At 33.4% G+C, this 71,179-nt stretch overlaps 9 protein-coding genes, 1 non-coding gene and 1 pseudogene across 11 annotated transcripts in view; 6 read left to right on the forward strand and 5 right to left on the reverse strand.

Annotated features, from left to right (window-relative positions):
- Window positions 1-2,238: 2,238 nt before the first annotated feature.
- On the forward strand, window positions 2,239-4,183 carry LOC132048373 (transcription factor PRE1-like). The gene is made up of 2 exons (XM_059439279.1): window positions 2,239-2,609; window positions 3,776-4,183. Exons 1-2 carry the CDS (start codon window positions 2,484-2,486, stop codon window positions 3,926-3,928), a joined length of 279 nt encoding a protein of 92 aa, XP_059295262.1. The 5' UTR covers window positions 2,239-2,483; the 3' UTR covers window positions 3,929-4,183.
- Window positions 4,184-9,228: 5,045 nt separating this feature from the next.
- Window positions 9,229-11,812, reverse strand: LOC132047105 (uncharacterized protein At3g28850-like). Its single transcript, XM_059438008.1, has one exon. It carries the CDS (start codon window positions 10,871-10,873, stop codon window positions 9,518-9,520), a length of 1,356 nt encoding a protein of 451 aa, XP_059293991.1. The 5' UTR covers window positions 10,874-11,812; the 3' UTR covers window positions 9,229-9,517.
- An 11,892-nt stretch (window positions 11,813-23,704) lies between these two features.
- On the forward strand, window positions 23,705-23,777 carry TRNAR-UCU (transfer RNA arginine (anticodon UCU)). The gene has a single exon. It is a non-coding gene; the product is annotated as a tRNA-Arg (tRNA).
- A 5,007-nt stretch (window positions 23,778-28,784) lies between these two features.
- LOC132047106 (homeobox-leucine zipper protein ATHB-13-like) lies at window positions 28,785-31,518 on the forward strand. The gene is made up of 3 exons (XM_059438009.1): window positions 28,785-29,058; window positions 29,633-30,030; window positions 30,949-31,518. Exons 1-3 carry the CDS (start codon window positions 28,914-28,916, stop codon window positions 31,330-31,332), a joined length of 927 nt encoding a protein of 308 aa, XP_059293992.1. The 5' UTR covers window positions 28,785-28,913; the 3' UTR covers window positions 31,333-31,518.
- Window positions 31,519-34,453: 2,935 nt separating this feature from the next.
- On the forward strand, window positions 34,454-35,809 carry LOC132047900 (uncharacterized). The gene has a single exon (XM_059438875.1). The coding sequence runs from the start codon at window positions 34,454-34,456 to the stop codon at window positions 35,807-35,809; it is 1,356 nt and encodes a 451-aa protein (XP_059294858.1).
- A 12,310-nt stretch (window positions 35,810-48,119) lies between these two features.
- On the forward strand, window positions 48,120-59,534 carry LOC132047107 (serine/threonine-protein kinase PBL34-like). 2 transcript variants are annotated; one of them, XM_059438011.1, is made up of 6 exons: window positions 48,120-48,755; window positions 49,990-50,312; window positions 50,413-50,548; window positions 55,060-55,196; window positions 55,301-55,424; window positions 59,407-59,534. In XM_059438011.1, exons 1-6 carry the CDS (start codon window positions 48,662-48,664, stop codon window positions 59,463-59,465), a joined length of 873 nt encoding a protein of 290 aa, XP_059293994.1. In that variant the 5' UTR covers window positions 48,120-48,661; the 3' UTR covers window positions 59,466-59,534. The 2 variants fall into 2 exon arrangements, with proteins under 2 accessions (XP_059293994.1, XP_059293993.1); XM_059438010.1 differs by lacking the exon at window positions 59,407-59,534 and adding an exon at window positions 56,986-57,745 and having other exon boundaries at window positions 48,121-48,755.
- Window positions 48,854-48,966, reverse strand: LOC132048443 (U6 spliceosomal RNA; annotated as a pseudogene).
- LOC132047111 (serine/threonine-protein kinase PBL36-like) lies at window positions 59,480-59,911 on the forward strand. The gene has a single exon (XM_059438014.1). The coding sequence runs from the start codon at window positions 59,480-59,482 to the stop codon at window positions 59,909-59,911; it is 432 nt and encodes a 143-aa protein (XP_059293997.1).
- A 759-nt stretch (window positions 59,912-60,670) lies between these two features.
- Window positions 60,671-63,609, reverse strand: LOC132047108 (uncharacterized). The gene is made up of 5 exons (XM_059438012.1): window positions 63,208-63,609; window positions 62,174-62,223; window positions 61,732-61,855; window positions 61,519-61,626; window positions 60,671-61,428 (listed from the first exon to the last, which is right to left on the reverse strand). The coding sequence occupies exons 1-5, from the start codon at window positions 63,380-63,382 to the stop codon at window positions 60,809-60,811; spliced, it is 1,077 nt and encodes a 358-aa protein (XP_059293995.1). The 5' UTR covers window positions 63,383-63,609; the 3' UTR covers window positions 60,671-60,808.
- Window positions 63,610-64,181: 572 nt separating this feature from the next.
- LOC132047109 (uncharacterized) lies at window positions 64,182-66,833 on the reverse strand. Its single transcript, XM_059438013.1, has 5 exons — window positions 66,285-66,833; window positions 65,969-66,018; window positions 65,224-65,347; window positions 65,017-65,124; window positions 64,182-64,939 (listed from the first exon to the last, which is right to left on the reverse strand). Exons 1-5 carry the CDS (start codon window positions 66,454-66,456, stop codon window positions 64,323-64,325), a joined length of 1,071 nt encoding a protein of 356 aa, XP_059293996.1. The 5' UTR covers window positions 66,457-66,833; the 3' UTR covers window positions 64,182-64,322.
- A 4,211-nt stretch (window positions 66,834-71,044) lies between these two features.
- The window catches only part of LOC132048374 (uncharacterized), a 2,087-nt gene continuing 1,952 nt past the window's right edge, over window positions 71,045-71,179 (reverse strand). Inside the window, exon 5 of the mRNA XM_059439280.1 lies at window positions 71,045-71,179. This exon is cut by the window's right edge and continues 611 nt beyond it. Coding sequence (XP_059295263.1) covers window positions 71,168-71,179 — 12 coding nt within the window. The 3' untranslated portion in view covers window positions 71,045-71,167.

Raw genomic sequence — 71,179 nt, forward strand, 5'->3', positions numbered from 1 at the left:
GCCCTTATATATGTTGACAATTATTTATTTAAACTTTCTTTATTATACGAACGGAGAAGGAAGGGGGATAGGGATAGTCTGAACTCTCCCCAATTTAAGTGTGGTAGGCAAGGAGTTCATCAAGTGAGAATTGGTCCTCAAGCCTCAACCCTTATATTAGACAGTTTAGTAATTTAAATCAGTCCTCATTCTCATCCACCGTATCCCAGTTTAGGCAAGCGCCAAATAAATATAATGTAATGCATTTTAGTAACAATACAAAAGAATTGACTATATCTTCTCTATATTTGTTATTACCCTTCTTCCGTAACATCTATATATAATCATGGGCAGTGCATTATTAGTAGTATAACTTGTTGTCTGCAGAGGCAAAGCTAGAGTTCTAGCTAAGCTTTCGGCTGTACTCAGTAATTTTATCAAAATTATGTGTTAAGAAAACCCATTGAATGAGTACAATAAGCTTTTTTTTATTTTTATTTTTTAATCTAAAACTCAAATTTCTTATCTGGCTCTAATTAATGTAAAAATCTTGGTGGTTCGATCCATCACATGCGAGTCACGCGATCCCTCAAGTTGTCTCTAAAAACTGTTATCGAGGAGCGTAGGAAGATGTGGTGTTAACTGTGAAGTTGGTTGTCCACATAGTATGGTGCTTCGTACTTAACTAAGTACTAAAATAATAAAACACAATCTTGAGATGTTAATTCATCAGATACGCATGTTCATAAAACGAAGGGTATTTTAGTAATAGTATGACGTTAAGTTGTAATATAGTATTCTTCTTCTTTTTATTTTTGTACTTGTATATTTGGCCAAAAGTTGCGAGTCCTTAGATCATTAATTGGGAAAACATGCGATGTCTGACGAAAAAATGAAACACAATCACAGCCATGACATTCGTAAAAAATGTGTCACGCATGGCCCCTAATTTTCTCAATTGCATCATATGTCCTCTTTCCCCATTCTTGGCGGGACAAAATTTAAAAATTGGCTTGCTTTGACTGAAATTAGCACCAAATGTGGATCACTGCATAAACGTCACGACTTAATAATTTCCTAGTACAACACTCACCCAATTACTGCCATGACATCCGTGAATCAAAGTCCATTAACATTTTTGGGTAAAACTAAAGTCATTATTTATCTTTCTTGGTAGTTATCTAGTGTTGACCGTTGATCAGGTTAATTGCAACAGGAGATCAATGTCTTAATGTAGTACTTTACATACCACTAGCAGTGAACTCGAAAAAAAAAAATCAATCTCACATTAGAATGGATGGGAAAGTTAGTTGCCATTAAAGGACTAGTTCAAGAACTTAACTGTTAATGCGCCTTTAGGTTTACAACATTGGGTAAAATTAAAGTCATCATTTATCTTTATTGGTAATTAGATGTGTGTTGACTGTTTAGTAGGTTAATTGCAAAAGGAGATCAATATCTTAATGTAACTACATACCTCTAGCGGTTGAATACGAAGAAAGACTATCATCGTGAACCGTTCTTTAGACCAATCTGATGAGAAAATTAGTGGTCATATATGGGTGAGTTCACGAATTTAACTATGGATGTGCCTTTTACTACAAAAGTATAAAGCCCGAAGGAACAAAATCGCGTTATTTTTACCCTTAAAACGCGTGGTGCCAATCATGCCAATTGGGTGCCCATCTTTCCACAATTGATGCAGACATATTCATCATATTTGATTCTAACAACATATAGAATTGATAATATAAGTTTTTAGTGAGTGACATATACTTATACTAAAGTCGGTTCATTATCGCAACAAAAGATCACTAATGATTAAATTAAATGATACTCTATAGCTTGTAAGCTAAAATCCTAGATCTTTATTATGTGAAGTTTAATAGAGTTTGGTGGAAGAGTGAAGATGTGTGGAAATGCTCACATGATATTGTATATGGAGACATGCACATGCAAGGCCCACCTTGTTAGTACAATAACAAACACATCTCTTTAAGCCCACTTGAGATCAAACCCCTCTTGGAAACAAAAAAACACAAATTTTTAAACGTAGTTATGGCCTCCACCCCCACCCCCACCCGACCCCACCCCAAATACTCTCTAAAAATACTAAGTATAGAACTTGGAGATGTAGTAGTAAACTAACGTAGTAGTAGAAGGAAGTGAGAGTGAAATTTTTTTACTGACAAAGGTGTGTTTGGGCTACTTCTTCAATGCAATTGTCTTCTTCACATCCAACATCGCTCTCTATGGTTTCTCTCTCTTTCCTTGTGGTCCTTCCCTTCCTTTAAAGCTCGTTCGTTATCTCTTCTCTTTTTCTAACTACCAGACCACAACTTCTTCTTCCTCCTTCCTAAGTTTCAAAAAAAAAAAAAAAGCTCTTAGCTCTTTTCCATCTATAAGCTTTCCATTCTAGCAGAACAAATAAAAGGAGACAAACATTAGCGGAGCAAACTTATAACAAAAGAACAGAAAGGTAGACGTTTTTGTTTAATTTAAGGATGTCAAGCAGAAGGTCTAGGCAGTCATCAACAGGGTCCTCGAGGATTTCAGATGATCAGATTATTGAACTCGTTTCCAAATTGCAGCAACTTCTTCCTGAGATTCGAAACCGTCGCTCCAGCAAGGTTTTTAATTTTTTTTTGTGCATGTTCATTGTACATATACATGCAACTGCATTTGGATATTTTTTCGATTCATATATGTTTATGGCTTCTTCTTTTTTCTTTCTAAAATGCATACATACAGTACATAGATTTCAGTTGATATTCCTTGCAAGGAAATTAAAAGAGAGAATTGTCTAACATTATAATTAGGCAAGTCACATCATGTGGAGCTCGATGCACCTCTTGTCTGTGTTAGTCACGTTAATTTTTCATGAAGGAACATATTTCGCCTGTTATATTCAAGCATTTATTTCATGTCTCTTTTAGACTCTCAAGGTCCATTTCAGATGCATATCCTAATTTGTCTTGCCACAAAGTAATTACTCTCTCCGTCCTAATTTATGTGATATAGTTTGACAGAGCACTAAGTTTAAGAAATAAAGGAAGACTTTTGAATCTTGTGGTCTAAAATAAGCCTAAGATATTTCTGTGGTTATAGTTTATCTCGTTAAGAGTGAAAGGTAAAGTTTAAATTTAAATTGTTACCAAATAAGGAAATGTATCATTCTTTTTTGTCAGACCAAAAAGGAAAGTGTATCACATAAATTGGCAAAGAGGGAGCAGTAAATAAGAGAAAGGATTAGTTAGTTTTTTAAGTTAGTTATCTCACTCCTTATGAACCATTACCTGTAGTTTAGTGAACAACTGCTTTTACAGTACTATCAGTATATAGAACTAAATACGAGTAATTTCCGAGAATCAACCATACACAATTACCTTAAAGATAGGAAATAGAAATGTCTCTCTTTCTCACACACTCTTCATGTTTTTCATTTTTTCTTGGAAAAGATATAAGTTTTGGCGTACAAAAGGAGAAGATTATGATTTGAATTATTTTTTCGACCATGCCAAGGACCATGCTTTGGGTCCCAACTCCAAAAATACATAGCCCAATCGTGATTTTGTTGGTCAATGACTTGAACACAGTCAAAGATTTGCAATGCATCATTGCACAAATTAAGGCATGTTTACTACTAGTCTAAATAAATTATTACTACGTAATACTACATGTTGACTCTAGAATTTAGGAGTAAAAAGTGATAGAGTGCTTTAATTTAGGAGTTGATTAATTTGTTAAACTCAATTTTGTCTTGTCTTCTGATCATATATTTGGTTCACACTTGCAGGCATCCGCATCAAAGGTGCTTCAAGAAACTTGTAACTACATAAGAAATTTGAATAGACAAGTGGATGATCTTAGTGATCGACTTTCTCAGTTACTCTCCACTATTGATGCTGATAGTCCAGAAGCTGCAATCATCCGGAGTTTATTAATGTAGTAACTATATAAGTATTAATTAATTAATATATTTTGATTTCTAAAATGTTGGAGCTATATATATATTTTACTAAGAAATTCTTGTTTTTAATTCTTGCTCTAGACTCAGCTGGTCACTAGATAGGCCAATCATGAGTTAGATTTAGAAAATCAACTATTAGTACCAATCGAACCGATGTGATCCCCCTAGCTATGGGCACACGCTTGTAATTATATTTCCCTTAGTATAATTAATAAGATGGATTTTATGCTTTAATATCCCTCTTCTATTTAATCCACGTTGAAGCAAGAAACTAGTTACACGAAAACTCGAGAATCAATAAAATCAGATACTTATTACGGTGATTAATTTAAACGATAAATTAAAGTAATAATTGAGAAAGCGATTAGCCAAAACAAAAAAAAAATAGTGAAGAAAAAGATGAAAAAGAATTAGTCCGTGCTCAGTTTTCTTGGCGAATCGAGTAAGTTCAGGGTCAATGTTGGTCTGAAAGTCATCAATGACCTGAAGCACCGCTCCACAGGAAAAACAAAAAAAAACAAAATACTAAAGATTATCTCATATGATAAAGAATATAATTCAATAAAGAAACATAAACGAACAAACTGTGAATAGTAGTCTATCAGATGCCTTTGACGATGAATAGTAATGTCTGATGAAATTGTTCCGCCCTATGTATTAATTTTATGTTTACCTATTTGACTTGATTCGGAATAAAAGAGTATATTGTATTCGTTTTAATTATGTGAACCTATATATTTAAATTGATATAAAGTTTAGGAAAGAAATGAAACATTTTAAAATATTTAGTCTTAAACATGTCATAACAATAATTTTGAGGATATAAAAGTTTCTGATTAAGTAAAATTATGAAGCTTAATTAAATTAGTTTGTTTCTCAAAATTTCCCTTTAATCACTAACGGCGAGGATACGACTGAAACAAACTCTTAGCAACAACGGAAATTACATTGCCACGAAGACGCAGAAAACTCCCACACTACCATGGCTCCTTCATGCCTTTTTGCAGACCAGAAAATACATCCGCTTCACCACCTGAATCCACCACAAAAGGCAACTTTCGAGCTAAAATTCTAGCAAAGACGACATGTGAAACCAGTTCACATAGTTAATTAAGGATCATAAATTTGGTCCGTCGTTTGCCCTTCAAAAACCGATTATATTACTCTTTTAAACGAAATAAAAAGAAAAGATGATCAAATGGAAGGTAGTAGTAAATGGATGTTCAATAAGGATGTCATATGATCACATCGGTATAAACAGTATGGGAGTATGATTGAAATTGAATAAGGGATGTCAATAAATGGGGAAAGATGAGATAGCAACAATAAGCCATATTGACAAGAGCATTAGCCAATCGACAAAATTTGGGATCAGTTTGCACCCTCAACGAGAAGAGAAAAAGACATTTACTCTGTGTTTGAGCAGGGTGTGTCTTAAGTGTTTTTGTGTCTTAATCAAATATAAAAAACATATTGTGTACAATATATATATAATGCATGGATTCTGATAACGATGAGCCAGCCATATACCATTGACGATGACTCTGATATTGCTGTTACCGTTACAATATCTAATATGGGTACCACAGCATATCAAGAGATCTTTTGTGGTTTTATTGTTCATTGTTACACTGAAAAGGTGTATCTGGTGCAACATCATAGTCCATAGATGTCAATTCAATCATAACATTTTTCCTTCCCAATAATTGTGTGGTCTACTATTTAGCAATTTATTCTATTGGATCATGCTACTTAAAAGCGTTAATTAAACGTTAAATGTGATCTAACCTTCCCCCTTTTTTGTTTGTTTGGAAGAACTACTGTTCTCATTACGTCTGTGTAATATATTGTTCTTTAGTACTACGTATTAATTAGCATCACATATGCTAATACTGTACGGTCTATGATGTTCAGTAGTTGCTTAAATTCATTTCAAACTGTCTAAATCCATATTATAATTCTTTATCTGTTTTCTTCATTCTAGATGTTAGGTCAAATAAAATTTATGTATTTATTTTGCCTTTTCTTTTCCAATTATCTGATGTACAAGGATGCTCGAAATTGTAATCAAGGCCAGGGTTCCAACATAATCTTGAAAATTTATCCCAATTGCAGCAGTGCCTATGTAAATGGGCCGAAGAAGAATAGGACTGGATTGCAGTTAGGTCCATGCCCACTACTAATATTTGGGCCAAATTAGCCCATCTTGATCCTAATTTCCACTTGCATAAAGCCCAACAAACGAATAAAAGCGTGAAGGGCCTATAAACCAATAACCAGATGATTTTCCGCCCAAGTCTCAAACATGCCATAGAAATGGTATCAGAAGATCATGAAAGTATTTGAGAGTAGATCCAACTTCCAAGAACCGATGATGTGCTTTGCATTTCATATATAGTACAAATGAACTACTCCCTCCGTCTCATATTACTTGCCACTTTCCTTTTTGTACGCCCCTTAAGAAAACATAAATAAAAAATGTATTTTACTATCTTACTCCTATCTCTCTCAAATAAATACATTCTAAATCATTATGGACTATTTTCAAGAACATTTAATATATAGTAAGGATAAGATGGAAAAGATTTAATTAATTTTATCTTGGTTCTGTAAATGAACAAACAATTTGGAACATATATTTTTAGTAATGTGGCCAAATAATATAAAACGGAGGGAGTATGTAAGAAAGGAGATCTAGCTTTGCTTTTTAACACATTGCATACTCCACTGATCGTCTAAAAAGGAATAGTGCATTAAGTTCGGAATATGAGAGTAATATATATTGTTCCAGATAATTAAGGATTTATGTTCGGAAAAGCTGAATTATTAAGGTTACCATTTTGACTAGTGGAATGATATTCTTGACCATATACTCTAACACATTGATTTTGTTGAAATTTTATGGTTGACCTATAATAATACTAGTAATTGTAAGCGTGTTGATACGACGCGAGTTGGTCTAATTTGAATAACTTTTAGCCACAATACAAAATTACTCTGCAGTTCTATATCAGATTGAAAACTTGAAAATGCTTCAATTGATATCTAAATCGTCCGAAAATTTTCAACTTGTGGCAATAGTAATGAAGTTAATTCGCTCTCCTACATTTGTACATGTCAATTTCTTGGAGTATTGGTGCTTATATCACTTCTCAATGATACGACAAAGTTGGCTTTTTTTCCTGCTGTACTAAACTTGTAAGCACACGATTGCTTTAAATGTTTTTGGAGTTGCAACTGCAAGCATCAAATGCTAAAAGGTGGCGAGTAATTTCTCTAACAAATAGGTGTGATGATGTTGCAATTGTCATGGTGGTATTAAAATCCTCAATAAAACTCCATTTGACTTAATCCCAACTTCCATTAATTTGATCACTCTATAAATTTGTCCCAACTTTCTTACCATCTAACTTGTGGTACCATTAGTATTTATGTTCAGGTTTTCCACTTATCAAACTGCCGTCCATCAACAAAGTGAATCCTAAATTTTCTGCCAAAAATGTGGGAAATGAGAACTCTTTGAGAATCGCCAGCCGTTGGATTTTGTAATTTTAGTTGTGGAGTTGAATAAACAAACCTTCAAAAAATAAATTTAAGAGTGAGTTATGCAATTTGATCAACTATAGAAGGCTGCTTGACTTATTTTTTAAGTTAGTAATTTTACTTATTTATACTTTTTTTAATACAATACTCGTTGGTGCTTTTACAAAAGGCAAAAAAAGGACCAAAGCACGTTAGGCTCGACATACACCTTTTAAATGATTATGGGAAATCATTATGGTTGGACAGCAATGCCCCTTTCTTATGCTTTAGCAAAAAAAAAAAAAAAATCAATTTTTAAATCCTTTTTTCTATAGAGAGTCCTCGAAGGGAACAAATGGATGAAATTCAGTTTCATTTATATATGAAGGATGAAAGTCATAATCATTCCCACTCAACTAACCAGATTAAAATACGTTCACAATGAATTAGTCATTGGTCTAAAAGCTTTGTGGAGTACCACAACCATTTTTAAATTTAACGACGAATTCTAATTAATCAAAATGACAAGTGGTATAAGTTTTTATTTTAATGTCACTTTAGAAAACCGACGTTGAACATAACCTTATTGAAAGATTTTTTATGAATAATAAAATTGTTGCGCCTCATGGTATTGAAAACTGAACACAACAAAAGGAGCCCGTGTTAGATAGTATTAGGCAGTTGCCGTCACGGAGAATGATTAAATTGAACTACTCTCGACTTTTGGCACATCAAATGTATAAATAATAAAACAAAGTTGTCAACAACCCAGATTTGATGCTTTCCAATCTGTTCTTTTCTTTCTTTTTATTTTTGTATATAATTCGGAGTGGAGACCTATGAATCTATCTGTCTACATCCTTACTCGCAACTTAATTCTTTTTCTTCTTTTTTCAATATTATTTTTTATGAAACTGGGCAAGCCTAGTGATGGGGAAAGGGGAAAGAACTAAGAAGAAGCAGAGGGGACATTTCCTAAAATTTAACGAACTTAAGTTATATACTTTAAAAGATTTAAGATACTGTTAGTTTAAATTTTTTCATACTACCACGATAAATTATTATCTATCATTAAGATTTATCCTTTTATAGAGTTTTACTTGTAAGTACTTTTTAGTGATTTGACTGTGTTAAATATATTTTCTACACCAACATGCATAAAACTCAAATTTTTAAATACTATTTTAAGCAGCTTAGTGTGAAGTTAGGGACCCTGAGTTGTACTTCACGACTCTTAACACTAATTTCATTGGTTTGTGAAGGGACAAGTTTCCCTAGAAGATGCAATCAGTTGCTAGGCCAAATAAATTCAAAGATGATCAATTAAACACTCTTCACCAAAAATTATAATGTGTATAAATTAAATATTATATTTTGATATATACTTATTAAATTTGGAATATCCTAAACTAAATTTTGGACTTCACCATTAGGAGCAATGACAATAAAAGTAACCAAAACAACTAGCCATCTATGTGGACACTACTAGGCAACATTCAAAAATGTAGTAGCACTAGTATGACTCCATTTTTCAAAATGCAGTTGTTGAATCAATACTACCCAATGCAAGGCATTTAAATTTTGTCGGCCGACGGATGAAATACTAAAGTAGTATTTATAGTTAATTTTGTTTTTTTCTTTGAAAAATGTAGCATGTTACATTAAGTTCAATGCATTATCTGGAAAATATAGTGAGTGTAATGATATTGCGTACCTACTAATTCAAATTTCCAACAACACGAAATGGAGAAGCAAAGTACACACTAGAACAACCATTATTCACCTGAAACCCAACTTTCTAGTTTCTCGTATGAGTTACATAAATTGTAACTTTACTAAAGGAAATTTTCAAAACTGTATTAGCTTCTCGTTACAAATCCAGAGCTTGGAGCAGGTTTATGCCTTCTCATACTATGACTATATTAACTCAATCAGAACTCCTCACTGTACAACAAACATAATCCAAACAAAACAAAAAAAAAGTAGAAATAATTAATCCAAACAAAATTAGTAAAAATGGAAGACCAAGATAATTTGTGATCAACCTTAATCACAACAAATTGGACATCGAATAAGCCCATTCTCATTGCAATCTGGACATCGTTGGAAGCCATATTCGTCTTCATCAAATTCTTCTTCTTCTTCGTCTTCTTCGTACTCTGCTTCATAATAAATTTTACAACTCCCCGAACATGTCTCACAAGGTACAAATCTAATATCTCCACAGGCTTCACAATTACAACCACCAATAACACCACCATCCTCATTTCTCTCACAATTTTCTACAAATTTCTCAAGTTTCCCATCTTCGTTCATTTGCCGTATTTTATCAGCTCCACCAATGTATTTTTTCCCCAAAAATATCCTAGGCAATCCCCCTCCACTGTATTCATTTCCTAGTAATTCTTTCAACTCTTCCTTGAACCCCGAATGCATCGATACATCTCTCTCGTCGATTTTCACACCTAGTCCCTTTAAAATCACTCGAACGTGACAACAATCCTCGTATGTTTTCCTCACACCTCTTAGGCTTGTGAAATAAACAACAAGTTTATCTTTGCTGACCTTGTACTCTGTTACTTTCTTCACATCCTTTATCTCCAATGAATCTTCCTTGTCGGTAGCCTGCTGGTTTTCAGTTATTAACGGTTTAAGGTGAAATGGATTTGCTGGCGGGAGATCTTCTAATGCTTTTCTGAATGTAGAAATCACTTCAGGTTCAAATTCAGACACGATAGAAGAATCGTTTGAATTTGAGTTCGTTTCATTTTCAGCTATCTGAGCCGAGGTTCTATCAGAAACAACCTCGTCTGCGTACACATTACCCTCTCCAGACCCCACTTGTGGGATTACACTGGGTACATTGTTGTTTTCATTTTCAGCTAGTTCCTCCCACAATGGCTTTGGGGAACCTTCAATGTGATCTTTAACTCTAGGAGTAGGTAGATCATATTGAGAATTAACTGGATTTGTTGAAACATGGAAGGAAAAACTACGAACATGATGAACAGGTTTAAGAGGACTAGAGTCTTCAAGACCTTCCATTAATTCCCAAGTATTGATAGTTTCTGGTTCACCAGGTGGAGTTCTAATGGGGGTTTTTGGAACTACTTTAGGGATTTTCTCATTGATCATTTCGGACCAGGTTTTAGCCTCGATTAATCCCATAGCAAACTCTTCTTTGCAACTCTTCACTTCATCAAAGTCCCCAAAAGAAGATCTATTATCATCTTTGATAGATTGACTTTGGTTGAGTGGATCAAGCTTTAAAGATCCTAACGTGGATGAAGTGAGAGCCACCATATGGTAATTATCATCGTGCATTGAGTAGCTCCGGCGAACCGGTGAACAGGGTGCCCGACATTTGTGACATACTTTTGGCTTTGAAGTTGCACAACCCATTATTGCAGAAATTGAGTTAGGGAAGAAAAAAGTACACTTTATACTAAAAGTGGTTGGTTAAGGAAATCAATCAAAATGGTATTTTTATGTGGGAAGAAGCGATTAGAAGAACATTCTTAGATGATTGAGGTGGGTGGTGTAATGGGATTGGGTTTAGATTTCAAGATTAAGCAACCAAATCGAGGAATTAAAAATGGGGGGAAATTGTAACCCTCAAGACAGATTAATAATAGCTCTAAAATTAAAAAAAAATTAAGAGAAGAGAATTACTGGAATCGATGAAGGAAAGAGAGAGTGGATGATTCTGTTCACTGAAAAACAGGGCACGCTGTTTTTTCCATCAAAGGAAAGCCACACAGATCAAATCTTTTGATTTGTTTTTCTAAATAGAAGTTGGAATAAAACCATAATTAATGTAACGACAAAAAATCTCAATGGGCTAATTAAAACCTTAACTTAGATGTTACGTCAGAAAGCAAAAATCTCGCATTGATCAGAGGATGATGAATAAGATGAGCAAAGGACAACCAAACAGTCGATGCCAAAAAACTAAAAGAATGGGAAAAAGGAAGAAGAAATTAAGAAAAGGCTAAGTCAAAAGAAGAGGGCGAAAAACAGAAAAATCCTTTCAACGGTTCCATTGCATCACATTTCTTTCTCCTTTCCCCACTAGTCCCAATTCTCTTTTTATCTCTCTCTAGAAAGATTAATGTCTTAATCAAAAGGCCAGCAAAGAATGGACAAAATCTAAAAACGACCCCGTCAGTGGGTAGACGAATAGTAGAAGAAATAATCAACCTTTCTGTTTTGGAAAAAGGGAAACGGCTAAGGCTGTGGTGTTGTTGGTGGAGCAGAAAATGGCTGCTATCTATAACTGATAAAATGAAGGGGATTGTGGTGGTTTGAATTTTGAGCCTTCGTAAAATATAACGTAAAAACTTGCGCACCTCAGTTTTATATATACCAACCTAATAAATAAATTTACTTTTATATACACTTCTGTCACTCACCCTATGCACTCCATTTAGGAAAAACTTTACAAGAGGCATAAATATGACATGGTATGTGAGGGAGTATTTTATTATAATTATATTGTGGGCCCCATCACTTTATGCTCTTCCTCCTCTTCCTTTCTTCTTCCACGTTTTTTGTCATTTCTCTTTCCTCTTTTTTCTCATTTTCTTTTTTTGCATCAATTTTAAAATCAATTCTATTATACGCAGATCAAATTTTTTTAAGATATTTTTCCGTTTTATTATTTATATTTTCCATTTTTTCTTAAAAATGGCTATCAGTTTTTACATTAATTTTTTTTGAGTGCCAAATATTTTTTTTTAAACTTGTACGGAGTTTAACTGATTTTTTAAGAAAAAATTGAAAAGGTAAATAATAAAACGAAAGAATATCTTAAAAAAATTGATCTACATATAATAGAATTGATTTTAAAATTGATGCAAAAAAAGAAAATGAGAAAAAAGAGAAAAGAGAAATGACAAAAAACGTGGAAGAAGAAAGCAAGAGGAGGAAGAGCATAAAGTGGTGGGACCCATAACATAATTATAATAAAATATTCCTACACATACCATGTCATATTTATGCCTCACACATTGTAAAGTTTTTCGCTAAAATTATGAGATTTGCTGAAACTATAGGTATATGACGGGTCCCACCCTTCCTGGGGACCACCTTAGTTCTAGTCTTTCAATTGCGTGTTGGCTCTTTGTTTTCTATTTCCTGGAAAAAAGGCTTTTAGCTCTCTAGAATGTAAGATGTCGGACTTTAGAATTCACGGACGGGGTCAGTGTCATGAATTTGTACGAATTATCGGTAAATTCTTTTGATTTATAAACCAAACTTCTAGACAAATTAGCTTAACCCTTTTGTTTGCAAGTTTCTACAATTAATTGTCTAAATAGTGTTCTAAAAACTTTTTTACTTGGGATTGACTGGATATAATCCAACCACTATTTCACAAAAAAAACGGAAAAACAAAGAACACTATACGAATATCTCACAGAACATATACGACACCGCTGTTAAGATTACACGGTTTAGCCAGTGAAGGTAATGAGCTAGCGACATGGCATAGTCAGCACACAACTTTGTGTTACTTGGATTATGATTAGGTGGAACAATGCTAAGTATGATTATAATGTAGCGTAGCCGTTTCCTTGACAATCTTCAATAACTATATTTAGCAAAAGTTTAAGCAAAGCAGCTACCAAATGACTCTCATGCTTTATGCTATGATTAACATAATATGTAAGTGATTTAATGTTAATACAGCAAAAATTGTCTTCAATTTATGCAAAAAAAATTATACGATTAAACTAGGAAAACCTTAACACAGAAATACCTCTGACTCAACAATTTGTTTTTGAAGCTAGTAATCAATATTGTTAATGAGGTGGCACTTTGTTACTCTGCTTATCCTTACCTAAGCTAATTATTATGGGTTATTTAGTGAAATAGAAAAAGGAAATGGAAATTCGTACGGACCTAAACAATAATTTTACAAATAATTTCGGAAGTGAGTATAAAAAGGCGAGTTGCACAAAATAATAGGAGGTAAGTTCACATAGACGTGAAATTCCGTCAATTACGTAGAGTTGTTTTAACCAAGGCCGAGCACCTGAGATTCAAGAATTTCAGTAATTTTGTTTAATAACGATGATTTTTTGATAGCATAGTTTCAAACATTCTTTGGTATATTTACTAACCTACTTTTTTTTTTTAGTACAAGTAGCTAATGGTGTACTATAACTTTTTACTATTGTCCATTATCCCTAAATTTTGAAAAGGTCTTTTTAAAATTATATAAGGTCACTAGAGGAAGTGGCCAGGCAATGACATCCGATAGTACTGATTTGTGCACCCAAATGAAACAAAAAAATCTTATTAAGGTAGGGAGCCATCTCTATGATCTTGCATAAGTTGCCGGGTCTTCAAAAGAAAATCTTCCTACCGAAAGGGTTCTCCATTATTCAATCCTATTTTCAGTCGTACGAATATATTTTTTGTTTTGTAAAATGTTCCTCTGGTTAAATCAATAAATCGTTTCATATTGCTTAAGATTGAAGTGTAATTGTTATTCATCTCGTAAAATAAAAGCTAACACTGTAATAGATCTTAATAATATGCATTATACTTTTAAATGTTGTTATCAAATTTGATTCTTGTATTGGGAACATGAAAATGGTTTCAAGTTTTATTTCAAATAGTATGCCAAAAACATAGTTAGAAGATTTGGAATCTTCAATAGTCACGAGACGCATGGTACATGAGGCGAGAATTAGAAATTATATATCAGAACTTGTGGATTTTCAGTGGGGTAAATTCTTGATTCCTCTTTTGCCCATGATGCTAAAGGCAAACCAACTTTTTTGGGGGGCTTGTGGCCTTGTCAAGTAAGCAAAGAAAAGCGGCACTGCTAGCTATTTAACAGTGGAAAGAGACAGAGAGAAAGAGACGATGTGTGTTCAATAACAGATATGGAGAGAAGCCATTGATCCGAAATTGAAATGCCATCATTTACCATCACAACGAAACTACACGCGCACTCTTCACTCTTTTGATAATCGCCTTGCCCGCATTTTGAACCCGAAACCTAATGGTTATTAACTCACTTTATCAATTATTAGGTCATACCTTTCGGTGCTACTAATTAGTAGTAATATATTACTTCCGTTGGCTTGTATTTCGCATTTGCTTAAAAAAAAAATTGATTACTCTCTAAATTCTCTTTTACGGTTCTTCAAAGATTAACTTTGCACTCACCTTAAAAAATTATTTATTAAGTATTTATTTTATTAAGTTGCTTTTATTATCTGTGCTTTGGAAATCTAAATTTGACTACTGGTACTCTAATGGTTACTTAATGATAAGAGTAAAATTGGCAAAAAATCTCCCTTGGTTTACTAAAATGGAAAAGTAAATTATGTTTAGTATACTAGACTAGTAAAAGGGAATGAAAGAAGTAATTGTTTATTTAATAAATTACCTATACTTACTATACTTTTGAAATCTAAAGTTGACTATTAATACTTCAATAAGTTTCAGAAGCATTATTTAATGATAAAAGTATAATTAGCAAATTATAATTAATTCTCTCTTAATTTACTACATAAATAAACTTAAGTGGAAAGCTTATTTTAATGAATTGGACAATTTATTTCTATCTTAATCTATTTTGTAGTACTATCTTTGTCACGATTTTGGACCTCAGAACCTGTGATGGACCATCTAAAAATAAGTATACAACGATGGAGTACCTTATCTAAATGAAGAGACAAAATTAACTTATTCATGTACCATTGTACTAAGAAAATATCTGATACCTTATCCTTTAGATAACATTGTCTCTATTTTTTTTTTCTGCTTTCAGATAGTTGTAGAGTCAAAATTTGTTGAAGATGTAAATGCAAAAAGATGCCCATTATACCATTGATTCCGACGAAACATAACATATTCATAATACACAAAATTGACTTTCTAAATCTCTAGATAGTTACAAATTTCCAATCTGTGCACTGTGAACATGTTAAGTACTAAATCTCTAGATAGTTTTATCACACATCATAAATTTTTGGTTTATAGTTCTATAAGACATTAGACGAAGGAAAAATCATATAGTGTGACTTTATTTTTGCCTTCCAATTCTAAATAGGCATATGGAGACATTAAAGGAGGGGACGACAATGGCAGAGCTACAATTGAAGTTATTGATTTAACATAATTACGCTTTGGTCCATAAACTTAACTAATATGGATAAAAAAAATTATCGACAATCTAATTAGCAAAAAAGATTGTAATACAAAATTATAAATTATAAATTTTGGATCCGCCCACGAGGAATGGGGCATTACTAGCAACAGTTGGTTATGGAGGAGATCGAGAGCTGCAAGTTAGTGTTAGTTACTCCCATCCCAATCCCTTATTTCCCAATTGAAGTGGGTACGAATTAGTAATTACTAGAGCAAGGCCAGTGAAATTAATTGCTGTTTTCTCCTTCATTTACAGCAAGGAAAACACGTGCATTTGTGCATGGCAATTGCAGCTTCCTCCTCAGTTCTAATCCTCTTTATTTCTGTCTCACACTACTACACATGGAATTGGGGATATGTCCTTCCACTTTATGGCACGTGGACCCTTTTAATGTCTAACGATTTACTACCAAAGTGGCTTGAGAATTAGTAATTTGTATATGAAGTATTTTAAAAAAATTAAATCTTCATGATTGCAAATAATCTAATATCATGACATCCCGTAAATGCAGATGCCACTAGCAGCTTCACTATTAGATTGCAAAAAAATTCCATTTAAGCAAAAAAATACGAGAAAACGATTTTTCTTTCTCGAAATTCGTGACATTGAAACATTGATCATGCTTAGAATCATAATGTATTTAACAAAATAATTAAAAACTTCATAGTAAAGTATCTTGATCGAACCTTGTTGTAGGGTTGTTTGAATCGAGTTGTACGTCGCTTTTTTTCGAAATTCAACCTTCGAATCTTGTTCCTTGACTTGAATATACCGAGAATCTTGACTTTTGGGATGAAATTTGAAGCGGAATGTCGGTTTTTAGAAAGTGGGCACATGGGTTTTTGGCCTTTAATGGCGTTAACAACTTAAAAAAATGGGGGTGGGGGACCAGTGGTGGGGGAATGTCTGATGGTTGGCTATTTAACACCTCTAACGCAGTAATTTCATATGTTATGGAATAATGCAGTAAATTCCTGCGTTAAAGGAGTTAACCGTGCCGTTACGGTTAATTACTTTAACTCAGGAATTTCCTGCGTTAAAAGTACTTTGGTATCAATTTTTTTGTTGGGTTATTTTAGTTCACTTTGTCTTTTATTGGGTCATTTAGGTTCCCGACTCCATGAAATTGGGTATATGTCCTTCCACTTTACGGCACGTGGACCCTTTTAATGTCTAACGATTTACTACCAAAGTGTCTTGAGAATTAGTAATTCATATAAAATGTTTATTTTTATAAAATTAAATCTTCATGATTGCAAATAATCATTTAATATCATGACATCCCGTAAATGCAGATGCCACTAGCAGCTTCACTATTAGGTTGTCTCTCTTTTTTTCCTTTGCCTTTTCACCGTTACTGACAAGAAAGATTAAAGGGGAAAAGGATATGATAAGAAATATTTGGTGCAGTTCATTAAGTACAACCATTAATATATGGTGTACTAGCAGCTGCTGCATATTTATTTTCTTTCCCAGAAGAACTTCGTGCATTTAAAACTAGTGGAAATGATTAAGCAAACTCATCTTTTGGCTTTGCTTCTTTCTTCTCCCCCGAAGGTTTTTTGGATTCATTCCCAAAAAATTGCAGTTGTATACGCTAACTTATAAGAATGCATGTACTAATATTTTCATTTTTGTATACGCTAACTTATAAGAATGCATGTACTAATATTTTCATTTTTCATATCAATTTATGTGACACTGTTTGACTATATATAAAATTTAAAAAAGAGAAAAAGACTTTTGAAACTTATATTTAGTCTAAAATAAGTTATAAAGATATGAATAACCATAAATTATCTAATTAACGGATTTTTTTTGGAGGAAGACTTATTATTATGGGCTTATGGCTGCGGCGGCAGAAGACGTGACTGCAGGCTGCAACTATGATAAATCGGAAAAGGGTCAAATATACCCCTGTACTATTGAAAAAGGGTCAAATATACCCCTTATATCTTTGAGTTAAATATCCCCTCATTGCTATCTTATTGTCTCAAATATACCTTTACTCCGTTAAAAAACATTCTATCCTACGTGGCAGTGACATTTGATGAGGTGGATGTCACGTGACATTGCCACCTCATCACCCCAAACCCATTTTACTCCTCCCCTCCTCCACCACTAAAATTTCCTATGCCCAAAAAGCCCACTTTCAGAATCGGAGTTTGGCCATGGCTGCTTTGCCTCCAATTCCTATAAAGCAATGCTAGCTAAAGATATTGTGTGGCAGCACTACTACTATTTGGACTCCTCAAGTTCCATATTATTTCCAGCGGGGATTAACTGGTTCTATTTCGCTAAAGCTTTTATCTTTCTAAGTTAATCATGGTAATAGGTTATTGAGGTGCAACATTTTGGGGGAAACGGACGATGTGGGTTTTGAAGTGAGTAGTGCCATTAAAGACTATTTATTTGTTGGTTTTTTCAGAGAGTTGAGAGCCATGGTCTAGTTTCCTTGCGCATCGAGGAAGCACCTTTGTTATTTTTCTAGAGCTTGTAACTATATGACGGTAATAGTGGTAATTGTGGTGAGGGGATGAAAATTTTAGTGGTGGAAGAAGAGAGGAGTAAAATGGATTAGGGGTGATGAGGTGGCAATGACACGTGACATTCACCTCATTAAATGTCACTGCCACATAGGATAGGATGTTCAAGGTGGACAATATTAACGGAGGAAGGGTATATTTGCGCTAATAATATAACAACAAGGGTATATTTGGACTCAAAGTATAACGAAGGATATATTTGGCCCTTTTTAGGGCCTGTTTGGATTTTTTATTTTTTATTTTAAAGAATTTTTTGGTATGCTATGTGTCAATATTTCACTCTAACTTGAAAGCAAAATCAAGTTTTAAAATTCGTAAAAAAAAAAAAATCTCGCAAACTTTCAACATTGTTCAAATTTCACCTAATCCATATTCGTTACTTATACATCAAAAACAACGAATCATGACAGCTTAAAGTACTAGTACCTGTGGACAAAATACCCAGCTGCTTGAAAATTTTCAGCAAAATCAATAGCTAACTAGCCACTAGGCAAGGTATTTCCGTAGATTACACTAGTTGGGAACGCATTAAGAGACGAGGCCTAAAAAGAAATACTACTATAGTAAAATTTCCATTTTTTCAGGGGAGATAAATTAAAATAAAACTAAGATCCTTGACCAAATAATCATATGGTTTAGTTAAGAAGAAGAGGTGTCCATTGACAATTCGGCGTAGATTATGGAAAGAATGTCGGTCTTTTTTCTGCTTAATGCTCTCTTTCTTCAACTTTACGTTCATGGCCTCCACTATGCCAGTCACGTATTGCCCTTTTATTATTTCTTTTATGCTATCTTTTTATTAAAGCGAGAGTAAGAATTGTATATTTTATTACAATCTGATTTTAATTAATAATACCGGTTTAGCTGTTTTAGTTAGGCTGAAGTTCTACATTTTATGATGGCTTGACCACCTCATTTTCTGAAATTAGACGTCATCCTCATACTAATAGGTGTATATATATATATATATATATTATATCCTTTTTAAATCACAAGAAGTGATTTTTAGTCATTTAAAGTCATTTAAATTTGATTCAAAATGAGCGACTTGTGTTGTCAAAAACTAAGAAAGTATATTTTTTTTTTATAATAAATGATCTGAGCGAAATTCTAAAAATAATCACTACTTGTTAATTAATGTTGAAAAGAGAGTAAAAGGATAATGTAGTCAATTAATTATCATTAAGTGATTTTCTGAACTGAGTATATCAAATCCTTAAAAATCACTCATTATAGATAAAAGGGAGTATTATTTAACGGCTATGGACAAATTTTCGGTGTCATAATCACAAGTATCTTTCGATACAAATTAAGAAGAGCTAGAGACACGTGCTCCTACAAGATATAGACAGCAGAAAGAGGAGGAAAAAAAATGAGGGGTAGGGAATCAATAAGGAATTGAGTATAATATCTCCTGCGTTTAAAATATACGAATCACTTTATTTTTTCCAAAATGAAAATATATAATAATTAAATAATTACAAATTTAGTAATTGAAAAGGAAGTGTATGTTACAAAAGGTCGTCCATTCCATTATATCACAGAAGGAGATCTTTTTATATTATAAAGATTTTATTGTTTAAACAAGTTTTTGTATAAATAAATCAAAGAAAGAGACACGAATATAACGTCTCAAATTACAAAGAGAGCGTTAGTGTTACAAATGACAACTCGGAGAGAGGTGTCTTTTTTTTTTTTTTTTTTTTTAGGGTACGTCCAAGGAGAGGTGTCTTAAATGTCTCATGTAAAAAAATACTATGTTACTAATAGATATATTTTGGGTGAAGTGTTTCCTAGGCTCCTTGTCTATTACAATTTAGACTATAGAGCATTGTTTTCAATTCAGAAATATGTTACTAAAAGATAGTACCATATTATATAGTCTTTACGCGGACCAAAATACGCAAGAGAATCCGTAAAGGCTCAAAAAGTCCAGGCCACAAACTGATGAAGCCACCCCCATGTGAAATATTTTTTGTTTGTAATTGTAAGATTACGACGTTTGGAAATCATTAAGGTTTGAATTTAAATGGCCAATATTAATTCTTCTTCTGGCAATCCGATTGTGACTTTACTCCGTCTCAATTTCTCATATTTTTACCTTTTTCAAGAGTCAATTGACGACAATTGCTTGAGTATATTAGGCATCAACAAAATTCATGTTTCGTAATAATGTATAGAGATTTAGTAAATTGCAAGAAGAATACTAGAGTTGTTTTCAAGAGAAAATTACACCATTAGTCACGGTATTAATTTTAAGCACGTAATTAGCATAGCTTCTAAAATTCTTCAAAAAGAAAACATTGTAAAAATATTGTACAGAAAAAATATCCCTTAAAATTAGGGACTCAGTTATATATTATTATCATTTATTATCTCTCTTTGGTAAAAGGCAAGTCCTTTATGACTGTTAATCTCTTTTGTTTAACCGATTAATACTTATATTTCTCATTTCTCTCTCTTCAACTAATACATCCTCATCTGCTATTACTCATCTCTCCATTCATCTCCATATTTTCTTCTTGCTTGCTTAGAGTTATGGAGGATTTACGCAAGGCCATATATATTTGATGCAGGAAGGGTTAGAACCATAGTAATCATCCACACGTACAATATACATAATATAATTTAGTATATAACGTATAATAAAATTATAAGAGGTGTATAAAAATTTAGATACAGTGTATAATTAAATTATAGTATAAAAATTTAGATACAGTGTATAATTAAATTATATGTATAAAAATTTAGATACAATGTATAATTAAATTATACGAGTTATATCTAATCTATTATAAAAGGTGTAATTAAATTATATGGATATTATTCTATGTATAACATTTTTATTATACTACATATCACACTCCATGTCCAGAAAGGCGCTATCAACACTGAAGTTATTGTACTAAATTGTGTTCAACATTCCATTTCTCATCGTGTTGAATTAAACACTTTGATTTTATTTTCCATGGATGAACAATGAAAGGAGGTTAGTTAGAATAAGAAGGAAGTAGAAAAGGTTTGAAAAAACGCTAGGAATTTCTTTTCATAGTAATAAATAAGTATGAAACTGTACAAAAGTAGTTATAAATATGAACGAAATTATAGGAATTTAAACATTTCACGTCTAAATGGTTCTATTATTCATAGTAATTGGTTTACTATAAAACTCTTAGCTGTCATATAATGTTAATTATTTTTACTTGTTATAAGTATGTAAATATTATTATATTATTATATACTTACGTTTTTTCCCCTTGTTTTTGTATTCCAAATCATGAACATTTATTACCAAGCCAAAAGACATCATTTTTATTTCCTCGAAACTCGATTGGAAATGAATTTAGGGAATTTTACATAAATGACTACACTTTGGGGGTTTAAAAATTGCCATAGCTACAGTTTCAATATTTACATTGCGTAGCTACAGTTTTCCCGCTGTATTCAAAAAATGACTCGCTGTATTCATAAAACGGCCTAGCTGTATTCATGAATACAGCGTATAAAAAAATTTCTAGATACACTAAAAATTAACAAAAAACACTCAAAAAAAAACTGAATACAAAACAATAAATGAATACAAGCTAAAAAATTAACCAAAAAAAATAACGAATACACTCAAATATTGAATACAAAAAATAAAATTGATTGTATTCATTTGTATATAGGTGTAAATTCACTCTATTCATTTGTATACAACATATTTCTTCAAAAAACGTGAAAAATATTGTATACAGTGTGCGTATACACAGATCTGGGAAAAAAAACTTTTGAAAAATATGTACACACAGATCTGGAAAAAAAACTTCCGGTCAAAAATTCCGATCAGATCTGTGTACACCTTCTTCTCCTTCACCTTCTTTTCTCCGTCATCATCACCGTCACCTTCAGATCTGAAAATCCCGATCAGATCTGAAAAATTCGAAGAAAATAATGCATTTTCCGATCAAAGGTGAAGAAGACGCCGGAAAAGGGAAAAAAGAGAAGAAGGTTGCTCCGTCGTGTCGGAGAAGAAGACGTCGGAGAGGTTCAGATCTGGTTTCGCCGAAGCTCCGGCGGTTTGGTGGTGGCCGGCGACGGAGTATGGGAGAAGATGGAAGAGAGAGAGATGAGAGGATTTGATTGGAAGTGAATAATGTGATTGATAGGGTATTTTATTTTGTATATATATATATTGCTATAAGTTGTATTTAACATATTATTATTTACTATGGGATGTAATTATTTTAAACTATAGCTACTAAATATAAATATGTAGTAATATTAGTTATGCTATGTAGTAATCCCATGAATTTATTCGTTTCTGCCAACGAATTGAATGCAAGAGCCCATGCAAACTATAAAATGGGCTTTGGGCCTAATGGTCCTTCTATTTCTTTGATAAGCCATTAACACCAACATACATCCCATTCATAACATTCGCTAGTTGTCACTTTTTGGAACAGTTGCAATAAATAACCTTCTTTTTATTTCTGTTGCAACTTATATACATTAAACCAAGGTCTAAATATTTATTTTGGTTAAACTGGAATTTAAAATTTTGTAAGTTATTACAAATGTTAAAAGATAGTCTAATATTTTGTCTAAAATTGAAACATATATCAGCAAACATTAGACTTGACTCTAGCGTTGTCCAGTAGATTAACTTTCGAAGGTTTATATTTGCACAGCTCTTAAAAATAAGGACAGAATTTAAGATTGTGAACTCTTGACTAATATCTGAAAGCCCGCCAGCTTACAGATCCAGTACTGTCTAAAGATACCCCAATTCCATAACCAACCCATTAACGCATTTCATTTCCTTCTTTTTATTCTTGTAGTTTTTTTTTTTTTGTCACAAATTTCTGTGCCCTGGAAATCTTTTTTATTTTTTTATTACATAGGGGAAGGGGAAATGGGGGAGGGAATTACAATGTGGGGATTCAAATCCTCACCAATAAGATAAAAGTTTAGGTAAAAATGATATGTTGAAGGAAAAAATTCCTGTTAGTGCCATGACATGAAAAAATCTATACTTATTTTATCGACTTATGTTTATCATTCTTCGTCTATTGAAAAATATGTTTAGGGAAACAAATGAGAGGAAAGGAAACTTGATGATAAATTGATTCTGAATAAGTAAACAAACATATGGGGAGTCTGTGGGGGTCACATGGACAGTACAGCCCACCAGCCCAATATGTGAGAGGAAATAAAAGAAAGAAATGAAACATGAAATTTGGAAGAGGCGAAAAAGGTGCTATGGAGCTGCCCAGAAAAATTCCAATATGCCATGTGAGAAGGAAGTATTAGGGCAAATCCAGTCATAAATATTAATAAGATCCATACAAGTCATCTCCACTGTAGTCATCTTTATGGTGACAAACTTGAACAATTAAATTTAGACGAGAAAGTAAAAAATTGAATTGATGATATATAAAAGCAGCAGTAAATGAGCGAAAGGGTACTGATAAGTGTCTCCATCCAGACATTGAAGCGTACCTCTTTCAAAATATTTAAGTAACTAATTTGGCTAATGTAGCGCCCATGGCCTAATGGATAAGGCGCTTGACTTCTAATCAAGCGATTGTGGGTTCGAGTCCCACTGGGCGTGCTTTTATTTTTGGAGCCGAGGACCTATCAGAAACAACCTCTCTATGGGGTAAGGTCACTCAGCCGCAAGAAAATTATGCAGAAATTTTATATGAAATGGTTTACATAATTTAACAAGAAAATATAACAAAATAGTAGCACTTGTTTACGACACATGTATCAAATTACTTTATCCATCAAAATTTAGAAGGAAAATATCAGCTCAGTATTTGCCAGACCATTCCCTTTCTTTTAGTTGGTACTAACAAATGACAGCAAACTAAGCCCGTTAACCGGTTTAATCGGAACCGGACCGGTAACCGGTTAGCGAACCGGCCGGTTTCCGGTTAAAAAACCGGAACCGTTTAATCGGTTCCGGTTTGAAACCTCAAACCGGAACCGGTCCGGTTAAAATGCTCCAAAACCTTTTTTTGTTTTTTATTTTTTGTATTATATATATATATATATATTATAGTAGTTATTAGTATATTGTAGGTATATTTACATATGTTATACAAGTTTATAAGTAAAGTTTAAATATTTACTGACTAACAGGCTAACAGCAAGTCAGCAATACAGAATATACGTGTATACATATATATATATTAAGTTATATGCTTAAGTTAACACTATATACTACATATACCTAAAATATAATAAGAATATACGTATATATATCAATATACCTAGGTTATATATATGTGTGTGTGTGTGTTTAAGTTATATATATACTATACATTATAAGTATATTCTTAGTATATTTTAGTTATTTTTCAAGTATATAACTTTCTAGTTTTTAATTTAAGTATATTCTTAGTATATTTTAGGTATATTCCTAACTTTATAAAAGTAAAAATATGAACACAAGTAAATAGAAGAAAGCTCAATGAGCCATATATTTTATTCATTCTTGGATAACATTTATTTGCAAGTTGTAGTTTTTTTTAACTTGCAAATAATACATGAGCAGTATAGAAATAGTAGAATAATAAAATCACCAATTTTGAACCATTTCGTTAATTTTCCCCACATCATATTCGGTCATGGAAATATCTTCAAAGTCTTCCATTTGGTCCGGTCCACTAGCTATCAAATCTTCAATTTCTTCCTCTTCGCCTTCCTCCGCTTCTAAGTTTTGGTCGCGTCGCTCCGATCTAATCCAATCGCGAATGCACACTAGTACTTGCAAGCTAAAGCCGGATAATGAATGTCTATGGTCTCCAATTTCTTTGTCTTCCTTGGCTAAATGAGCTCTCCGGAAGCCACGGTTGATACTTGAACCGTAAGGATATCTCGAGCCGTTCTTGAGAGTATCGGATAACTTGCCTTGTACTTCTTCCACCATGCTAAGACGTCCAAGTCATCCGGCTTCCTTGATATCCACATTTGGTCGCATCAAATAAAAGTTATATTCATCAAAGTTTGCAGTATAAGAAGAAGTTGGCTGTGAATGTAAAACTTTTAAACTCGACAAGCCCTTTTTGCTACTCTGAGAAGTAGTAGGGCGTGAAGCAACGGGTGTAGCACGTTCTTCCAAATTTGATTATCATTTCAAAAGTTACTTCGGATTGTTGCAAAATCACCAACTCCACTAACAATATTATAATTGCAAAATTAATAATTGAAACTATAATAAGACTTTGTAATATTTATTTGAGAGAAATATAAAGTGACTAATTATTGCAAAAGTAACTATAATTGAGAGATTGAGATTTGAGAGAAAGAGAAGAGTGAATTGGTGTGAATTAAAATGAAAATGAAGAAGGGTTTATATAGGGGTGAGGGATTGGTTAAAGTGTTAAAAAAAAAAGTTTGGGGGTAGAGGGGGGCCAAAAATTAAGTAAATGACCGTTTGGCAACGGCCATTTTGCAAATGGACCGTTAACGGTCCAATTACTCCCAAATTTAACGGCTCTTTAAATTTTTTTTTTTTTTTTTTTTAATTTAACCGGTCCGGTTCCGGTTTCAAAAAAATGGGAACCGGACCGGTAAAGAATTAACGGTTAACTGGAACCGGTTAACCGGTTCTACCGGTTCCGGTTTTAATCGGTTCAACCGAACCGGTTGACGGGCTTGAGCAAACTGATAAAAATGTGTTAAAAAGTGGCACCCTAGCTTTCCCTATGACTAATTTGGTCACTCTCCTACTGTTGATTGAACTCTTTTCCTCTTCTCCCAACAAGAAATTCACATCACCAGCTTCTACTATGCTTCTTTTCCCCTCCTAGTACAGGTACAGCTATTGTTTCTCATTTACTTAACTATGACATTATGCAGATATAGTCACTAGTAAAAAACAGAAGAAAAAAAAGGTTGTCCAATTTACAATTATCAGATTTTTCAAATTAAAAATAGATCTACTTATACTAGGTATTGGAATGAAAAGAGTACAAATAGAGCGAAAAAGATTCTGAAGATAACCACCACTTTTGAATAACTTAATGGTCATTCAAGTTGTAGGAATAATTAATGGGATGTCAATTTGTTAGCATTCAGGGAGATAATTGGAATTTTCTAGCTGTTTTACTTTGCGGGAGATATAGGTAGTTTGATGACTTTCTTGTCACTAAAAATGAAAAGTGACTTTATTTAAGTTATTTCTACAATTTGGATGATCATTTGAGAAAATGAACTCCAAATATCCCTCCGTCATTTATAAGAGTTCTCACTTTCAAGCCCTTGAAAATGAAACCGTCGAGCGATTTGTCTTAAAGCGGAAATTCTCATAACAATTCAGATTAGTGGGGCTTCAAAATGAGTTGTGAACATCGAATGAGAAACTAGAAAAAATTGAAGATAACCGTTGTTGCAACAAGTAGTTGGTTCAATGCATGGTACTACATCCAAGTTACTTGAAAATACAAGGTTCAAAATAGTGTATTTTAAAATATAGAGAAAATCTATCAATTTTTAGCATATGCATACATAATTCGAGTCGAAAATAACTCGCCTATGATGTATCTCTAGCTGTTTATTGTTATCTAATGATGCAAGCAATGCATCAGCCGCAAGAGTTGTTTAAACATATATTCCCAACGGTCACATGCGCCCTTCAAATTTTGCGGACGCCTGTGATCTTACTGTTGGATTTAAATGCATCCCAATGTCCGTAACAAGCAAAAAATACTTACCATTTCTGTTCTTCCTTAATATTCGTTTAATAATTTCTACTAGTGGCCTTTTTAAATAGAGAAAATGTTAACCTATCACCAACATATATGGACGACATAAGAGAATAATTGAATGCAGAATGATTCCTACAAGTTAAAATAGGTGTGTCCCAAAGCTGATGCTTGATATTGACTCTAGGACGTCATTTTAGTACTATATCGCTACATCTGTGCTTATAAACAATCATCAGCCCTACAATACAGACTCATTGTTATCGTTTAGATAACAGTGTTTGGTTCTTTTCGTATGAGTTTAGCGTCTGTGCATTATCAAGTACATTTTCTTTACATCATCAAGTTAAGATTATTTTTTTCTTCTTTAAATTATCACGTTAAGATGACCCATAACGAATGAGTATAACTAGCTATATTGTATTTCTAATTTAATAACTTAATAAATAAATATAGTAATTAACTTGTTATAACCAGTTAAAATGTACTCATAGTGTAAAAAAGTTTTAAGGTATATTGTAAGTTGTAATATTCCTTACCGTATCTGGGAGGAAAAACATAAACAAAAGAGAATAATGACAAGTAGGGGTGTACAAAGTAAACCGACAAACTGCACCAAACCGATAAACCGAGTCAAACCGAGAAAAAAATCCGACAAGTGGTTTGGTTTGATTTGGTTTGGTTTTGGAAAAAAAAAAAACCGACCATAATTGGTTTGGTTTGGTTTTAACTAAAAAAAAGTCAAACCGAACCAAACCAACCCGACATTACATGAATTCAAATTTTAAAATATTTTATACATAAAAATATTTATTTGTAATGTAATTTATAAATATTTCTTAAATTTTTTTGTAGTTCTTTAACTATTATCATATTATTCAAGCTTGAACTTCAAATTTTGAATGTCAATAAGTTTTATATCCTATGGATGTTAGTAACTCAAATAAAGTCCAAACCAAAACTAACTCAACACTAATGCTAACAAAAGAAATTCAATTTACCACTAGGAATGACAATAATGTTGGATATCTATTCTTCGTTTGCATAATTTATTTAGAGAGTGAAAAAACATAACTTAAGTTTTATTTCTTTGCCATGTAATTAATACTTATTAGCCGTACTTATTTTAGCATGACTTAGTATTTTTAGATTATGGTCATTTTCTTTATGGCTTGTTAATATGCTTGTTAATTAACAATATTTATTTTGACCGAATTTATTAGCTTTTGTTGAATATTTTAATACAATGTCATCACTCTTCTCACATTTTGTGTTATTTTCTTAAGAAACACCTTAATTATATAGTTGTATCTTACTAGAACTAAAGAAATATTTGAAGTAAAAGTTATATGTTTTGTATCAAGACTATTCCGAAAAAAAACCCAAAAAACCCGAGAAAACCGAATAACCCGAGAAAACCCGAGGTTGAAAAACCCGAATTTTATTGGTTTGGTTTGGTGTATAAATTTAAAAACCCAACGCAATTGATTTGGTTTGGCGTTTAAAAAATCCGAACCAACCCGGTCCATGTACACCCCTAATGACAAGATTTGCACTGCGGGTTTTAGCAAATTTTCCGTCGGAAACTACATATTAAACCAAGGAGTACTGTATCTCAAATATTATACTCCGCATTTTATCCGGTTAAAAGATTATTGGGCATGCAAGATCTGATCTATATTAATGATAGTAAATCTAGTATCGGGAAAACTAATTAATCCTAGAATTCTTATAATGGATTTCGTGTGATGTAAAATACCAGAATTAGCAAAAGTGTAAGAGCATTAATACAACAGAGTCACATTGCAGGTAAGAAGAATAATTCGAAGACTAATAAAATCAATAACACCTCACGTTATATGCTCTAATTTGTTAAATATAAACATCGCTGGATTCCAGTCTTGCCATCTTCCAACCCCATGTTAATGTCCCCTTCCCTTCCCCAATTCCATGTTCCCACTTCGCTGACTTAACACCGTCAAGTTGACACGCACACACATATATACAGTAGCTTACTATAGATATTTTTAGCTAACATGATTTCTGGTACTACAGGGATCATGGCCTTTGTTCCTCCTACACCCGATATTTCCCTCAATTTTCAAGATAATCACCTTCCTAATTCCACCTCCCCTAAACTCTTTTCCTCTCCTTGTCTTCCTCATCAAGACTACAATAATGGTAAGTTCCTCTCTCCCTAGCTATCCCTTAATTATGTGAATTCAAGATTTAAACTCAACTCATCGTACTTTTGAAATTAAAGTCCTCTAAATTTAGATTTAACTTAGATCGATATTAGCTTGATCCCTTCTTTTTTAATCATAACTATATTGCTAGTCAATTATATTCCACTTAATCCCTCTTTATGGCCTCATTTCTTTCAGACAAATAAATGAAAAATCTTTCTCTTGTTACATGAATTTAATTTTCATTTCACATAAATATTTGTTGAATTTAGCGATATTTCAGAGTCGATCTCTTAGATGGTAGTTATTTTTTTTGTTGAAGGAAATTGAAATCAAGAAAGAAAAATGACTTTATGAGATAGTAATAACTATTAGTTGAGTGGCTATATGAGACATCAATCTGATATTTCACACACACACACATATATATATATATATATATATATTTCTTACTAGGTTCAGTTGAACCCATAGCACATAGGATTCATAATTGTGAGGTGATCACTAATTTAGCGATGTTTCACCATGTATATGTCTCGCTAATTTGTTGTCGTGATGAATATAAGCAGGTGTATCATCAATACTGATGAGGAGATCCATGTCGTTTTCGGGTGTGGAGAGGTGCGATAATCATCAGGATTTGCGTGTGGACGATAATGAAATGTCTGATGACGATGGTTCTTCGCAATTACTTGGGGAGAAGAAGAGGAGGCTTAATATGGAGCAAGTGAAGGCACTGGAGAGAAGCTTTGAAGTGGCTAACAAGCTCGAACCAGAGAGGAAAATACAGTTGGCTAGAGCTTTAGGTTTGCAGCCCAGACAGGTAGCTATATGGTTCCAGAACAGAAGAGCAAGGTGGAAGACTAAGCAATTGGAGAAAGATTATGAGATCTTGAAGAGACATTATGACTCACTTAAGGCTGATAATGATGCACTCAAGGCTCAAAACAAGAATCTTCATTCTGAGGTAATTAAATCACTTAAATAAATGCACAGTTAGATAATTTCCCAGGATGAAACTTAGGGTAGTGAAATTTAAACCGCCGCCTCCTGATCCACCATAGCACGCCTGCTAGAGGTGACAAAATTGGCTCAAATTTGGGCAGGTCAAAACGTGTCAATTTAGTAAATCGATCATGCTTTATCCCGTTCAAAAAAATTGATTGGGTCCTAATGGATTGGATCAAGACGGGTCAAATGATGCTTCACAATCCAATCTGCCCAACATGACCAACATTCTATCCTTTTTTCAATTCTACTTTTTGAGGGGGGAAAAAGAAAGATAATGTATCGTTCTTAAATTATTGTAGCTTAACTTCATCTAAATTTACATATACACTTCTCAAACTCAAGTTTGATTTTGTATATTTGAGTTTGAGTAGGCTGTTTTGACCTGTCGGGTTATAATATTTTGGCCTAATAGTTCGATAAGTTATTTTGAGTTTACCCCTTTAAATTAAGCCAACAAATGAATCATAACATAACTCGTTCAGAGCTAATTAAGCAGGTCAGTAAAAAAAATTGCCACCTCTAGCATTAGCACATATACTCTTCATATTAGCTACTTCACTGGCAAATTGGAGTGGAATAGCTCCCCAGATATTGATTTATAGGAGGTTTATGAAAACACGTACCAATTACCAAAATCACATTTTTATTAGATACACTTTCTCTTTATGGTATTCCACAACTATTATATTAGATAGGACTCAAAATCCAAATTTCCTGGTCGAAGTAAAGAATTTAAGCCGCAGCCAGATTCTTCAGAATCCTATTTGATGTCATATACGTAGAAATATCAATTACTATATACTTCTGTTATGCACAGTTCCCTAAAGTTTGTTCATTCATTAATTGCCATGCATAATTCTGGTGGCTGCTACAGTTATTAACTCTGAAGAACAGAGAATCAGGCGGAGCTGGTGCACCAATGATTAATCTAAACAAAGAAAACGAAGGATCTTGGAGTAATGGAAGTGATGAAAACAACAGCATAGACGTAAATCTTGGAACCACCACAACAAGGACATCATCAGGTGACAGTCCATTTTACTCCAATAATAATAACAAGAATGTTTTCCCAGAATCCAGCCAAATACCTACAACTAGTCTGGCCCAGTTCCTTCAAAGCTCATCAAGACCAGATCTCAGCCAGTGCCTCAAGATTGATCCAACGGTCCAAGATGAAAGATTCTGCAACATGTTTACTCCTGTGGTGGATGATCAGACAAATTTTTGGCCATGGCCAGAGCAGCAACAGTTTAATTAATTAATTTTCTTTACTATTATCATTCAACACTCCCCCCTCCCCAACTCTTCTTTTTGTCCTTTTTGTTCTTATTGCCAATAGTTTGTAATTCTTTTTGGGTGTATAGCAAATCATGTAAGAATTATTACGAACCACTTGATAGTGACGATGTGAGAGTTAATTAATGAGAAATGGATTTTTTTTCCCTTTTCTTCTTTGTGGTTTTACAAGGTTATTCTTCCGATATACATATGCACTCAACATTTATGTTCACGTCACTGAATCCACTGGACTCTTACAACTTAGTAAAACTTTAGTAACTTTTGTTAAATATTTATACTCCATGTTAAGTACGTATTAAGTTCAGTTAAATCCATCTCTAGGCATAGTATAGTGTTTTTGCAAGGTTGGACCACTTGAGATAGCAGCTTAATTAAAATAATATGTCGTGTGGATAATAAAAGAGAGCCATGTTCCATGCAATATTAGGAGAACTTGTGTGGGGTCTCCTCCTCTGACATTAATTGGACCATAACATTATATTATTGTAACAAAAAAAAAAATGTTGTAGTGTGGTGATCGTGGGGTGGGGGGAGAAGATTCTCTCCCTGCAGTATTAGTTTTTTGAATTTATGCTCCAGTTAATTATGGAGCCCCCTTTTGTTAACTGATTTTAATTTAAACATTTTATGTGACAATTCTTCTGTCTGGTGAAAAAGCGTTTGTATATTTGTATGAAGATGAGTTTCAAGAATCTTCTTTTGATACTGATAATTGCTATAGGATGATAGAATAATTGCTTTGCTGCAAAAACAATTGGATACCATGGTAATCACCAGTGTTTCTACTAAAAAGGCTTCTTTTCTTACCTTTATTTTTTGTTTGCCTTTTTTGGGTATGTCGTGAACTAAGAAACCTAAACGCAGCATCTACTGATTCACGCACACGTCAAATATCACCACACTTTTTTTGCTTTTATAAGCGTGTATAGAGCTTTAGGTTTGTGAATAATGTAGACATCGATCAAGTTACCTAGCCATGAAAAATTCATAAAAAAAATGTAATGACAAGACATGTTTTCATTTTTCAGGTAATAAAGTTTTAAGACTAATTAATTTAGAGTTGAGGTGTAGTTGATTGAATGAAGGCATGAAAACAATCAAGAAGGAGAGAGGCGCACATGCTATAAAACAAAGGAGGGTCCATTTCCATGCTGATCAAGATATCCGTTCTACGTAAATCGACCCCAATTAGCAGTAGGTTTCTTAACCACGTTCTCCATTTTGGCCCACAATGTGACGGCTGGTGTCTGGTTTGGGCCTACTAGGTTGCTTCATGTGTGATGTGTGTGATGTGTGTGTGTTTGTGTGTATATATATATATATATATATTTGTTTTTTGGTTAAAATGGACATAATATTCTTGTCGAATTTAGAATTTTTAAATCCTGGGTGGTCAAAACATTTAATTTGAAATCGTTACTTTTTAAAATGGGAGTTCAATTAATACCTTTGTGCGTTATGATTACTATTAGTTTTAGATACAAAAACATAGTGTTTGGATAAAATATAATAGATTCTTAAGCACTAGTGGCATGTGTATAGATCCGTTACTGTATAATAGTTAAGCGTTATTACAAATATTACGTTACTACGAAGTACGAATCATGAAGTTTTGGACAGGAGCACCATTTACTTTTTTAGTAGAATCGAAATTTTTATGATAAGCAGCTTTCAGAGAGGAAAATTACCTTGGATGCTTTAAAGGTAAAGGATATGAAGTGACAATTGTCGATGATTTAAGTTAACGAACTTTTGGGCAATTGACACATGCTTACACTTATATAATTCTGATTTTCTCCTTTAATTTTAATTATTATATTGATTTTTAATTTTAGTTGAAATTTCAGATGAATCTTCATTTTCAGTTCCTTTATACTCATACTGCTTCTCCTTTAATGCCCGTTTTAACTGAATTGTTATTACATATTTCTTTATGATTTAGATTGCATCCAATGGGAAGTATGACTCCTTAATATTTCTTTGTGATTTAGATTGCATCCAAGTTAGTTACCTCCTTTGGTGGCCTATTATTTCTGTTGGGTTTAATTGATAGGTTGAATGGGAAATAGAGGGAAAAGAAGTGGAGGAAAAATGAGTTATTCCCTCTTGCTTTATGAAATAAGCATTTGTCCCTCATTGATAGTGGAAAGAAAAGTTCTCTTACTTAAAAGTAGAAGTACTCCTTCTTGTTTCTAAAGGGTTAAGAAGAGGGTCTCTTGGCTCGACTTCGGCTTATAATTTTGGACCAAATAATTATTATTTATTTATTTAATTAATTAAAATATCCAAATCATGACCCGTTAGTAACACGGATCAGCGTGTCTGACCCGCGACCCATTTCTTTCCCGAATTATTTTTAAAATTTCCCTCCGTTTTTGTTTGTTTAAAAAATTGTGACTTTCTGAAAGGTTGCAAACCTTTTCCCAATCAGTGCTTCAATGGCTATATATTTTCGTTGATCCTTAGAATTTTTCCTTACGAAAATTTTCTGATATTCTTCTTCATCTTTTCTGCACTTCTTAAAATCTCATGTGATATACTGCCTTCGAGTGGTTCGCCATCATCAAAATTTGTTGTACCGCTATTTGGTGAGTAAATCGTTCTATCCTGGGAGGAAAGATTCCAACACCTCGGGTACATTGAGGGGAATAATTTCCTTAAGGACACACTGTGAATTCAGTGGGCTCGATTTTCTTCCTTAAAAAAATATTTTTCAGATACTGTTTTGATATTTTCCAGTTTCTGGTTTCTACTTTCTTATTTTACAAAGTTGCTGTTTTCTGGAATTTTAACAAACTTACTGTTTCAAAGTAATTATGCAATACAGATTATTAACAATCTTAAGGAAATTATATTTTATATATTAATCTGTATTCTGTTTTGGAGACTAAAACCTGTGTGGTTTTCTACTCCGTATGAAATTTCGTGTTCTGACTTGAAGATATAAAAACTTCGTTGGAATATTAAACTTCATACTGGTACAATGATTTGAAAAACATAAAAACTTCATCGTTGTTGTTGTGAAAAGTTTGCTATTCTGATTATTAAAACAGTTTGTCAATTTTGACAAGTGAAAAGAAATGGCAATTGAAGGCGCTACTACTTCTGCGACTATTGCAACAACAAGCCGAACTGCTGTGCCACCGGCGAAAAAATCGGGGAAATTTTCTGGCGCCAACTTCACAGGATGGCAGCAAAGGGTGTTCTTTTGGCTTACCACTCTTGGTATGCAGAAGTTCACCAATGAAGACCCTCCAGTGCCTGCCGCCGATATGCCGGACAATGAAAAATTTATGATTGCTGAGGCGTGGAAACAGGCAGATTTTCTATGCAAGGGCTACATCCTAAGTGCTTTGGAGGATGATTTGTACAACGTCTACAGTGCTATGAAGGCTTCGAAAGAATTGTGGGATACACTTGAGAAGAAGTATAAGACTGAAGACGCATGCTTGAAAAAATTTGTGGTTGCGAAGTTTCTAGACTATAAAATGATAGACAGCAAAACCGTTGGAACCCAAGTTCAAGAGCTTCAACTAATTTTCCATGACCTTATCGCTGAAGGTATGGTAGTCAACGAAGCGTTTCAAGTGGCTGCAATGATTGAAAAGTTGCCTGCTTTGTGGAGAGATTTCAAAAATTATCTAAAGCACAAGCGCAAGGAAATGAAGTTGGAAGATCTTGTGATTCGTCTTAAGATTGAGGAAGATACGGTTATGAGAGCGAATATCGCTAAAGAGGCTGCCCCAAAAAGTAAGAAAAGAAAGAAGTCCATCGGACAAAGAAAGGAGCAAGCCAAGAAAAAGTTCAAGGGCAAGGGTCGCTATAATTGTGGAAAGGCTGGCCACAAAGCCCCAAATTGTCGTCTCCCGAAAAAGGACAAGAAAAATGGAAAATCCAACATGGTGGAGAAGAATGATGACATTGATGATCTGTGTGCAATGCTATTGGAGTGCAATTTGGTTGGAAAGCCAAAGGAGTGGTGGCTTGATTCTGGTGCCACTCGACATGTTTGCTCTGTAAAAGAAGCATTTGCAACCTGTGCTCCTGCTGGACCCGAAGAGGAACTGTTTATGGGAAATACTGCAACAGCCAAGGTTGAAGGATATGGGAAGATACTTCTGAAGATGACTTCCGGCAAGGTGCTGACTCTCAACAACGTTCTGCACGTTCCTACAATTAGGAAGAATTTAGTTTCAGCCGCACTACTCATCAAAAATGGGTTTAAGTGCGTGCTTGTTAGTGAGAAAGTTGTAATAAGTAAGAATGAGATGTTCATAGGAAAGGGCTATATATTTTCGTTGATCCTCAGAATTTTTCCTTACGAAAATTTTCTGATATTCTTCTTCTTCTTTTCTGCACTTCTTAAAATCTCGTGTGATATACTGCCTTTGAGTGGTTCACCGTCATCAGAATTTGCTGTACCGCTATTTTGGTGAGTAAATCGTTCTATCCTAGGAGGAAAGATTCCAACACCTCGGGTACATTGAGGGGAATAATTTTCTTAAGGACACACTGTGAATTCAGTGGGCTCGATTTTCTTCCTTAAAAAAAATATTTTTTAGATACTGTTTTGATATTTTCCCGTTTCTGGTTTTACAAAGTTTGTTGTTTTCTAGAATTTTTACAAACTTACTGTTTCAAAGTAATTATGCAATACAGATTATTAACAATTTCTTCGGCTTCTTGCTAATTAGCTATTGTTATCCTTTTTTATTAGCTTCATAAACTAATATTTGTAAAACTATTTGTTAATGGAGCATTTTGCCTGTCATATACGTCATTGACACTTTCATTTCTCTCATTATTCAGCCAGTGACAATCTCGCTAAACTCAGCAGAAGTTGTAGTACACAAGAAGATTATTTCAAGTGGGCTAAATTGGTCGGTAGAATTGTTACCTAAACGTTATGAATGATTATTGGTTCATAAAACTAATATGTTTGGGGCAGATATGACCAATAAAACTTACTTATTGTATCATAAAATCATCAAGCTATTTATGAAAACAATAAAAGATTTGGCCATAGTAATGTAACTAATTGCATAAGTGACACATATACCAAGAATAATGTCTACAAAGAAATATTAAACGTGTATTAGATAACATCTAGTATACCTTATGAAATAATTAAGTAAAATGTAATTTAAAACATATCTTAATTTAATTTTTCGCATATGTAGATATTTAATCATTTTGAATTCAAGTACACGGTTACTAAAATAGGACCAACGTCCATTATTCTTGGATAATTGCACTTTTTTGACTAGTATCTATTTTATAACTCCAACAAATATTTCAGATTATGCATAATTTTTATCATATCTATTTCAAATATTTATAACATTCAATGACCTTTTTACTCTTAAATCATATATTACTTGTATAATATTTTTGTATGAAAAATGCATAAGTTTTACTATATTAGAAAATAGTCTAAAAAAATGAGTATGATTCATATTAATATTTTTTTTTAAAATTAATTTTAGTATTTACATAGAATACAATCAATACACGTGTAACAAACATACGTAAAAATTAGTATATTTTATTACTATATGTAATAAGGGGCAATCAAAAGTTTTTGTCGTCCTTAGTTAAAATTCAACCAAGGCTCAGCAACCAGAAGGCATCCTCTTTCAAATTTGCCCCTGCTTTAATTCTTTATTACTTCATCTATTATAGAATGTTGGTACAAAAATCAAAGCACTCTCAGGTCCTTTGTGATAATACCTGGGCACTTAGTCCAATTTTTATGGGTGACGTCATATATGTACTATAATAACTTCTTCATATGGTGATTGTGCTACACACGTGGTTATTGCTAATTAATTTTGCACTCCTAAGTCCATTCCTCCGTGACATCTGTAATTGGTTATTGTTAGTAACTATTTATGAATCTTTTTTGCACTTTACTTCCTCCGCTTCATATTATATGATATGATAATTTTAGTTTTTATATTTGGTTCGAAAAAATATTTTTTACGTAATCAAGAAGCTATTTATGATTTTATTCAAATTTACTCATATTTGGAAACGTGAATAAAGACATAACCAAGAATCCATATATATTGAGACTACTGATCAAACCTCGTATAATAACATCGTTGGGTTTGAAATTTTTTGTTTATTATAGAGAATGATTTATTATATACCTATAACAACATTAACATTTAAAGAATATTTATTTATCATAGGCAAAAAAGATGCATAAAATCTAATTTTTCATTTTTAATTCCCAAATTCTAAGCTTAATCACACTTTGTATAACGAAGGAAATTTTTTTAATGATGAAATTAAGAATATACATGTGATATTTTTAGTCATAAATTAATATTAAATGATCAAATATTTTGTCAAAATCTCTACACTTATTATTGGTAATCATTGATATTCTATTTTTATAAGATGGTTAATTATTACATTACCAAATATATATATATATAGCTATTATATAGGGGTAATTTTACAAAGAGCGCATTGTTATAAAGTTGATTGTTGCTGTTATAAGTGAAATGCTGTTATAGAGAAGTAAAATATAATATTAAAAATCGGTTAAAAAAAACTTGGCTGTTATAGAGAGATGTTGTTATATGCGGATGCCGTTATAGAGAGGTCTGATTGTATTTAATCAAGGCTACTTAGTGAAAACACTTCTTCCTTTTTAGGGATATAAGTGATTTCTTAAGGGTGTGTCCAAGCTAAAACACCATATAATATGGACCGAAGAAGATATTAGATTGCCCATTACGTTATTTGTCATTATAAGTTTTGGCAAAATTTAGGCAACTTTGGAGCCACATTTACATTTCCAACTGGAGCATTTATTAGATTTTACTAATTATTCTCCGTCGTTTCAATTTATGTGGTGCTTTTCGTTTCACAATAGTCAATTTGACTAAACTTTGAAGTTAAATTGAATTAGATCAACTTAATATTTTAAAATTGATATTTTGATAATTAAAAACTAACAAAATGTAATAAAAATTGAAATTTAGCTGAGAATTACTATTTTTAAGCGTAAACTATCTATGAAGGCAAAATTGATTCTTGAGATTCATTTAATGTTAGTTTCTTTCTTAATTTCATCTAAATTACTAAGCTTAAATCACCACATTTAACTAGCATAAACTCTTATCACATGAAATATCAGGAGTGAAATTAAAGCATAAATGCAAGAAAAAAAAGAATTTATTTCCATAAATAAAGAGATCACATGTTCACACATTCAGAAAAATACCAATATTTTCAATTTATAATTTTCACCAAGTTGTAATTATTTTACATAATTTAAATCACATTGCGTTAAAAAAATGTCGAGTTACTTGTTTCTTTCGGATTTGCTAATTCTCCTATAATCTTTTGGTTAAAATTTATTTAATTAGCCGACTTAAAAGCTTTGATAAGTTTGGTAGAGCTAACACGCCTCGCAAGTAACTAGTATATATATCTATAAGAGCAAATAATAGATAAGCTCAGAATCTCTTCAAAATTCCCTAAATAACTGACCGACATATCCTTGTTTCTTGAAAGGGAATTGAACTATTTTATAAGGTTAGACTAGTCAAAAAGAGTTGGTAAAATGAATGAGAAGTCATACAAAATATGTGGTTTAATCCCCAAAAGTCAAACGATCTTATTAAAATTGTCTGGCTTATATCTAAGGAAAACAGTTTAGAAGGGAAATTTGATCCTCGGGTCTTATAAAATTTTAAAGTTAAGTAAATCTATCTGAATTGTGAAAATTAATTTTATTTGATACATAATGCCCTTTCAATTAGATTATAAAATAGTTTAATTAAAAAAAGTGATCTGTAGATATAAACTACTTCAATTTAGTTTTCCTTCATTTGGGTTGGGAAAAAGTCATTTTCTCTGAAAAAACGTGATCAGTAGATATAGACTACTTTAATTTAGTTTTCCTTCATTTGGTTTGGGAAAAAGATATTTCCTCTCAAAAAACGTGCATAAATGCTGCTAAGAGCCCGTTTGGATGAGCTTAAAAAAAGTGACTTTTATGTATAAAGTGCTTTTAGAACTTTTAAGTGCTGAAAGTTATTTTTATAAATAAGCAGTTGAGTGTTTGGATAAAAGTGCTTATGCTGAAAATAAGTTGTTGATGTGTTTGGTAAATAAGTGCTGTAAGCACTTATTTTCTGTCAAAATGACTGAAATACCCTTAAAGCTCGTTAATACCATAATAAGTTGATTTCAAAGATTTTTTAAACTCTAAAGTTGATTCAAATCAAAAGTAATTTATATTTTAAAATCACTTCCACTATAAAATGTTTATTTAAGTTAATTTTTTATAAATACATGTTACTTAGGGGGGTGCATGAGCTAAAAGAGACACTTATTTTGGAATGAAGGGAGTAATATCTTCTTGATTTATTTCATTACTAGTGAAATTGCCCGCGCTTGCGCAGGTACGAAAGACAATGATTTTACAAATTGACACTTTTGAATTTTTTTTTCCTTTTTTTTTTTTTTTTGGGAAAGAAGAAAATAATTTCTCATGTAACCTGGATTAATCTTATATTTATTTGAATATTTTCTTTTCTTTTTCTCTTTGAGCTATACATTTGACTTCAATAACCATTCAATCCAAGTCTAGGAATAATAAAAAAGTAAAGTGCTAATACAACCGAAAGCACTCCACTATAAATACAAGAAGTGGAAAATATTCATATAATACAAGCATCAAGCATTAGAAATGTCACTAGCAATCATATCACGAAACCCCATCCAATAGACATCATTTTGTTCTCCTACATCTTCGACATCTACATTGTTAGCTCTTGAAGTTGTGCCAATATCATTAGAATCAACCGATGGAATATAGCTCTCATTCTCGACTGTTTGGAATGCATCATCCACATTGCATTTCTTTCTAATATAATTGTGAATGGCCATAGTAGCAAGTACGATGTCCCTTTGTGTATCAATGTGATAGTATGGCATGTCTCTCAAAATAGACCATCTTACTTTCCAAACACCAAATGTGCGCTCTACTACATTTCTACAAGAAGAATGTAAATAGTTAAATTTCTCAATGCGTCCTCTTGGCTCTCGCAGTTGTCGAGTTGCACCGCGGCGAAATTCAGCTAGGTGATATCTTACATTATTTCCTTTGTACGGAGCCATGTATCCTTTCATGTGTGAATATCCTGCATCAACTAGATAATATTTGTTTCCGCGTGGATGTGGAAAGTTGAGCTCTTCTCTACGAAGGGCCTCAGCAAATATACGACTATCGTGAGCTGCTCCTTCCCACTGAAATTTCCATGCAAATGTAAAACACATATTAAAATCAACAACGGCGAGAATATTTTGAGTCGGATAACCTTTACGTCCAATATATGGTATCTCTTGACCTTCTTCGTAATCTAGCTTTAACATGTGTGTCATCAATTGCTCCAATACAGTCCTACAAGAAGTGGATGTAAAATAAGAAACTTGGGATCCATTTTTTTCTCGTTGAATTCTAAGGGGCAAGAAACTATCATAAAGCTTTTGTTATATAAGGGTAGTAAAGATACAATGCAGAATAACAAATTATCATAAACGGGTTACTTACTTTAAAGAAAGGGAGATATCTTTGTTTACATGGCTTGTGAGAATCGCAACCATCATTATAATTTGGATGTGGTTGAATGATATCTCTTGCAAGCTTACAAACGGCCTTTAAAACACTATGAAAGTGTCTATGAACCGTCTCTCCAGAATGTTGAAAGATATCTTGTATCATTCAATTTCCAACTCCATGTGCACAAGTCATCAAGAATATGCCTAACATTTCATGTATAGACATTCCATGAGTGGGTTTAAGCCCATATTTATCAGTTAGGTCATTGGATAGATCAATGAACACCGCCTTCTTCAATCGGAAATTTTCATAACAACGAGTCTCATTTCCTCGTAATATCTCTTGAATAAACTCATTTCCAGAGCGCATTGATGTACGACAAGGTTCTTTGCATAGGTATTTTTCGCAATGCAGTAAAATGTATTTACCCGTTATATGACATAAAGCCATCCGCTCCTTCTCATCTTGCTCTCTCCGAATCTCTTCTAGTTCTTGATCTTCGTCATCTAATAAATCACTTAAATGAGGAGATACCACATTGCAAATATCCCAACTCTCCATTTAACTGAAATGGAAATGACTCAAGTTAGTAAAGAATGAAATTTTTTCCAACAACCCAATTTCAAGATTTTTTAGAAACTCCATCGTTTCAATGCACTCATATCCATTGTTTTGACCCATAGCAGCAATGAGGCGACAAAGAAGAATACGCTAGGCGTAGGCAGCAGCGCGCGCCCACAGCAGCACAAGCCACAACCACCAGCCAGGCGCAGCGCGCAGCAGCCGCAGGGCGCAGCCAGCAAGAGACAGCAGCTCATCTCAAATTACTATTCCATCAAAGAAAAACAACCACAACAATACATAAAGTTCCCACATTCATTAAAGCCAACACAACAACAATAACCATAAGGTCTAAGGATACAACCACAACGTCAACACAACATTAACAATACATAAAGTTTACACGTACAACCGTAAGATTTAGGGATACAACCGCAATGTCTAAACAAGAAGCAATAAGTAAAGTTTACACGCACAACCATAATGTTCGAACATTAAACAATAAAAACATTTAACCATAGCAACGCAATCAGCCCATTTTCTGAAGGTGTAACTGATAGTTATACTCCAACCAAGATTTCCGAGCTTCATCAGTTTCCATCTTAAGAAAGCATTGACGTACATCCTTCTTAAGAAACATGTTGCAAACATAGTTGTACTTTCCACTCCCAAACAGAATATCAGAAAAATTTGCCAACATATTTATACACTTATCGATGACGGGATCATCTACCGAAGGATGTGCAGATGCTTTTACTAGACATAAACTCCACTTAGAGAGTGTATATCCTCTCTCATTGATGCCGCACCAGATTTTGCCTTATTTTTTTGACTTGATTGCTAGTTCCAAAGGTATCATCAATTGAACCTCGTCTTTTAAGTGACGGCTTAGGAAACATAATAGAATTCACATTCTGTATATCATCACTTTCATCATTCCCTTCATCACTAGGATTGATAAAGTGTTCTTTGTCATAGCCACCAATATTATTTGTTCCTTCTTCATCAAGATCTACTCGAATGCCAGACATTTGTTCTTGATTCGCTGCACGTGCTCTTTCTCCAGTAGCAACAATATCAGAAAACAACGCATCATAGCGATACCATATTAGTGAAAGATCTATTTTCCTGAACTTATTATATCGATCATCCTCCTGTAACAAAAAAAAAATCAAAACTACTTTAAACTAACCAAGAAATTTAGCAATGAAAGAAAAAAAGAAAGACATATAGAAAAATGTGAGAGATGTACCTTAATTTTTCGCTCCCACCAATCATCATCTCGCTATAATTGTATTTTTCGTGGCATCCCATCCTAAACCCTCGTCTCCCCTCTCATCAACTTCTTAAAAAGAATCCAATCTTTTTTCATGTTATCCCAATGATTTTTCATTTGTTTTTTATCATAGTTTCTTCCCGTGCTCTCGTTGAATTCTTCAACAACATTATTCCATCCATCTCTATTTAAATGAGTGTGTGGTCTACGTCCTTGTCTAATCTCATTTTCACACAAATCTATAAATTTAATGTTGGCATCATCATCTCACTTAGCATTACTTCGTGCTTTACTAGTTTCCGCATGATTGAATGTAAACAATCAAGGAAGGAGAAATAAACGCTCATGAACTACGCCACATCATAATGTTGGCCGCCCAATAACTAAACACACAGCCCACAATTCCCTAGTCACACTTTTTGTACACATACCAAAATAGAGAGATAATAAAGCCGCGACCACGAACGAAGAAGAAGAAGCCAAAAAGAAGCGAAGCAAAGAAGAATGGCCACGCAAAGACAGCAGTTACACAGAAGCATAAAGATGGAATCGGATAAATAAGGGTTGTGCGTATGCCCAGATTGAACAAATACCAAGCTTTTTTTTCCAGAAGATACTTATCCTTTAGAACATAGAAGAACTAAATTTGAAAAATTAGGACTGCCATAAGATTATGGTATCGTGTCCAAGTTTGTACTCTTTAGCACTTCCATGTTTTCTAGCTAAACGTCTGTTCATATAACTGGAGATACTTAGCAAATTACGCTAACCATTTTGGCAGAAGTTTAAGGCAATTTATGTTGCCATCGGAAAAAAATATACTACTCCATAACAGATTGACGGTCAAATCTCAGTTATTCACTTGCAACCATACTGAGATGGAATGACAAGCAAAACAAAATTAGTAAGAATATAACAAACTAACCCTTATGATAATGGGTCAACACCAGACAGCAGTAGCGAGAGTAATCAACATGTGTGTGTGTGTATGTAGATATTCATATAGAACGACAACTATTTTTGTAAGTTAGTATGTCTGTACATACTTAAATGCACTTATGGACACTTGAAAAGTATCTTATATCAGTCAGATTTCACTCACTAGTCACTACACAGATCTATTAGTAAATCAGCTGTATGGATGGAAAAATTACCAAACAAAGTGCAACGGAACCAAGGAATGAAGTCACTAAACTTTAATGGCCAATTGATACAATATGGTTTTGGAGACCGGTTTTACCACAACGGTCTGTTGGAATAATGAACACTTGGTTCCGTGGCTTTATAGCTGAATAATGATCACAAACATAAAACAAAACAAAAATATTCAAGACAAATATCAAAATAAACGAATCGATCATATTGCGAATATTTACTTTTTCCTTTTTTCCACAATACTAGGATCAAGGAGAATTTGATCATTATATCCTTATCTTCAAAAGTAGCATTTTTACCGGGAAAAGCACACACGCGATTCATTATGCACAACGGGGTTCAGCTATTTCGATTGGAGACGAAAAGCATGGATTATCGTGTTTAAAACTAGTGCTACTTCTCTGTTAATATCACCTTACTATTTTGTGTTAAAGATTGCATATGCATCTTGATTCTTCAAAGACCAATAAATCAAAATTAAGTTTTGGAGATTCCAACAATCAAATTTTCAAGTCGTCCAAAACATCGTAGTCGTTCCATGTCCAAATTTATATAGCACATTTACAAGATTGTTTGCTTTTTAATTCCATTTGATCCTTTCAATTGCTTGGTCGTTATCAGAGCAAAAGGACGAATTGTTTCACCATTACCATTTTCTAAGTCTACTGATCTATCAGACTCAGCTACAGATGAAACTCTTCTAGACTCCATCATAACTTCACCAATCTCACACTCAGTAGCACAAGCAAAACTATAATACAATATTGAATCACCTTCGACAACAATTTCAATCCGTAATATCCACGATAATCAAACAATTATTTCAAAAGCGCATTAACAAAGGTCGATTTCAAACAAAATTGTTCAAGCAATGCTACAGACGAAGGAAATCAAAAATGAAAGGTCTCACTGATTACACTGAAAAATTGGAATGCAAAATCGCACGGTACCTTTATCGACAATATCTCAACAACGAAGAAGCAATTTCTTGAAACCGAACTTAGATACTAAAATGCAAACACAAAATCAGTGATTAACAACGAGCTTATCATCACTGATTCTACTGAGAGATTCAGCGTAGAAAAAACACAAGTATGCAGAAAAATCCACACGCAAGATGAAATAAAGCTAAATTACAATTTGTAGAGCAAAATCAAAGAATAAGGAAGAAGAATACCTTAGATCAGTAGAAACTTGAAGAACTCAAGCGATTTTCAACATTGATTTTAGATTTACAACCTTACATTTTTTAAGAACTCAGCGATTTGGGAAAATTTTAGAGAGAGAAAGAGAGTGTGGGAGTGAAGAAAGTTGTGGGTTTTGTAGAAGATGATGAACACAGATCGTGGAGGCTGAGTTGTTGTAGAAGATGATGAAGAGGCTGCGTTGTTGTAGAAGAAATGAGAACAAATCGTGAATTTTAGGGCTTTAGCTAAGAGGGTATTTTGGGAATTAAAATAAAATATAAGGGATATAAAAGTAATTTCCATGGTCAACGAAAATGGCTTTAAGCCCTCCAAAAAAAAAAAAGTTAGGATTCCCAACTTTTCATTTTTGGGTGACTTTAAGCACTTTATGGCTTAAATTTAGCATTAGCCAAACACTACAATAAGCTAAAAAGGGCTTATAAGTTGGTTTGACCAACTTATAAGCCCATCCAAACGGGCTCTAAGTTAAGAAAAAGACGAAGACTCTTTTGACAATGAATAAGAAAAAAAGACTAATTTAGTTTTGAAAGACGTTTTCCGTGAAAACCTTTAAGAATGCATGGGAACAACGTTTGAGTTGAAACCAAAGAAATATTATTTGAAGCATGAATGTTCACGAAAAATCGAAAAGCGAACCAAATCAAAAGAAAAATTGATATTTTTTTAAATTTGATTTGGTTTTAATTTCTAAAATTTAAAAACCGACAAATATTAGTTTGGTTTCAAATTTAAACAAAATAACCGATCAAAAAAACTACATAAATATTTATTTAAAATAATTACACACACGCACATATATATATGTTAATCTTTATATAAAACTTAAATTTTTTACAATAAATCTTTAATCTTTTGCATTCTTGTTTTGTAGTCTACTTTTTTGCTTTGATAGTTATTTAGTTCTTTGCCTATTCTAGTTTAATTTATATTTTGATAAGTTCAAGAATTTATTTTATATTATCAACTCACTTGTCTATAACTGAATTTTTAATTACCATCACTGATTAATTCAATTGTCATCAAGATATATTGACAAATGACAACTTTTCTTAAAGAATAATTGGCTTGATAGTGTTACGTAGGATATAGTAATTGAAATATGTGCTTGACCATGTTTGTGACATCCAACAAAAAAGCAAAAAGAGAAATAAAAATTGAATCGATGAAAAATTAATTTAATTGATTTGGTTTGGTTCTAACATTTAAACTTGATCCTAACCGAACCATAAATGCCCCTAGTTTAAAAAAATATCTCTCTGATTTTTAAAAAATAAGTCTATTCATTTTTTAAAATGAATCAGACCCCGCCCACTAGAAAAAAAAAACTACTATGTGGCTTTAAAAAAGTATGTCTACTAAAAAATTGGTTAAGCTATTTTTTAAAGTCACGTGACATTTTTTAATTAAAAAATAACCTAAATGAATTTTTTTAAAAAAATTCCGTCAGCGAAAAGAATATATTTGCACCATTTTCTAACAAAGAAAAGATATTTAAACCATTTTATATATATATATATATATATATATATATATATATATCACTTTTATGATGAGAGGTACATCTATTCTAAATCGTAAAGTTGAGGGTTATATTTGCATCTTTGCCCTTCTTTTTAAAAGAAAAACTTCAAATATCAGAGACCATTCTTGACTGTATAATAGACCTACCCTTGACTTAAATCCAATTAGATTATTCAACAGTCAGTTAACACTTTTTGAATAATTAAAAAGATTTGCCTGCAAGTATCACAAAATTCCATTAGAATCCCCCAATTATAACTATGAGCGTAGGTTCAAAATAGTCTCTTAACTACGCACTTAATAGTTTTGGTCTTTTAAATTTGCCACAAGTTAACAAAAATGGATCCTTAACCATAATGGTAGGTTAAAATAGTCCCTTAGGTATGCACTTAACATTTTTAGTCCTTTAAGTTCGCCAAAAGTTAACATTTTTAGTCTCCGGCAAAATATTAACCTAATTCTATTTGTTAGATTCGAAGAGAACTATAAAAAAAGGGAAATTAGCGAAAACTCGCATTTAGAGGTACACATAAATTACTAAGAAAATGCCAAATACCTCGGGACAAAACCGATGACGTCCGACAGTTATAGGGGAAAATAGAGGAAAACCCAACATAATAATGTTAGAAACTAGTGTCTCGAACACATAAACCGAGGGAGTCCATCAGCTAAGTAAAATACATTGGACTTTAGAAATCAATTAGAAATAGTAGAAACTATAAAAGGGTCACTACTAGAAACAAGCGAAAAATTGATGGATGAAAATTGACGGACACTATCAAAAAGCCAATGAACTTTTTAAATTTTTTATTGTTTTACGAAAACCGACGGATGTCTGCGCTTATCTTTGGACAAAAAAGCACGGAAATTAGCTTCTTTTTTTTTTTTTTAAAAAAATTTCACTACAACGGAAGTATTTATTTTTATATCGTGTTTTCACTAAAAATCGAGTCTAATATTTAGCTAGTTAATGGACTCCCTCGGTTTTAACTGATAGTGTCTATTAGATTTTGTGTTTCGAGACACTATTTTCTAACATTATCAAGCCTGTTGGTTTTTCCTCAATTTTGCACTATAATCTACGTACGACAGTCGGTTTTATCCCGATATATTTGACCTTTTTTAATAGTGTCTACCTCTAAATGTGAGTTCTCGTTAATTTCCTCTTTTTTTATAGTTTCGTCAAATCTAACAAATAAATTTCGATGAATATTTTGCCGGAGACTAAAAGTGTTAACTTTTGCCGGACTTAAAGGACCAAAACAGTTACTATATTTTAACCTACTCTCATAGTTAAGGTGCAATACTTGGCAAACTTATAGGACCAAAATTGTTAATTGCATAGTAAGGGACTATTTTGAACCTATCCTCGTAGTTAAGGGTGTCGTTTCCTTAGCATTCTTCGCTCCCGCCTCGAAAATAACTCAGTGTACACGCTTTTCATGTTAGAGATTGGATTCTAGTAAACTAACTGTGTCTTTTTTTGTGTGTGTGTGTTTTTTGTTCTTCTGTTTATATTAGAAATTGGATTGTAGTAAAACTAATTGTGTCTTTTTGTATGTTTAACGTTATAAAATCTGACAAAAGAAGAAGAATGGAAGATTTGAAGAGCATGAGTAGGACTAACATTATGTGCACCTGAAATTGGTTGAGTTTTTCAGAGTTATAATTCCAAATGTACAATCCCAATGGCCCATTTCATCTGGGTTATTCTCGTTCATTATTATTCAGTTTGGGCCAATTTGAACCTACATTTGCTTTTCTTGTGGATTTTGTCATCTGGGATTTCTTTGGATTGAAATCCTTTTGGGATTACACATATCAGAAAAATGAGATTATATCATTAACAGAAAGCTATCTATAGATAAGAGCAGATGTTGATGCATTGAATGTAAGTTTTTTTCGTCAAAAACGAAGCTGAATTGGGCTTTATAAGTAGCAAAATGGGGTTACTTGTGAAGCCATAACCTTCAAATATTTGAGAATGGACAAGTCTAACAGAACCATCAAGAAATCCAACAATGGTGGCTGCAGAATTTTAAAGTTTATGTGCATGTCACCAAGGGGCCAACCATCTGGTACAACCCCCTTAACATTCTATCTATTGATCAGCTTATTTTTCCATTTGATCTTCCTGTATAATTTCCTGCTATGTATAGCATTCCTTTTTTGATAAGGAACTTTGGACCATTTCTCGATTTGCGCTTGTCATTCTTGCGTAGAGGCCATGCTAATCTTCTCTGTATCGTTCCAATTTTATCCGATGTCTGTATTCCTTTTGTAGCTGATTTGTATTGAATGCTCGTTTTTTTTTCAGTTTAACTTCTTGAAAATGATTGGCTTCTTCAGTTTTGCATGACCAGTTCACATCTATTCATGTTCAATGTGCTTCCATGAGATAAACTTGATTAGAATTGACTTTGTCCATGGAGAATGGTTAATCTTTGAACAGATTTGCCTATCTGGCTGTACCACCCCCTCCTTCTACACGTACAACACACACCGAAAGAAAAAAGAACAAAAAAAAAAAAGGAAGAAGGTGTAGTTCAAGGTATGATCACTAGCATTGAGTCTCCAAATAAGGGAAAAACAGTGTTACTCATTAGCACCAGCTATAAAAGGCACTTGTAACACAGATATGGATAGTGAATTCTCAACGAAGGGAATAAAAAAAGAAAAAACCAACAAGGATTATGTGCTTGTCCAATGATCTGTCATTTGTGGCTGTTGCTTTGGTGCTTGCATATTTTTTATCCTTTGAATGACCTGATAGTTTATATCTTTTTTGTAGCCCTATTTTGGCATGTATCACATTTAAGGCGTGACTTTTATTCTTGCTGAGAAATTTCTACCATGTTTTCCCTGGATGCATAAAAATCGTGTGTTTCATGTTATGGTAATTACTGTGATTCCTTTTGCAGACGCCATAGATTATGACTAATCCTGGGTGTTATTCGTCTAATGAATTTTAAGCAACCAAACCAACTTTAGAGCTCTAACATTCTTTACTACTAAAAAGCGTTCATCATTGGTTTTCTTGTTACGGAATACTTAGCTCATCTGAATCTGCCCAATGTCATTTATTATATGTGTTAATGTGCACCTCAACTCGTGTCCTTGTATCTTGGTGGGATATCATCAGCTATGTCTGTGTTAACAGAGAGGAGCTTTTTATCTGATGAATTTTGAGTTTTTTCATCTGTAGTTATGCTAAAGAAGAATTAAAATTCGGTTTTCTTATCTGAGCTAGTGTGCGCAGAACTTTCTTTAGATGTTTGATCCCATTAATCATAGTTTCTGAATGTTCAACAGAAGAAACTAATGGTGACCCTCCCGCTGCTCCAATTTTCTCGTCTTCAACAACCAGTGATGCTGAAACTGCTCCACCAAACACTCCTAATACATGCAGGGAACTGGTAATAGCTTCTAAGCTTCGAAACTTTACTTTCAATGAGCTGAAGTTGGCGACAAGGAACTTCAGAGAAGATTGTCTTCTTGGAGAGGGCGGCTTTGGTTCTGTTTACAAAGGTTGGATCAATGAGAATGGAAGTTCGCCAGTGAAACAAGGCACTGGGCTTCCTGTTGCAGTAAAGACTCTAAATAAACATGGACTTCAGGGTCATAGGGAGTGGCTTGTATGCAACTTTCTAGTTTTCATCTTCATTTTCTAGACTTTGAAAGTTTAATACTGTAATTTTTTATATATGCCATTTACAAGTTATCCTCATGTGACAGGCTGAAGTAAACTTCCTTGGGAAGCTACACCATCCAAATGTGGTTACATTAGTAGGCTATTGCATGGAAGACGCTAAGAGGCTACTCGTCTACGAGTTTATGGCTTGTGGAAGTTTGGAGAATCACTTATTCAGAAGTATGTTCCATGTTATACTTGTGCTCTTCTGCATGTTTTGCTTGACAATTAGCTTTTTCTTTATAAATCTCCTCCGTAATAGAATATGTAGCATACAAATTCTGCAATAGGTATCTTTTTAATTTCTGTTTTGAGTTTTCCTTTAAATATTTGGCAATCTGTAGCAAAATTGGAGGATGATATGATAAATTAAGTTTCATCTAGCTAGAACAACCAAGGTAAGTAAGATAAATACTGTAAGCATTCAGATATAAAATTTGTTCAAGGTTACACAATAGATGGATTTGTTCCCTGCCATTTAGTGAGATCCCAAAATGGTTAATCACTCCCGATAACATTGTTACCCTCTTGAAACTGCAATTTGTTCAAGTTACCTACTGCGACATGATGTCATGCGTTTCTCTAAAACCTATTTATTTAATGAATTTTAACTATTACTTCTAAAGACTTTCTACTTGTTAACATAGTGTGAGCATTGATAAAGAGCATTAGGGCTCAACTTGTGCATGGAAACTGTAGCCAATATGTTTGAATATGAAGTAAAGCAGTTGGACGTGAACTACCTACAAGCATGTTTATTGTAAGTATAAATATCATTAGGACTCTACCTCAATGGAAGAAAACCAGCTGTATACTAAATATGTCCGATTCCAAAACTGTACGCAGAGCTACCTCCTTATATGACTCCTCTAGGATGGAGGTTTGTGATAGTTGTAAAGAAATGGATCATGGGCCTAACTCAACCCCAAAAGCTAGCTTATGAGGGGAGGATTGCCCAAGTCCATATAAGGAGACCACCCATTTCATTAACCACCGATGAGGGACTTTTTTCATTCTTCAACACCCCACCTCACTCCCAGGATTGGACATCTGGTGCGTGGGAAATTTAATTTGGGGGCTCACATCGGGTGAGATGGGTCCTGCTCTGATACCATGTAAAGAAATGGATCATGGGCCTAACTCAACCCCAAAAGCTAGCTTATGAGGAGAGGATTGCCCAAGTCCATATAAGGAGACCACCCATCTCATTAACCACCGATGCAGAACTTTTTTCATTCTTCAACAATAGTTAAGGATGATGTAGAAATAAGTAGTTGTAATTTGAACAATTATCTGATAGGTGTGGCTTGAATATCTTGCTCGAAAGGTTCTAGTGGAGGATAACTCATCCAGGATCTTGCGATAATGGTGTACATTTGTGCTTATCATAATAGTAACAATAAGTAAAAGAAAAAATATTATTGTTATTATTATTGTTATGTACATAAGTACATCAAATTCTGGGTTGGGGATCGAAGAAGGGCTACCTGTTGCGGTCACAGGTGCCGTGAGGCTTATATTTCCAAACATCTGTAGAATTTCCTGCTAGAAGGAGTTGACAGTACATTAGGCGGGGGAGGCACGTGGGAGAAGCTCTTTGGGACTTAGAATTTAGGAGGAACCTCCAAGATCGAACAACTTTATCAGATTAATACATGGTTAGTTAGTCAAGACTAGTGAATGTGGGAGACCGGGAAGGACAGAATATTCCCATTTGGGTCTTATTACCTTAAGCCCTTCATTGTCAAGGAAGAATTTCCCAGACCTTATCACCTATCAATGAGGATACTGACGGTGCCAAGAATGGTTTGTTTCTTTACATGACTTGTAATGAAGGAAGCAATCCTAACGGTGCAAAATTGAGGAAGAGGAGGATCACATACATCTATTGGTGTTTCACGTGTAAAATATCCGAAGGTGAATCATCTCCTTTTGTAGTTGTAGTATCTCAGTAATGGTGAGAGGTTTTGAAGAAGTTAACTTATAAAGGACAATGTTAAGCACATTGAAGGAAACATTTTCGAGAAGACGTCGGTCATGCAATGTTGCTCCTCTAGCTTTTAGGAGTTCCTTTGGAAAGAAAGAAATATGAGCAGTTTTGAAGGGATAGAAAATAACTTTCTACTTAAGGAATAGTCTCTTATCGCCAGTTTCCTTTTAGTACACCCCCCGGGAGTATTTCACCAATTACAAAATTATTATTAACTTATTAATTAATAATAACAATAAAAATAATATTATTGATAATACCAATATTAATAATAATAATAATCATGATGGTGATGATTTTGTAATTTGTTTGTGTATGCATGCTAAACTTTACACTTGGCTCTAAAGAGGCAGAAGTCATGTTGGTGGCCTGTACAAGCTAGAAAGAGGTAGGCACGAAACATGAGTGGAGGAAAAATGGAAAGTTGGGCAAAAATGTAGTATGGTAGGGCTTTATGGTAAGGCAAAACCACCTCCTTTATTTGAGTACACCTACATCTCAAATAGACCACCACTATTTATAAGTGGTGATGGAAGGATCTAGTGAGAGTATTTACTACTCTCTTGTAAAATATTCCTCCAATGGCTTACTTCTAGGACTACCCTTTCTAGAATATTTCTTGACTTTTCTCTCTAGAACACTCATTCTAGAGATTTTTCTTCAATTCTCTACAACTCTTGAATATTCTAGATTCTTCTTTGAAATGTTTTGAATATTAAGTTGGCGATGACTTTTCAGCACTCCGCCTCAACACCAACTAAATTTGTTCTTTACATCCATTTTGAGAGATTCTCAAAACTTTGCAATCATCTTGATATCCAGACACTTTGTGAATCTCTTCATTCGTCGAATTTCTCCGCTCACTACTCTTTGAAGCTTATTCAAATCTTGCAGTCTCCTTGGAATGGCGTTGTTTGACAGCATCAACATCTTCCTTACCCTTATTACTCATTTCTTTTAGCCTTTTCAGCTTCATTTTGTCCCTCCACATCCTCCTCTCCAGCTCATCCACATCGATGTCCTCATCACTATAATAATCATCCATCAACGGTTCTGGCTCTGTCTGTGGAGCAGCTGCTTACACCTCCTTTAGAGGAGCAAGGAAGAAATCAAGATTGCCGCCAAACCTAATTCTTCAAACATCATTATCTTGGCAACCTTGAATTACAGTTAAAAAAAAGCAGAAACCTTCTAGAAACAATGGGATTTAACAGCTATCCTCAAAATCCTCTTCACATAAATTCGGAGTTAGCCAAAATATATGTAGTTGGTCAAATTGATGATGACCTTCCCTCCACTAAAAGAGTTTATTTCTTGGTTCCAAAAGTCTGTTCAACTCTTTTCCGATAAAAGAGGTGGAAGCAGCTGCTCCACAGACAGAGCCAAAGTTGTTGATGGATAATGATTATTGTGATGAGGAGATTAATGTGGATGAGCTGGAGTGGGGGGTGTGGAGGGAGAAGATGAAGCTGAAAAGGCTGAAAGAAATGACTAATAAGGGTAAGAAAGGTGTTGATACTACAAAACAACGTTAGTCCAAGGAGATTACTACCTTTGAAGAAGCTTCAAAAAGTAGTGAGTGGAGAAAGTCGACGAATGAAGAGATTCACAAAAGTGTCTGGATATCAAAATGATTGCAAAGTTTCGAAAATCTCTCAAAATGGATGCAAAGAACAAATTAAGTGGGTGTTGAGGCGGAGCATTGAAAAGTCATCACTTGAGGCGGAGGATTGAAAAGTCATCACCAACTTAATATTCTAAGACATTTTAAAGAAGAATCTAGAATATTCAAGAGCTGCAGAGAATTGAAGAAAGATCTCTAGAATGTGTGTTCTAAAGGAGTAAAGTCAAGAAATATTCTAGAAAGAGTAGTTCTAGAAATAAGCTGTTGGAGGAAAATTTAGAAGAGAGTAGTAAATACTCTCACTAGATCCTTCCATCACCATTTATAAATAGAGGTGGTCCATTGAGATGTATGTGTACTAGGATTCAATACAAATCAGCTAGGAGCTCATAGTTGCTAGAGAGTGAGTGTAAGAATTGTAAGACCGAAGCTAGTCCTGATTGAGCAATAATAAAATTCAAGCCGTGAACAACTAATTGTGCTCAACATGTATCACTCGAGTAGAATGACGATAATGGATAATTCAGAATATATAATTTTTGTTTATTAAAGATGTGAAATGGTACTTTTATTGGAGAGCTTGAGTGATGAACATATCTAATTCTAAAACTAGTGCTGTCTAACAGGTGATGCTAGTGTTGACATTAACGGGAGAACTTTAGGTTATGTACATAATGCGCTAAGTGAGTGGGATTATAGATGGATTTGGATTTGAGCCAACTATTAGCAGTCCTTTTTCCAACCCTTCCCTCAGCTTTAAAGGTTGCATTGGAGTTATGCATTTGCTCCTTTTGTCGCGACGTGCTATGTTTTTGAACAGTTTTGCATGAAACTGGAAACTAGAAGGCGAAGGAAGACACTTTAGTTGTAGGTCTTATTGAGTGCTTGCTGGGACTAAACCAATGAGTTATGCATGGAACTGCATTTACCTCTACATTACTTTGTTTACCATACAGATGAATCACTTAGATATGGTACATCAACTCGTCAGTTTTTGTAGTTCTTAGTACATATTTCTCGTTTATGTCTGTTCTTTTATTCTTTGTCTACCTCCTGTATTTTCTTTCTGTTCTGCAGGGACCGTGCCTCTTCCTTGGCGCATCAGGATGAAAATAGCATTAGGGGCAGCACAGGGCCTAGCATATGTTCATGAAGAAGCTCAAAAACCGGTTATATATCGAGATTTTAAAGCATCCAACATCTTATTAGATGGGGTAATTATTTTAAATTCCAGACACTATGAATTTTCTCTTCATATCTCCCTATTTAATACTTGACATACTCAGAAATCTTTCTATGGTTGTTACTGTCATTCCAGAACTACAATGCTAAGCTATCAGACTTCGGGCTTGCCAGAGATGGGCCCGAGGGAGATAAGACGCATGTGTCGACACGTGTAGTGGGCACACAGGGCTATGCTGCTCCAGAGTACGTTATGACTGGTAAGTTGAAAATTATACTCCTTTTCCTTTGTTCTTCTTTTAAATGGTTTTATCCTTGGGAAAGTAATGCATTTCTATCTCTAGACCTATGAATGTCTCATAGTCTCAAGAAGGTTATTTTTTGGCAATTCTTAAACATTAATTCTTTTCATCTCAATTTATGTGATACCGTTTGAATGTAGTTTATGTGTTATTTGACCTTTCAATCATAATCTATGGGATTGTTATTAAGACGTTATTTTGATGTTGTAAATATCACAGAAAAGTTGTAAAATATAATACTCCACTTATCATTTATAGGATTGCATTAAACATGTTGGAAATTCTAAACAGAAAGAGTATAAATTAAGGTGAATGGTGTAATTATTTTTTTATATATAGAAACAAAACAAAGGTCTAAGTATGGATGTTATTGAAGCTTTTCAATCCCTCTCTTTCCAAAGCGAGAATCCTATTTCTTCTGGGGCTGTTCCAAAATATTATTCACTTAAAGGAAAATTTGATATAATTCTAATAACTCGAATCATTATCTGCGGATCATTATTAGTTTTTTCAATGCTAGTTTCTTATTCTGTACTCTACAAACACAAAAGTCGACATATTAATCCATGTGTTCTCCAATCAAATGCTAAACAGCTCACTCATTCAGATCTTTTCTGAATAAGTGTGTGAGTTATATGCTGTTAAACTGGGACTGATGAAGTCAAGAACCACATTTGGATGTGTGCTTCCATTTATAGTAACTGAGCTGGTATGTCTATGTAGAATAAAAGATGGTGATTGATCGAAAGGTGTTGATTGTTTGATGTATTTAGATTTAATGGTTGATGGTGCCAGTCACCCATTGAGGAGAAATTCTAACTATAAGACAAGCATTTAAACCCCCTCTTTTCCAATTTAAAAGTACAACATATGTATAAAAAGTAAAGAGAAAAAGGTACCTTTTCAGAAGAAAAAAAAGGTAAGCAGAAAAAGGAAAAGGGAAAACAGGAAGGATTCCATCTAAACCATCATTCTATTTGTGGGTCCATGTCTACATGGGATAAAAAAATCATATATTTTGTCATATAAATTTTTTTGGTGACAAATTTGGTTGAGTGATTGTATAAGAGAAAAACTCTAAGCTGGGTGATTATTACTGATACAAATAAAGTTGAATTACTTTACTACATAATTCCTCATAGTTGAGTGACCTTTTGAGATATTTACTCCTCATAATTACCTTAAATTTGGTCATTATGCCGTTCATCATGGGTATAGAATCCATTTTTATTCATGAGTTGTTCATTATACAGTAGAAAATATAGGACACATAAAATGCTTCTATTTATTTTCTGTACACTCATAAAATGCTTCTATTTATTTTCTTCTAATCCCAGAATATCGTATCCATGTTTGTTCTACGTTGTTTTACAGTTTCACGCTTCAAGGATGTCAAGTATTATGAAAATAGCAGCAATATGCCCAATTTGGGATGATTAGCCCCGTGGAACAATTTTATTTTAAACTATAGAATTGCTATCGTCATAAGAAAGACAATTGACACTATTACTCTTGGCAGGGCATCTGACTATGAAAAGTGATGTCTATAGTTTTGGGGTGGTTCTCCTTGAAATAATAACTGGGCGAATTTCCATGGACAAGAGAAGACCAAGGGTTGAACAGAACTTAGTGGCATGGGCAAAACCATATCTTGTAGATAGGCGTAATTTTTGCCGGATTATAGATCCTCATCTTGGCGGCCAATTCTCAAAGAAAGAAGCACTTAGGTCCATTGAGATTGTTGCTCTCTGCCTTAGAAGGAATGCGCAATCCAGACCTGCAATGAGTGAAGTCGTGGAGATGTTGACACCTCTGCTTTCAACAGGAGAAATTGCCTCCGCTCCTAACATGCAAATTGGTGTCAACTCAAATGTCAAGAACAGCAATAATGTGCAGGCAGGGGTTGTAGCAAAGGACAAACATGCAGCTGGGAGCCTCCCTTCACCAAATGGTTCATACGCGTCATCATCTAACTATACCCTTACTAACAAACCTTAACTAGGTTAACAAAAATATAGCTTAGTTTTCGCTGTTCTCTGTTTTGTTCTTAGCCTAGTCGTGCTTATGGAAAGACTTTATAGAATGCTGGAAGCAGAAGGTGAAACTTCAAGCGCATACAAGTCAATGATAATTGTATAGGTGTTATACCTTTCCCCCCCCTCTTTAGTGTGATATACAGTATATATTGTAGTTGACAAGTTCAATTGTCATATTTAGCTTTTTCTTTATGAAACAAGATTTGTCCATAAGTAATGCAATTTTCCAAATTGCTGAAGTAACTTTGTTGTCTATGTCACAATGTGGTGGTTCAAGCAGCCTTGTCAAAATTGTTTGGCTTATGTCTACTCAGAAGATGAAGGAAAAAAAAAATTAAAGGAAAATTTTGATTCTCGAATCTTATAAAATTATAGTTAAGCAAATCTATCCTAAATTGATTCTATTTAATGCCAATCAATTGTATTATAAAATAGTTTAGTAAAAGTCTGGATGAAAAGATGATCAGTAGACATAAACGACTTTAATTAAGTGTTCCTTCATTTGCTTTTAGAAAAAGACGTTTTCTCGATTCTCGAGTCTTCTAAAATCTTAAAGTTAAGTAAATCCATTTGAATTGTGAAAATTAATTCTATTTGATGTATATGTCCTTTCAATCGGATTATAAAATAGTTTAATAAAAGTCTGGCTAAGAAAATGATAAACTACTTTAAGTTAGTTTTTCTTCATTTGGTTTGGCAAAAAGACATTTCTCAAAAAAAAGAAAAGAAAAAGGCGTGCATAAGTGCTGCTAGTTACGAAAAAGAGGAGGACCTTTTTGTCAAAGAATAAGAACAAGACTAGTTAATCCATGAAAACCTTTAATATACATGGAAACAAAATTTGTAGTGAAATTAAATAAAGGCTTTAATGTATATGCGACCCCCCTAAATTTTTTTTCTTTTTTTCTTTTCATTTTGGCAACTCAACCAAGTATTGTTTCTATTGAATCCCTGAACTTAGACTCAAGTGTGTCTATCAAATACAATCGTCACTTACATAACATATATGGTGAGTTTCAATTTTTTTCCGCCTTGCCTGTTAATGTCAATCGCATCTTACGTGAAAAATTCAACTAATTAATCCACCCCACCCATATTAATTATGCACATCAGATATTAAGTTTTGGTTTTGATTTTTAGTTTTCAATTTGGTTTCTTATTTTTCAGTTTTTGATTTTCCAGTTTTTGTTTCTTATTTTTCAGTTTTAGTTTCTAATTTTAATTTCTTATTTTCTAGTTTTGTTATTTGATTGGTTTAAGTGGTGGTTCTTCACTTTTATAAAGACAGTATCACACTTCTTCCTATCTGATGTGTATAATAAAAATGGGTGGTGTATTCTAATTGGTTAAATTTGCTCCACATAGGGTGTGATTGACATTCACGTGCAAGGCTAAAAAAAATTGACATTCACCATATATGTTAGGTAAGTCAGATTGTATTTGATAGACACTTTTGAGGCCAAGTTCAGGGGTTCAATAGGAATAACACTTAGCTGAGGTGCCAAGATGGGAAAAAGGGCCAAGTTTAGAGGGCCACATATGTATTTATTATTTGAAGCAGTATTGCAAAGACAAATCAAAAGAAAAATTGATATTGTTATTAGTTTGATTTGATTTTAATTTTTAAAACTGATAAATATTAGCCTGATTTGATTTTAAACAGAAATAACAGAATCAAACGAACTACATAAATACCTATTTAAAAAATTATAATTACACATATATATATGTTAATCTTTATCATATGGATCTAGTAGCTCAATTGGTTGACTATCTGAACTTTCATCTTATTTGTGAGAGTTCGAATCCCCACGTTGTAATCCCCACGTTCGAATCCCCCATCTTATTTGGCTGGCTATAGTCGTTATATTTCCTGATTATTGACACTATTATACTGTTTGCAGGGCATCTGACAATGAGTAGTGATGTCTATAGCTTTGGGGTGGTTCTCCGTGAAAAATAACTGGCCGAATAGCCATGGACAAGACAAGACCAAGGGGTGAACAATACTTAGTGGCATGGGCAAAACTGTATCTTGCAGATAGGCGTAATTTTTGTCGGATTATAGATCCTCGCCTTGAAGGCCAGTTCTCAAAGAACGGAGCATTAAGGTGCACTGATATTGTTTCTCGCTGCCTTAGAAAGAATGCAAAATACAGACCTCTGATGAGTGAAGTCGTCGAGATGCTGACTTCTCTGCCTTTAATCAGAGAAATTGCCTCCACTCCTAACATGCAAATTGGTGTCAACTCAAATGGCCAGAATAGAACTAATATGCAGGCAGGGGTTATTTTAGCAAAGGATAAACATGCAGCTGGGAGCCTCCCCTCACCAAGTGGTTCATATGCGTCATCATCTCATTATACCCTTACTTGCAACCGTAACATCGTTAATAGAAATATAACTTAGTTTATGCTGTTCTCTGTTCTGTTCTCAGCCTAGTCGTGCTGATGAAAAGACATAATGGAATGCTGGAAGCAGAAGGGGGAAACTTTTAAGAGCATACTTAAGAAGAATCTTTATTTGATACAGACCTGTAAATAATTAGTATGCTTGTGGTTCCTTGTCTAATTTGAAAACTGAGACTTGGTTATAGAGATTAGACTTTTGTTTTGACATGCAGGTTCAAGTATTGGTCATCCATTTTCCTAATAGGTTTCAATGGACAATGATAGCTCTTGGTCACCTCCTGGATAAAATCATTTCTATTGCCCATATCATCACTATTTTTATGAAGATGGTGATATGGGCACAGTCATGAGACTGTATTCGGAAACTGAAGATTTATTATCATGAGTTTGGTTTGTTTCATGAGAAACATCGTCAATAGCGGTCCATGCAGGACAGTTTGGTGAGTTCTCTTACCTTTATTTACTTTTACGATAATCAGTATTTCCTTAATCATTAAATAACGACACTTATCTCTTATACAAGGTATGATTTTGATTCTAAAATAATAGTAAATGCATTTGTGTCCAGAATAAACTCGAAGATTAATTATTCAGTTGTACCTTTATGAACCTAGATCGTTTTTGAATGTAGTAATAGCTTATTTTTGGAGTAGCATAATTAGAAACAAAAGGCAATGAGACTATTAATTTGTGACGATAGAGGGGTACGAATTTTGAAAATAGTTCTTTGAAAACTCTCGTCCAAACAATCAAACAAACATGAAAACTCCAGACAAACACTTCAAACAAAATAAAACTATTAGGCCTTATTTGTCACATGTACATATAACGTTGATACATATACCAATTTAAGTAGATGATATTCAGAGGGATACAAAATACACAAGCCAGCATTCTAGTCTTTTTTGATGGAGAAGCTATATATCACGAAGTGGACGTAGGTATTTCCTGGAGTCACAATTGACGATGGAAAATTTGGGTGATTCACAGCGTCGGGGAATCCTTGAGTCTCCAAAGACAATGCTGAATGAGGCTGATACACAAATCCACCTTTCCCTTTTATATTAATGACAAAGTTTGCAGTGTAGAGTATCACACCAGGTGCAGATGCTTCTACATCCATCACTCTTCCTGACTTCTTATCATAAACTATCGCCACGAGTTTCATTTTTTCAGTGCTGTCGAGTGCATAGTTCATGTCATATCCATTTGGAAGTTTATCGATCTTGCTCCCCACCTTATGGGGTTTAAGGAAGTCGTAGGGCGTGTTCTTGACAGGGGAGATTTCGCCTGTGGGGATGTGTTGATTGTCATCTGGGGTGATGTGTGATGCAAAAATTTGAACCACTTGGGACAAGACGTCGCCACTGTTGTGACCACCAATGTTCCAGTAAGGGTGGTGAGACAAGTTAATTGGAGTGGCCTTGTTCAGTGCTTTTGCCTTAAAATCCACACTAAGTTTGTAAGGGTCTTTTAATGCATAGGTGACAGAGACAAGAACATCACCAGGAAATCCTACATAAGAAAACAATGAAGTTTAGCCAAGGTGTAGTGTTCGTACTAACAAAATATGTAATTGTCTTGTACAATAATACCAAGATTAACCTTGATCACCGTCGGGACTGAAGTAAGTTAGAGTTATGTAAGGACAGGGACCATCTTTCGCGTACTTACTCACTTTCCAGACAACTTTGCTAAATCCTTTAGGACCACCTATATTTTGAAGCTTTAATTACATAACAGGGAAAGGAAATTTTGGGTAAATGAAGGTGAAAGTGGAAGAGAAAGCAAAGGTAAAAAGAAACCCAGTGAGAGTACCTTGAATCGTGTTATTTCCTTCGTTGGGGACAAGCTTATAAAGGGTTCCATTCAAAGTAAATTGAGCACCACCAATCCGGTTAGCAACCCTTCCAAGTAATGCCCCAAAATAACTGGTATCATTCTGCACAAAATTATGTTCATAAGTAAAACTAACAGACGAAGTGTTTGTTAAGAAAGAACTACAATTAGACAGGGTAAAATGATTGATTGTGACATGCACAGGACATGGAACCGTTGCTATTGACTTATGACGCTCAGAACCAGAATGACATGTAACTATATAGAAGGCAATCAAAGAATGGGAAGGCAAGAGGAACATATCCCTCCGTTTCTCTGTTTCTCTTTTTTCTTTTGAGAAATATGAACTAAAAAGTTTTTAGGAAAGAGCAAGTTGGAATAGACGTATTCAAATACAACGAACAAACTGAAGTGAACTAACCAGGTATTCCTCGATGGTGTCATATCCAAGAACAACATCACCTATTTTTCCTGGAAAGGGTCAGGACAAGACAAGACTGATTTCTTCAAGGTATAGCTGAAAACAAACAGTACACATTTACATCAAGAAAGGTTGAAACAAAAACAGATTTAAAATAGCAAAATATGAGATTTTTTGGTTAACCATCCGGTATTTGGTACCTTATTGGCATGACTAATTCACATTCCCAACCCATTAAAGGGGAAGCACCACTGAGGTTTTATTTCCCGGTTCCTAGGCAGTGCCGGCTTGATGGCTAGGCCAGTTGCCTTAGGCCCCCATTTTTGCGGGGACCCAAAATTTTACCAGAATAGGTTAATAGTTTTTTTTTTTTTTTTTTTTTTAAATGGATTTTTAGTTAAAAATAACAATTTTTTTGTAATAATTAAAAGTGGGAATGAGAAAATTAATTTGGGCCCTTATTTTTACAAAGAAAATTAGGTTTATGTTAATCGTGAATGTTCTTTAAAATATGCTCAGACACTCTGTTATTGATGATTTAGACTTACTTTATGAATTAAAAATGTTAAGGAAAATATTACAAATAGAAAATAATATTCTAATTGATATATTTAGTTGGATAAAAAGACTTAATTGTTTTTCAAATGCATATATTACTTTTATATAAAATTATGTTAAAAGTTGCCTCAATGGAAAGAACTTTTTTAAAATTAAAATTTATAAAATATCACCCATGATTAATAATGTCTCAAGAGATATTAAATCGATTAGCTCTATTATCAATTGAAAAAACATTATTAGAAGGAATCATTATAAAAAAGCTAGAAAGATAGATGTCAAATAATATATCAGTGAACTTTTTTTTTTTTTTTTTTTTTTTTTTTAAAGCTTGGGCTTCTGATTAATTTTTTGCCTGGCCCCCTGTATTTAGGGCTTAAACCGAGAACTCTGGTTAAGAGTGAGGTATCTCACCCATTCCACCGCTCCTTGGTGGTCGAAGAATGAGATTAATTAAGGTAAACGACAAGACATACCATGCTTATCAGGAAGAAGAACAGAGATGATTGAGGCACCATAATTGGTGACCTTAACAGAGAAATCTCCTTTCTTTATCTCATATATCCCTATCTTGCGCCCTGAAACACTAGTCAAAGCAACACACAGATGAAGAATGAATAAACAGATTAACAATCTAATCTTTGAAGACATAGTTAACTCCAGTCGTTTCGAGACTTTGGGAGTGTTCTAATGACAGCTTAATCAGCCTTGAATATATACACTCCTCCTATTCATCTGGAATCATTGTGGGATTAGATTATTACGGCCTGCAGGCTAACAAAAGATGAGTGACCACTCTTGAAAATTGACGCATTTAAGTTAGCCGTCGCCTTATTTTATGAATAGTTATATGCAGAAGTAGTTGTTTGTGTTTAGTTGCAAATTAAAAAATAGCAACAGTGTTGGCGTGATTCTTATTCTGGAAATTATTAATAACAACTTGGGGCACTATTTGGCAGAAAAGATATTTTAAACTAAATGACATGTTTCTTACTTCTAAAATAACTTGACGGAGTACATTACACAAACCTTGGCGTATAATTTTCCTTTTGTAGAAAGTTTAGAAGCACGGTACATTAGTTGGAGCTTTCCTAAAAGACCCTTCAGGTTTATCTGAAAGGAAACTCTCCTCGTTTTTAGATAAGTTTTTAAAGCTTTAATTTAAACCAGAAATAATTTTTTAGTATAAGATTTCAAGATTAATGTAAAAGTTAGGACAGGATCAACGCCAAAAGCAGATCTTTGGTAAAAATCACTTATGGAACTGTGAACTATTCTTATGGAGTGATGAGACTAAAACCTCAAGTATGAATTATGATTTGTTCTACAACACAAAAACAAAAAAATTATCCACTACTCGAAACCAGTGAGCTCATGTCCAAACACTCGTCAAACTTGATTGAAAAGAGTTCTTTGAAAAGTCCATCCAAACACTTGAACAAACAAAATATACCTGAATGTCAGGTGTTTTATTTGTCATAGTGAACACATAACCTTGATACATATATCAATTTAAGTAGACGATACAAATTAAGAAGGATACAAGGGACACAAGCAGCTGTGCAAAGAAACAAATGCAAGCATTCTAGTATTATTTCTTGATGGAGAAGGTATACAACACGGAGTGGACGTAGGTCTTTCCAGGAGTCACAATTGTCGAAGGGAAATTTGGGTGATTCACAGCATCCGGGAACCCTTGAGTCTCTAAACACAAGGCTGCACGAGGTTGATACACATATCCACCTTTTCCCTTCGTATTAATGACGAAGTTTGCAGTGTAGAATTGCACACCAGGTGCAGTTGCTTTTATATCCATCACTCTTCCTGATTTCTTATCATAAACTACCGCCACATGCTTCATTTTTTTAGTGCTGTCAAGTGCATAGTTGATGTCGTATCCATCTTGGATTTTATCGATCCTACTCCCCACCTTATTGGGCTTAAGAAAGTCGTAGGGTGTGTTCTTGACAGGGGAAATTTCCCCTGTGGGAATATGCTGTTTATCCAACGGAGTAATGTGTGACGCAAAGATTTGAACAACCTGGGACAAGACGTCACCACTGTTGTGACCACCAATGTTCCAGTAAGGGTGGTGAGACAGGTTAATCGGAGTGGCCTTGTTCAATGCTTTTGCCTTAAGTACCACGCTAAGTTTGTAATGATCTTCCAATTTATAGGTAACAGAGACAAGAACATCACCCGGAAACCCTACACAAGAAAAAGTTTAATCATTACATAGTGTTCGTCATAAGAAAGTAATTGTCTTGTGGAATACCAAAATTTACCTTCTTGGCCATCAGGACTGTGGTAGGTTAGAGTTATGTAAGGACAGGGACCATCTTTCACGTGCTTGCTCACCTTCCAAACAACTTTGCTAAATCCTTTAAGACCACCTAAATTTTTGAAGTTTTAATTATATTTGAGACAGAGAAAGGAAATTTGGGTAAAAGTGGAAGCGAAAACCAAGAAAAAGGGAAATGTAATGAGAGTACCATGCAACATGTTTACGCCTTCATTGGCAACAAGCTTATACTGGGTTCCATTCAGAGTAAATTGAGCACCGCCAATGCGGTTTGCAACCCTTCCAAGGGCAGCTCCAAAATAACTTGTATCATTCTGCACGAAATTACTTCCATAAGTGACAACAAATGGGGATAATTTACTTCACATTAATGCAAAAGATGGGAGATTTAGCTGAGATATTATAGGCTAGGGACGGGGTCTTTGCTAGGAAAGAACTACAATTAGACAGTGTCAAATGACTTTGGATTTTGACATGGCACAATTCAAGGCAGGGGCGTCTAAAGGAACTGGTGACCTAAAAGGCTTAAACCTTATTTAATAAAATTCAGGAATCAATGATACAAAGGACCTACTTTTGTAAGCTACATGTCACTCAAATGTGACAAAACAGAAATAGCTGATATAGGAAAATGAAATGGAAAAGTGAAATTGTCAAATACAGGAAAAAGAAATGAATGTAAACAAAGGAGGACAAATCAAAAATTCAAAATGGAGGTAAATGTACTAATGACTTATTAGACTATGAACCAGAATGACATGTAAGACAACAGAAGGCAATCAAAGAAAGGGAAAGTAAGAGAAATAGATCCCTCCCTTTCTCTGTTTCTCTCTTCTTCTTTTTTTCTAATAGAAAATGAAGTAAAAAGCTTTTAGGAAAGAGCATATTGGAAATAGATGCATTCAAATACAATGAACAAATTAAAGTGAACTAACCAGGTATTCCTTGATGGTGTCATATCCAAGAACAACATCACCTATTTTGCCTGAAAGGATCAAGACAATATAAAACTGGTTAGTTCAAGTAGCAGAAAGCAGATTTAAAATAGGATTAGGTTTTCCAAAGGATGTTTTTTTTTTTTTTTTTTAACCATCTAGTATCCGTTCGCTGCCCATTAGAGAAGAAAACACTCCCTACCAGAAGTTTCTAAATTCCCAGGGCTCAAGTCGGAGATCTCTAATTAAGGGTGGAGGGATTCATCTCACCATGCATAGTCTTTGAGGGATTGATTAAGGTAAAAAACAGACTTACCATTCTTATCAGGAAGAAAAACGGAGATGATTGTGGCACCATAATTAGTGACCTTAATGGAGAAATCTCCTTTCTTGATCTCATAAATTCCTATCTTACGCCCTGTAACACTACCGGCAGCCAACAAATGAAGAATGAACAAACAGATCAACAGACTAAACGTGGAAGACATAGTCAACCCCAGTTATTTAAGAGTGTCTTAATCACTGCTTCTTCAGCCTTGAATTTATACACTCCTCCAAGTCATCTGGCTTTATTGTGGGATTAGATTATTACCTGCATGTGAACCAAAAAAAACTTGTCTGCCTAATAATCTGCCTAGAAATGGGAAAACTCCGTAGAAAATTGACAATATATGAGTATCCAGTCTTGAGATTGGCAGAGTCAACTGAAGTTAGCCGGCTCCCATTAATTTTAATTATAGTTAATTGCACAAGTATAGCTGTTTGTGTTGACTTGTGAATACAAAATTGGCACTCACGTTGGCGTGATTCTTATTCTGGTAATATCAAAACTTGTTCCATGGTTTGGCATAATTGATATATTAAACTCAAATCACATGATCCACCATGTCTTAACTTCTATTTTTCAAATGCTGGCCTTCAGGTCACTGCCAAGCTGAATTAGGTTCTGGAAGTAAACTTTGATACTAAAATAGTAAATGGTCTTGTGTCCAGGATAAACTCGAAGATTAGTTAGTTGTGCTTGTACCTTTATGAATTTAATTCGTTTTTGAAATAATAATGGCTATTTGTTTCTGATTGCGCTATTTCATTCTTCTTTAATATGTTTCGGATAGATTTTAGTAACTGCGTTCATTATTTTTGCTTTCTCTGTCTCAATTTATGTGGCACCTTTCAGATTTCGAGAGTCAAAAGAGATTCTATTTTACTGTGATTTTTTCATATGTCTTATAAATATTTTGAATTGTCAATTATTAGAGTTAGAAGCTTGAATGGTCACTCAACTTTGGGTGATTGGCTATCATAGTTAGCCAACTTTGTCTTATCTTCCAAAAGTCACTCAACTTTGGATAGTTGGCCGCCATAGTCACTCAAATTTGTTTCGTCTTTCAAAAGTGACTCAATTTTGCTTAGTTAGCTTCCATTATCATTTTAGCCAGAAATATAATTTTCGATACCTATTTAATGCATAGCAGCTATAATTTTTTTTTAAATGTTTAAAAAAATTAAATTAGTATTTAAATTTATTTAGGATCCAATTCATCATAATTAGTGTATATAATACATAATTTTAGAATATTATTTATCATTAATACATCAAAATAATGAACATATTACTACTACAAATTGACTTCTATATACTAAAGACCGCATATAACAACACCTCTCTATAATCAAGTTTTTTTCGAATCGATTTTTTATGTTATATTTTACTTCTCTATAACAAAGATTTCACCTATAACTGCAACAACCAACTTTATAATAGTACGCTCTTTGTAAAATTACCCCCATATAACAGCTATCTTCTTTTTTTGGTAATCTAATAATTAACCATCTTTATAAAAATGGAATATCTATGATTACCAATAATCAGTGTATAGATTTTGACTAAATATTTGATCATTTAATACACTATTTATGACAAAAACATCATATGAATATATATATTTTCATCATTAAATAATTTTTCTTCGTTTTACAAAGTGTGATTAAGCTTAGAATTTGACAAATAAAAATGAAAAATAGATTTTATGCATCTTTTTTGCCTATAACAACGAGTATTATTTAAATGTCAATGCTGTTATAAGCGTATAACGATACTATTCTTTATAACAAATTAAAAATTTCTGACCCAACTTTGTTATAGAGAGGTTTGGCTGTATATAAGGGAGAATACCCATTTTTTTGTAGTCCTCACATGAGTTTTTTTGTTTCTTTTTGCCCCTAATTAAAGTTATAATGACTTACAAAGTTCTCACACACTTTGGTAAATTTTAAGAACTTTAAGGACTTTTCCCATATCATTAGAAGTGATGATGACATGAAAAACGTGATAGTGGGACCCACAAAGCACACTAATCATACATATTATTAGAGTCATTCTTTTATGTGAAATGTCATTAAACTTATTTCAAATTATATTAAAAAAAGGAAATATAGAAGATTATTTTCATATATATTCTGAAAATGTTTGAAAAAAACTATTGTTAATGAAAATACAATCTCTGAACAGTAATAATACTAAACAATTGCAAAAGTATATTTCTCACTTTTTTTTACTATTAAAATATTTTAAAATACGGGATAATCAATATTTTACATAATTTAGGACAAAATAGTTAAGTTTAACATGAGAAGGTTATTACAATATCGATTTCATAAAAAGGTTCATTAAATTAAGAGGAATAAATGTTATTGCTTAACATGCATCATTTGGAAGGAAAAAGGATAGCTTAACGTAAGAACAATTTAGTTTTATTGATTTTTTTATTTTTTTTGGTGAGGTTTAATTTGAAAGTATCTTGCAATACCATGAATTTTAATTATTTAAATTTGTTTATCAGTTAACTTTATTGATTTCATTGTATAAAAATATTGTAGCATTAAATATTTTTGACATTAGTTGAATATTGTGTATCTTTTGCAAAAATAAGTTAGCCAATATGAGTACAATTTAAAAAAAAACAAATAAAATTAATTTTACATATGATAAAACTCAATTTGAATCATCAGAGACTATAATTTCAAAAATATCAGTAAAATAAAAATTATAAGAGCTTTCGTGCATGCATTTATTTAATTTTTGTTTTTAAAAAGTCTAATATATAATTAAGAAAAATATTCTCTTTAACTTTTACATATCTTTTTGTACTTTAAGATTTTAGAATTCTTTAGAAAGGGTCCAACAGATGTTACAAAAAAAATATAAAAATTATAAATTTAATTTTAACGTTGGTTTGGGCCCCTGGCTTAGCACGGGCCAAATAACACTGGTAAATATATACTCATATGAGATGTCTCAAGTAATATTGTAAGGCATAAATAATAAAACGATATTCTAAGAATATAAAATTCTATTATATTAAACAGCCGAGCCAATCCCAACTAGCTGGAAGTGTCAAGCAACATTTTAGTGGAAGAAGTGAAGAATATCATGCAGCTGCACAATTTTACATTTGAAATCTCCAATAAGCATTGAAACTCCAAGTTTTATAGTTTTACAGTAATATCAACGGGAAGTTTATCAAAAAAATTCTGAAACAACACTAATAACAACCGGGTAGAAAATTTAACCATTAGGCAAAAAGTTAAAACTAATATCAATTGTTACATGTTGCTATTAACAATTTGTACAAAAAGACACCTTATATATTGGGTCATATTAACAATTTGCACAAATTTAATTAAAAACAAAATCATGACATTATCTTAACACTTTCTATACTCTTTCATCGACACTTTGCAAACATAATCCTTCATTTAATTAAAATCATATCATGACCTGAATGATGAATAATATTCTAAAATTAAGTATTATACGCACTAATTATGATGAATTGGATCATAAATAAATTTAAATATTGATTTTAATTTTTTAAAATATTTTTTCTAAAAATTTATAGCTACCACGTCATTAAATAGGTACTGAAAATTATATTTCCGGCTACAATGATCATGGAAGGTAACTAGGCAGCGTTGAGTGACTTTTGGAAGATACAACAAAGTTGAGTGACTATGGTGGTCATTACCCAAAGTTGAGGGACTCTAATGCATTAATTAAAGAAATGTAACCCAAGAAAGAAGAACGTTTCACTTCGTGGGTACACATACATGTAAAGCTGTATGAAAGATTATTGCTTAATAAACAAGAATTCTACAACAGTAATATTACCTTACTTCATATAACTCAAATTAATTAGTTTAAAGCTTTTTAAACAGCTCAATGTAGATGAGTAGTAAAATATGGACAGTTTCTATCTAGAGATACAAGCATACCTTCAAAGGAAGCTTAGTAATTATCCTTCTAAAATATAATAGAAAATGAAAACATTAAAGAACCATACTCTTTTTGGAGGCATTGTTTTGTCGTACATCCGATATCTGATATGCATTTAACCGTGGTTAAATGGATAAGACATGAGTTGGTTGGTTAAATGGGTTTGGGTTGGTTGAGTTAAATAAATTTATTATTAAAAAATAATTTTTTTGGTGACATGAGAGAAGGAGAATTTTGTGTGTTTAGTATATTATGAGGAAAATAGTGATAGTTACGTGACATTCTACTTCTAGTCATAAAAGAAATAAAAGTGATATTTGTAGGCAATTCTCATACATGGATAACTTTTTAGGGAATTTACTCGGACAAAAGAAAGTTGAGTGACTATGGTGGCCGATTACCCAAAGCTGGGTGACCATCCAAGCATCTAACTCTCAATTATTTTGAGGTATAATTATTTTTACATAGTATTTTAAATATGTAAATTTTATTTCAAAACTTTTAAAGATTCTACGTTCGAATACACGGACAATTAAAAAACTTAACTTTTGAAATTCGAATAATGCCACATATATTGGGGCAGATAGAGTGTTGTTCAATAATAATGTTTAAAAGAGTAGGACGGTATCATGTCAAAAGCATATGTTTGGTGAAAAAACACTTACCAAACTGCTCATTACTTTTGGGTAGTACTACTATTAACACGATTAGAATCTCAACAGCGACTACTAACTTGAAACAGAGTCACAAATTTGAATTTGTTCTAGAAAAACAAATACAAAACAAAACTATCCATTTTTTAGTCTAAATGAAAGGTGTTTTATTTGTCACAAAGACCATACAACCTTGACAGAAATGTCAATTTATACAGAAAATAATACAAAAGACAGAAGCGATAGTGGAAATAAATAAATATAAGTATTCTAGTATTTTTT

Source organism: Lycium ferocissimum, chromosome 2, assembly GCF_029784015.1.
Source record: "Lycium ferocissimum isolate CSIRO_LF1 chromosome 2, AGI_CSIRO_Lferr_CH_V1, whole genome shotgun sequence".
NCBI classification, from domain to species: domain Eukaryota; kingdom Viridiplantae; phylum Streptophyta; class Magnoliopsida; order Solanales; family Solanaceae; genus Lycium; species Lycium ferocissimum.

Coding starts and splice junctions, on each gene's coding strand:
- LOC132047109 (XM_059438013.1), bottom strand. CDS start 66,456: ATGTCTTCCACGTTTAGTCTGTTGATCTGTTTGTTCATTCTTCATTTG. Junction 66,019..66,284: donor TTTTCTTCCTGATAAGAATG/GTAAGTCTGTTT, acceptor TGATCCTTTCAG/GCAAAATAGGTGATGTTGTT. Junction 64,940..65,016: donor CAGTCCTGATGGCCAAGAAG/GTAAATTTTGGT, acceptor TTTCTTGTGTAG/GGTTTCCGGGTGATGTTCTT.
- LOC132048373 (XM_059439279.1), top strand. CDS start 2,484: ATGTCAAGCAGAAGGTCTAGGCAGTCATCAACAGGGTCCTCGAGGATT. Junction 2,610..3,775: donor GAAACCGTCGCTCCAGCAAG/GTTTTTAATTTT, acceptor TCACACTTGCAG/GCATCCGCATCAAAGGTGCT.
- LOC132047106 (XM_059438009.1), top strand. CDS start 28,914: ATGATTTCTGGTACTACAGGGATCATGGCCTTTGTTCCTCCTACACCC. Junction 29,059..29,632: donor TCATCAAGACTACAATAATG/GTAAGTTCCTCT, acceptor GAATATAAGCAG/GTGTATCATCAATACTGATG. Junction 30,031..30,948: donor ACAAGAATCTTCATTCTGAG/GTAATTAAATCA, acceptor TGGCTGCTACAG/TTATTAACTCTGAAGAACAG.
- LOC132047108 (XM_059438012.1), bottom strand. CDS start 63,382: ATGTCTTCAAAGATTAGATTGTTAATCTGTTTATTCATTCTTCATCTG. Junction 62,224..63,207: donor TCTTCTTCCTGATAAGCATG/GTATGTCTTGTC, acceptor GACCCTTTCCAG/GAAAAATAGGTGATGTTGTT. Junction 61,856..62,173: donor ACACCATCGAGGAATACCTG/GTTAGTTCACTT, acceptor AATTTTGTGCAG/AATGATACCAGTTATTTTGG.
- LOC132047111 (XM_059438014.1), top strand. CDS start 59,480: ATGGACAAGACAAGACCAAGGGGTGAACAATACTTAGTGGCATGGGCA.
- LOC132047107 (XM_059438010.1), top strand. CDS start 48,662: ATGGACAAGTCTAACAGAACCATCAAGAAATCCAACAATGGTGGCTGC. Junction 48,756..49,989: donor ACCAAGGGGCCAACCATCTG/GTACAACCCCCT, acceptor AATGTTCAACAG/AAGAAACTAATGGTGACCCT. Junction 50,313..50,412: donor AGGGTCATAGGGAGTGGCTT/GTATGCAACTTT, acceptor CTCATGTGACAG/GCTGAAGTAAACTTCCTTGG.
- LOC132047900 (XM_059438875.1), top strand. CDS start 34,454: ATGGCAATTGAAGGCGCTACTACTTCTGCGACTATTGCAACAACAAGC.
- LOC132047105 (XM_059438008.1), bottom strand. CDS start 10,873: ATGGGTTGTGCAACTTCAAAGCCAAAAGTATGTCACAAATGTCGGGCA.